Below are 72,089 nucleotides of genomic sequence, written 5' to 3' on the forward strand. Positions count from 1 at the left end.
AATGTGGAAATGCTAGCCACGTTTAATATTGGTCACGAAAGCTCAAGGAGCCAAAATTCTATCTGATGGCCTTTACAGTTATATTTTTGGAGAGACTATTTCTGACAAAGTTACATTACTGATGTTCCAAAGAATTACCAAGGATGTTCAGGGCAAAAACCTGCCTGACCAACTTATATGGTAGATCTTATTCATAAAGTGTATACTACCATCAAAAGGCACAAACTCAGGGCGTCTGGGTGGCTCAGTGGGTTGGAGCTTGTGCCTTCGGCTCAGGTCATGATCTCAGGGCCCTGGGATTGAGCCCCGCATCGGGCTCTCTGCTTGGTAGGGAGCCTGCTTCCTCTTCTCTCTGCCTGCCTCTCTGCCTACTTGTGATCTCTTGTCAAATAAATAAATGAAATCTTTAAAAAAATTATTTAAAAAAAAAAGGGACAAACTCTGATGCACACATTCATGTTAAACAAGCAGTTGGTATTTACCTTCTTTAGATGTTGGATTTGCATATTGGGTTTACCAAAAACCACACAAGATTTCTAAAATCTCTGATGGCCAGCTGCACTCATCAGTATCCAGTAGGTGTTTCCATACGGAAAATGATGGAAATCATGTTAGAAGATATTTTTTAAATGACTTCAAATAAATGCTCAATAACCTTGGGAATGACATAGAAAAATCTTACTGATCTAAATCTACTAGAAAAAGATAAAAAAGCTGAAGAAGCCTAAATTTGAATTGGACAAACTAATGAAGGCAATAGTTCTGGAAAATCTTTTGGGAAATAAAAATGCCTAGCTTAGCAAAAGATGGTGATAGATTTAAGCTACGGACCCAAGAATCTCACTGACGAAGAATTCTTATGGAGAGAGCGGAGGAAGCAAGTGAGTGGTTGAGAGAATACAACATGTAACATTTTAAAAATATCAAATAAAATTTTTTGCCCTCACAGAATCTATTATATTCACTTCATGCACAATTTATTCTCCTCTTTGTTCTATTGTCTTTAACTTCTTTGCCAAACGGTAGCCAGTATTTAAATTCTTTCTTCATAGAAAAAAGCACAAAGAACTATTATTTAAAAACAGCAACAACAACAACAAGGGTGAGCCTGGGTGGCTCAGTAAGTTGAGCATCTGCGTTCCACTCTCAGGTCATCTCAGGGTCCTGGCATCAAGTCCCGCATCAGGCTCTGCTTGGCGGGGAGTGTGCTTCTCCCTCTGTGCTCTCCCAAATAAATAAGTAAAAAGGATTTTTTTAAAAATAAAATTAAATTTTTTTTTTAAAAATCATAATCAATGTATATGCAATCACATTTATATACCAGTAGAAAAGAATGGTGAAAACCAAATCAGGAATGAGAAAACAGTAGAGACCAAAAATAAAAACCCATTTTTAAAATCAATCACCCAGTGCCAGTAATATTAAACCTTTATTGAGAGGGCCTACTATGTGCCAGACAACATCTACCATTTGTCATATACAATCCCACTGTTTACAACCAATCTGACTGTGTCAGCTGGATCCTCTGGAAAGCAGATGGAGCTTTCCTGGGGGACAATGCCTGTGAAAGATAAAAGGGTGGAAAAAGTAGGATTGGGCAGGACGTCTTCAGAACACACTGAAGGTTTGACATTGATTAAATGTCAGGTTGGACAGGGAGAGTCTCACTGAGACCTCACTGCTGTCCGACAAAGCCTTGGCCATCAGGAACACTGGAGAACATTTGTCTTGGGCTGAAATGACTATGCCCACACCCCCCTGAGCTCAATCACTAGCTGGGGGGCTATCTAGGAGGATCATGATCTCACCTCAAAATCTGGGATGACTCCTGAAGGTCCTAAGAGCAAAAGCACTCCTCAGAGCCAAAGAGCTAGCTAGTTCCTTCCTGCAGGGAGCTCTGCACGGTATACCTTATGGCTGCCACAGTGAAAAAGGTTTTATGATGATCCCGTTTTTCAGAAAGTAAAATGAAGCACAGAGGTTATGTAAATTTCCTGACGTTACACAGCCAGTAAAAGAGCTAATAAATGTCTCCTCTGTTCCTTGTGGTCGATAGTAAAACTTATTCTATAATTTATTGGAGTTTTTAGAAATGCTCAACGTTTATCAATAAGTCATTTAAAAATGCCTTCTTTAAAACATCAACTGTTTCATGTTGTTTTTAAATCTGCCAAGCATACAAAAAGACAACCATGCCAAAAACAAACAAATAATTAAAGACGACTGTGTGAAAGTTTTCGTTTTCGAAAAGCAAAATGATGTGGGAGAATCTATTCCAAGCTCCAGCAATGTTCAGTCCTACTTGTCTTTTCCTTCCAGGCAAAAGGTGGTGTTGTTTTTAACAATTAAATCTCTGGGCTTCAGTCAAAGGTACTAGGTTTCAAGGCGGATGAAGAGTTTACAACCGTAGTTCTAAACATCTGAAAACTGGAATCGCAGGAAAGTGCTCAGAGACCCATAATTACAGGAGCACTCCCAGATGTTGCTATAACAACTTTATTGCCAACACACTGCTCTCTTTTACTTCCTACACTAGGGAGGTATGAAGGGCCAGAGGAAACCGTCAAGCAGCAGGCAGTCCAGCGGTTAGAGACACCGTTTGCCTAATGACATTTTCTAAATCAATTTCTTTATTACCTAGAGACCCTTCTCCTTCTCCTTCCTCTTCAGTTGTCATGTTTTCCTGACTCTGAGGAAAACACTGCTTTGGGCAAGCCTGAGAGCCCAGGTGGCATAGGCCTTAAGAACTCTAGACTCCTCCATTCTTGCTAATTCTTTCACCATAATCTGTCAAGGGAAACAAGCAGAGGGAAACCTAGGGGAGAAAATTTTAGAGCCAGAGTTGGGATCACCTTTGCATGAAATGTAATTCTTCTGGCTCTTTAGCTTTGTTTTTGTTTTTTTTAAAGATTTTATTTATTTTTTTGACAGAGATCACAAGTTGGCAGAGAGGCAGGTGGGGGGGGGCAGGCTCCCTGCTGAGCAGAGAGCCCAATGCGGGGCTCGATCCCAGGACCCTGAGATCATGACCTGAGCCGAAGGCAGCGGCTTAACCCACTGAGCCACCCAGGTGCTCCTTTAGCTTTGTTTTTTAACATAACTTTCGAAGAACACAGCCTACGTTTATTGTAGAACAATCAGAGAGGAGAAAGAGAGAAAGAAGGAAAGAAAGAGGGAGGGAGGGAGGGAAGGAAATGAAGCACCAGAAGGAAGGAGAGAGGAAAGGAAGGAAAGAAGGAAGAGAGGGAAGGAGGGAGGGAGGGAGGGAGGGGACAGGAAGAAAGGAAGAAAATCGCCACCCAGAGCTCCCTGACAGGTTGGTGCATGTCCTTCCAGTCTCTCACTCCGGTGTTATTTTGTTGTTACTCCTTAACTATTATTTTGTAACCAGTTCTTCTTTACCCATCATGAACTTCTTTTTATGTCAGTAAATTAATTTCTATAAATTTGTACATGTCTGTAACACAATGTATTCGAAGACTATCTCATCATGGAACATGTAAAATTTTTTTCTTTTTCTTCTTTTTTTAAATTAAAAATAACCATTAGGGGCATCTGGGTGGCTCCATCAGTTAAGCGACCGACTTTGGGGTTTCAGCTCACATCATGATCTCAGGGTTGTGAGACTGAGCTCCACCTTGGGCCTGTGCTCAGCAGGGAGTCTTTATGTGAAAGATTCTCTCCCCTCCACTCCTCCCCCCAGTCATGTGTACTCTATCTCACATACGAGTGTGCTCTCTCTCTCAAAATAATCCTTTTTAAAAAGTAAAAAAAAAAAAAAAAAAAAGTGAACACCCTTGTAAGCCAAATATTTTTGTAAGTTTTTAAAATAAAATTCACAAAACAAAATTTACCATTTTAACAGTGTTCAAATGTACAATTCAGAAGTTGCTTGTATAGTCACAAGATTGGGCAACCATCACTGCCATCTAGCTCCAGAGCATTTCCATCACCCTCAAAAGACTCCCCATACTATTAGCAATCACACCCAAGTTCCCTCTTCTCAACCCCCTGGCAACCACTCATCTACTTTCTGGCCTATGGGTTTACCTCTCCTGGATGTTTCATACGAATAGAAGGATACTATGTCTAGCCTTTTATGCCTGGCTTCTTTCACTTAACATGTTTCAAGATTCATCCATGTTGTGGCACTTTGGTGCCACAGGAATCAGTGCCTCATTCCTTTTAACGGCTGAATATTTGGCTGATGTTTGGGTTGTGCTGACAAAACTAGGGAAACGGGCGCCTGGGTGGCTCAGTCAGTTAAGCGTCTACCTTCTGCTCAGGTCATGGTTTCAGGGTGCTGGGATCAATCCCGCACCAGGGGGGGGTCTTTACTCAGCAAAGAGTCTGCTTCACCCTCTCCCTTTGCCCCTTTCCCAGCTTGTATGCACTGTCTCCAACTCTCTCTCAAATAAATGAAAAAAATTCTTAAAAACAGAAACAACTAGGGAACCATCTCTGTGTCTCTTCTGCCATATGCTGATGTGGAAACCTGCTTATATGGCAGAGGCGCAGGAACAGGCCCTAGGAAAGAGCAGGGCTAGAGAGTGAGCAACACAGCCAAGGACAAAGACAAGGCTATTAGTACACTGGGGGTTGGGAAAGGAAACTTGGATTTACAAGTGATTTTTTTGCTTTGTTCTTAAAAATGTTGTTCCATTGGGTGCCTGGGTAGCTCTGTTGGTTAAGCATCTGCCTTTGGCTCAGATCATGATCCTAGGGTTCTGGGATCAAGTACTGCATCAGGCTCCTAGGAGCCTGCTTCTGCCTGTAACTGCCACTCCCTGGCTTGTGCACTCTCTCTCTCTTTCTGGCAAATAAATAAATAAAATCTTTTTTAAAAACAATGTTGCTCCATTATCTTTACAATGAGAATACATTTTTCTAAAGCCAGACAGCTTGGCTTCATGGCTATGGTTATTGTTCTGACGCAAAGAGGACCATGTTTAATGTGCCCATTACACCCTATGTAACATGAGGGATCTGCAGCCAAGGAAAACTGCGTGAACTTGCTCCCCTAATGTATGTGTGTGTGTGTGTGTGTGTGTGTGTGTGTGTGTATTTTTTTTTTAATCAGAAAAAGAAGAATCCTATATTGAGCCAAGTAGTGAGTTCTCTCACAATGTGAAAAAATAACTAAAATGTGGGCTTTAAACATAGTTAAGGTCTAAAAGTTCTCTCCTTCAGGTGAGTAAAGAATCTGGCAGCCTGGTCCTCTAAGCTGTCTGGCATAGCTGATTCAAGGAATATGCACCACAATAAGCTCAAGTTGGTGGTATTTTCTGCACAGAGCACACTGTGCAGTTTCACTTCATACTTAAATCCCTAGCAATGCTGTTTTCTGAGCTCCTTTGATTGGAGAGAGACCATTCCATACAATGCTATTTTTCCCATGCTTCCTATCAACATTAAGTCTCCTTTTCCATTTCATACAATGTCCATTTCACTAGATACCTTGTAGTAAAGATTTCTTAGAGAAGATATAAAAACATAACCATGCGGGCACCTGGTGGCTCAGTCAGTTAAGCTTCCACCTCTCGATCAGGCCTCAGGTCATGGGTTTCCATGTAGTGAAGTAGAGCTCCATATAGGGCTCCGCGCTCCGCACTCAGCATAGAGTCTGTTTGTCCCTCTCCCTCTGCTCCTCCCTGCTTCTCTCTCTCCCTCTCATTCAAATAAATAAATAAAATATCTTGGGGCATCTGGGTGGCTCACTCGTTGAGTGTCTGCATTCAGCTTGGGTCACAATCTCACTGGAGTCGAGCCCCAGATGGGGATCCCTGTTCCCAGGGAGCCTGCTTCTCCCTCTCCCATCCCCCTGCTTATGTTCTCTCTCTCACTGTGTCTCTCTGTCAAATAAATAAATAAATAAATAATCTTTAAAAAAAAAAAATAGAATAAAACAGGGTGCCTGGGTGGGCTCAGTTGGTTGAGTGACTGCCTTCCCCTGGGGTCATAAACTTGGAGTCCTGCATCAGGTCCCTGCTCAGCAGGGCGTCTGCTTCTCCCTCTGCCCTTCCCCCTCTCATGCTCACTCTCTCTCATTCTCTCACTCTCTCTCAAATAAACTCTAAAATAAAATAAAATATCTTATTTATTTATTTATTTATTTATTTATTTATTTATTTGACAGAGAGAGAGAGAGAGAGAGCACAAGCAGGGGGAGCAGCAGAGGGAGAGGAGGAGCAGGGAGCCCAACTCGGTGCTTGATTCCAGGACCTTGGGACCAAGACCTGAGCCAAAGGTAGATGCTTAACCAATTGAGCCATCCAGGAACCCCTAAATAAATAAAATCTTAAAAAAAAAACAAAAAGAAAGAAAAAGATGATAAATCAGTCTGTATTAAAATGAAAAGCATTTATGTTAATTAATTGACTGGGAAATACTTCCAGTATGTGTGTGTATAAATATAAAATAACATTGTTTGCTATAAATATCTTACAATGTTACTTGTCAATTATACCTCAAAGCTGGGGGAAAAAAAAAATAATTATCTATTTTAAAGTATCTGGATTTTATTATTATTTATATTTCATGTATTTATATTTTAAATATTTGTTTACTTAATATGATTAAATACTTAATAATTATTATTTAATAATAAATCACTAAATATTATCAAATATTCCTTCAAACCTGGAATTGAACACACCAGGCACACCTCCCTACACAAATTAAATTAAATTAAGAATATTTGAAAGATCACACTAAGAGATCTAAAAGGCAAAAAAAAAGAGATCTACAAGGTAACCTACAGGGTGGGAATAGATATTTGCAATACATTTATGTACACATATATTATGCACACACATACACACACTCACAGCCCTCAAAGGATTCATATCCAGAATACGTATAAAACGCTTATGAATCGGTAAGAAAAAAAAGAGAGTCAAGTAGGAAAATACAAGACTCCAGACATTTCACAAAAGGCTATATGAACAGCCAATAAGCACCTGAAAATGTGCTCAACTTATCAGTTATTAAGGATATGTGGATTAAAGCTAAAAATGTGACCAGAATGACTAAAATGAAAAAATCCTGAATACCAATTATTGGCAAGGATATGGAACAAATGGAACTCTCATACACTACCGGTAGAGTACAAAGTGGTACGAACACTTAGGAAAATCATTTGCCAATATCTCTAAAAAGTGAACATATGCAATATTCTATGATACAATAATTCTACCCCTACTATATATACCCAACAAAAATGTATCCATATGTTCACCAGAAGACATGTACTATAAGGTTCATCAAAGCCACCAAAGTATCTATGAAAAAATTATGGGACACTCAAATGATGAAAGTTATATTGTAAGGAAAAGGAGTGCTCTAGAACCATATACAATAATACAGATGAATCTTAAAACATGGTATAGCAAAAAAAAAGAAAAGGATATAAAAGAATACATGCTATCCAATTCCATTTATATAAAGTATAAACACAGGCAAAATTAATCTACATTATTGGAAGTCAGGGAAAAGGTAGTGACTGGAAAGGAACATGGGTGGGAGGAGCTTCTGAAAAAAACTAGTAATGTTGCATTTCTTGAATTGGATGCAAGTTACATGGGCATGCTGTTAGCAAAAGTCATTGAGCTATACATTTATGATAATGTCCTTTTTTTTTTTTTTTTTTTCAAGTAGGCTCCACACCCAGTGTGAGGCTTGAACTTAAGATCTGGAGTTCAAGAGTCACATGCTCTACTGACGGAGCCAGCCAAGAGCCCCGATAATGTCCTTTTTTTTATGTTTTACACTTTGATGAAAAGTTTGAAAATAAATGTACCCAGGGAAGCTTAAATTTTTAGTGGCTAAATGTTTCTCTTATCTGCAAATACTTTTCAAATTATTTAGTTTTTCAGATTTCTACTTATGGAATTTTTGGTACTAGCATCAAATTGTTTCTTACCAGTTGGCCTTTCTGAACCTCTGTTTTCTCATCTGTGAAATGAGGACAACAGTAGAATTTAAAAGTCAGTGTGATTTTTAGGGGTTCCTGGCTGACTCAGCCAGAAGATGCAACACTGGATCCTGGGGCTGTAAACTCACACCCCATGTTGTATGTAGAAATTACTAAAACAGGTAAGTAAACTTAAAAAAGGAAATAAAAGCCAGTGTGATTTTTAAAAGTGCTTAGCACGTTGCTTGGCACAAATGTTCAGTGATAATTTAATGCTTTTCTCTAAACCTATGGGACTTCCCATGTGGCTCATATAGCATCCTGCACTAACCCCTGTCTTAGCATTTCTTACTGACGATTTTCCAAGACTGTGAGGCACTGGACAGCTGAGATAGTGTGTAGTATACAATATTCCCAGAGTCTAGTTCAGCATCCGGCATAGAATAAGAACTTGGTATTTATTAAGTAGATGACTGAATAAGCAAGTTTGCAGTATATTTTATTGCTAAATTATGTAATCGCATTCATTTTCTCTGAAACAAGTTTTCTTGGTTTCTTTCATCCACTAATAATTTCCCCCCAAATATCCTTTCTACCCTCCCCTCATATTCTTCATTACCTGTCTTGTTAGGGCAGCTGTAGAACTTCAATTTTACAACTGCTAAATCTAAATAACTTCATTTCTACCCCCCACTCAACCTTCTTTAAAAAGCCTTTCAAGTCATAATTTTTCTGCTCTGGGCCAAATGTACAGACTTATTTTTGATAAATAAACTGGTTTGGCCATTCCAAATGTTATAATTTCTACAACATTTCAATATGATTAAGAGAAAATAATCTGGGGCTAAGAACCGTGGTTATCCAACTGAATGGGAGATAAAGGAAGAAACCAGAAATCCCCAACTAAAGCCAGTTTTTTGTTTGCTTTCCACGGATGACATGACATGCTTAATAACTTTACTCCTGAGGGAGGATATCCCATTCCGAAAAGCACACTATGTGATCAAGGCAAGGGAGAGGAAACAACTGCTTGGTAAACATATAATATAAAACAGTTCTGGCTGCTGTCACTCCTTCTCCCTCAAATCTAGGAGGTTCATAAACCTACTTTCATCAAAATCATCTCTTGGGCTTGAAATTAGACAGCTCCCACCCCCAGCCTTCCATGGCTCTATGGTTTCCTTCAAATACTTTTCATCTTATTGACATGTCATACACACACAAGAGAGGTACAAAACTCTCCAAACCTTTCTGATCTCTCCTTAATTTTTTTTAACATTTTATTTATTTATTTGACAGAGCCAGTGAGCACAAGCAGAGTGAATGTCAGAGGGAGAGGGAGAAGCAGGCTCTCCACTGGGCAGGGAGCCCGATGTGGGGCTCTATCCCAGGACCCTGGGATCATGACCCGAGACAAAGGCAGACACTTAACCAACTGAGCCACCTAGGTGCCCTTCTCTACTTTTCATTAAGAAAAAAATGAATATGTACCCATTTTTTTACATATTATGCAATTGTAGCACTGTGCTTATATTATATACACTATAAAACATAAAATAATGCATAAGAAGATCTTAAAATGTATCATAAGATAAAATTTTTGGAACTATGTATGAGGAAAGATGTTAACCTAGACTTACTGTGGTGATCACTTTGCAATATATACAGATATCAAATCACTGTGTTGTATACCTGAATATATTACATGTCAATTATACCTCAATAAAAAAGGAGAAAAAAGAATGAGAAAAAAATAAACAGAAATGGCAGTCTTCTGGGATAAGGCCATTAAGAGAACACCTTCCTTCTCCTTTGTAATAATTTAAAGTTAATCCCAGAAAATAGTTAAGGGCTGGTTTTTAGTTCTTTTTAAAGAGTAAAACTGTTTTTTCCACACTTGATCTTAGCCAAAAGGCCAAGAAGCAGTATCAGTAAAACTGTTTTTTCCAAAAGGAACTAAACTCTCCAAACATTTTAAATGTTTCCAAGGCTTACATTTAAGCTAAATGACTACTTAGCTATGAATGAAGCAATGGATTAACTCATTTTAGCTCTACATCTACCTACCTATGTAACGGCTAGGTAAATTTCATTTGTAAAATGGGTGTGCTCACCTGGATGAGGCCCAAAGCTTCTCAAGAGTGTGATGCATGACTAGCACCACCTTGTGGACATTCCTTTAGAAATACATGCTGGGCCACCTGAGTGGCTCAGCGGGTTTAGGCCTCTGCCTTCAGCTCAGGTCATGATCTCAGAGTCCTCAGATCAAGCACCGCATGGGGCTCTCTGCTCAGCGGGGGGCCTTCTGCCCCCTCCCCCTGCCTCTCTGCCTACTTGTCATCTCTCTCTCTCTCTCTCTCTCTGTCAAATGAATAAAATCAGAAAGAAAGAAAGAAAGAAAGAGAGAAAGAAAGAAAGAGGGGGAAGGAAGAAAGAAAGAAAGAAAGACATGTTAAGGGAAGTTAATGGCCAGGGTAGAAAAGCTGCTGATTAAAAGAGCAGTAAAGGTCTCAGGTCTTTCTGGCAGCCGCCTCAATAATCCATAGTTCACTGGGAACATGCAAAATGGTTTTCGTTTTTCAGAAAAAGAGAAAAGAAAAGAAAAGAAAAGAAAAGAACTATGACATTTCTTCCTCGTAACACCTGACAGACAGACATACCCAGGATGCTCTACAAATAGCCAAACCTATCCCTACCGCACTCCTCCCTCATCCCTGGCTTATTTGGAAAAGAAAAAAACATCACAAAGAAACCTGAAATCTGTCTAATGGAGAGTTTAAGAATAAGCTACAAGGGCCAAAACACCTCTGAAACTCTGCACTCCAGTGTCACTGTCTTTGGCACCAGCCCAATGAGGAGAAGGGGGCAGCATTTTGGTTACACCATGAATGGTACTCCCTTGGAGCTATTCCAGGAGGCCAGGCTGGTGGAAGTGGGCCGGGCTTAAAATGTTCAGAGATTTGGACCTGGAGGCTAAAAGGTATTCTGTACTATTTCAGCATGTTTGATGAATTGATTCCACTGTTACAACACACCCAAATTTTACCCTTCAAAAACCATCCCAAGAGCCTATCTTGGCCACTCCCTGCATTTCAGGACACTTTTGTGCAGCTTAATTACAGTATATCTGGCACCGCCTCATACCCTTTATACACTTTCCCAATCCTGGGATTCATGTGTTGCCAAAGCACAATCATGTTGTAGTGAATACATTTTCTCCTTTAGGCTCGGAAACTTAAGCTGTAGAGCTCTTTTTTGAGGGGGTAGGTGACTTGATGTGCGATACTGAAGACCTTTCCTGTGTTCACCCTAACTACAGATAATAAGTTTTCATTCCTATTGTAACCACTTAGACCTCATGAAGACGAGAACAAATGACGGCACACACCTTTCAGTGCACACCTATTTTAGGCCAGGCCCTTTATGATGCATTCTCTCATTTATTCTTTTTGGGTTTTTTTGCTTTTTAGATTTTATTTATTTATTTGACAGAGAGAGAGAGAGTAGAAGCATGGGGAGCAGGAGAGAAGAGAGCTCTCTGCTCAGGACCCTGGAATCAGGACCTGAGCTGAAGGCAGATGCTTAACCGACCGAGCCACCCAGGCACGTCATTTTCTTCTTACTACAGCTCTGCTATAGTTCCTCCTATTTACAGAGGGGAAATGAGCTCAGAGAAATTACCAGAGATCATAAAGCCAGAAAGTACCAAAATTAAGATTTGAACTCAAGTCTTCTGACTCTAATTCCATTGTTTATTCATCTTTGCCCTGGTGATATTTACTCACAAGCTCATGTGCCAAACATAACCCCTACACCTTATCCACAACCACCTTACTTCTGATGCCCAATGCGGAAATCTTCATTATGAGTCAAGAGCCAAGAAAGGACAAGAATAATAAGTACAACACCCTAAGTGAGCCAAGATCCTCAAAGGAGTCAACAATGACACAATTTCTCAAGTGTAAGGGACTATTTAGAACATGTAATAGGGTGTTGGACACAGATGCTCAATGAATACTTGGAAGTTCAAAATGTCTCACAGTACTTATCACCCCACAGATTATTCATTTACAAAAGGAAAAAATGTCCTTTAAAATGGAAAGGAAAGGCCGCCAGCATCTTAACCAACTTATCAATCCTAGCATTAGCCAGTGGGGCAACTTGACATTGTGTGCATCTTGATGTGATACAATAAGAGATGAACCACATAGCTTGTTATATTCTTACCAAAAAGTATACTCCAAATCTACTAAGAAAACCAGAAAAAATCCAGTATGTGGGACATTGTACAACTGACTGGGACACTTCAAAACTCAACATCATGGGGGGAAAAAAGGCAGGGAGGACTACTCCAGAATAAAATGTATGCAAAAACCTTGATTACATCCTGGATGAGGAGAAAGTTCTAAGATTTTTTATTTGAGAGAGAGAGGAAACCTGGGAGGATAGTGGACAGAGGGAGGGGTGAGAGAAAATCTCAAGCAGATACCCCACTGAGCGGAGCCCAACACAGGACTTGATCGAGGATCCTAGGATCATGACTGAGTTGAAATCGAGTCAGACACTTAACCAACTGAGCCACTCAGGCGCCCACAGGAAAAGATTTTTTTTTTTTTAAAGATTTTATTTATTTATTTGACAGACAGAGATCACAAGTAGGCAGAGAGGCAGGCAGAGAGAGAGAGAGAGGAGGAAGCAGGCTCTCCGCGGAGCAGACAGCCCGATGCGGGGCTCGATCCCAGGACCCTGGGATCATGACCTGAGCCGAAGGCAGAGGCTTTAACCCACTAAGCCACCCAGGTGCTCCAGGAAAAGATTTTTAAAAACATTTTGGGAGGCGCTTGGGTGGCTCAGTCACTAAGCGTATCCCTTCAGCTCAGGTCATGATCCCAGGGTCCTGGATCAAGCCCCAAATCCAGCTCCCTGCTCAGTGGGAAGCCTCTTCCCACTCTTCCCCTGTATTTCCCCCTCTCTCTCTCTCTCTGTTGCTGTCAAATAAATAAAATCTTTAAAAATAAATAAATAAATAAAAGACATTTTGGGATAATAGGGCAAATTTTCCCGTGCAGATTGTATTAGATGTTATTGAGTTATTATTAATTATCTCATGTGTGGTGGGATGCCTGGGTGGCTCAGTTGGTTAAGCAGCTGCCTTCGGTTCCGGTCATGATCCCACTGCCTGCCTCTCCTCTCCTCCTCGTAAGCATGCTCTCTCTCCGACAAATAAATAAAATCTTAAAAAACTGACTTTCAAATGATTCACCAAAAAAGAATTAGACAAAGTACATGTGGTAAAACTTTAACAGTTGGTAGATCTAGGGAAACGTTAACAGTTGGTAGATCTAGGGAAAAGTGGTTGTACTTTCCTTCCATTTTTTTTTTTTTAAGATTTTATTTACTTATTTGACAGAGAGAAATCACAAGTAGATGGAGAGGCAGGCAGAGAGAGAGAGAGGGAAGCAGGCTCCCTGCTGAGCAGAGAGACTGATGCGGGACTCGATCCCAGGACCCTGAGATCATGACCTGAGCCAAAGGCAGTGGCTTAACCCACTGAGCCACCCAGGCGCCCCTTTTCCTTCCACTTTTAAATGTATTTTAAATTCTTTTTTTTTTTTTAAGATTGTATTTATTTATTTGACAGACAGAGATCACAAGTAGGCAGAGAAGCAGGCAGAGGATGAATCAGGTTCCCTGCTGAGCAGAGAGCCCGATACGGAACTCGATCCCCGGACCCTGGGATCATGACCCAAGCTGAAGGCAGAGGTCCAACCCAGTGAGCCACTCAGGCACCCAAATGTATTTTAAATTCTTGAAATTCATCAAGATCATTAGCATAAGAGCACCTGGGTGGCTCAGTGGGTTGGGCCTCTGCCTTGGACTCAGGTCATGATTTCCAGGTGCTAGGATCCAGCCCTGCATCAGGCATCAGCCTCCCTATTCAGTCTGTTTCTCCCTCACCTTCCATCCCTCCCCCTTCCCCACTTAGGGTCTAAAATAAAATTTTTTTTTTAAGATTTTATTTATTTGACACAGAGAGAGATCACAAGTAGGCAGAGAGGCAGGCAGAGAGAGAGAGGAGGAAGGAGGCTCCCCGCTGAGTAGAGAGCCCGAAGCAGGGCTCGTTCCCAAGACCCGAAGATCATGCCACGAGCTGAAGGCAGAGGCCCAACCCACTGAGCCACCCAGGCACCCCTAAAATATTTTTTAAATACAGACCATTAGCATATATTCAACTCTCCTATGAACTTCTGAAAATACACAATTATAATATAAATATGTATTGTGATATTGACACAATAGTAATCACTGTGCTAGACTCTGGAAGCGATAGTGGTGAGAAAAGCCATAGTTCCAGCTTTCACAGAACCTACTCAGCATTTAATTATGAGTGATGCAGCGGTACGGTGGCTGAACTCGAAGGCTTCTCCATGTAGTGCCTGAGCGGAAACCTGAAGTGAGAGTAGGTGATGCCTAGCTGGAAGGTGGTGGAGAAATGGGTCAGGGGACAAAAAGTATGTGTTAAGGCACTAATGATGGAGTTGGTCAATCTGGAGAGTGATAGGAATGTATATTCCTGCTGTTTCCCGAAATCTCCCACCCTTTCTACAGTGGGCCTCCTGGTTCCATTAACCACTTCCTCCCTTCAAACTTTCAGACCTAAAGGTGGTAACAGCACCCCAAGATGACTAGTCCTAGTGTTACCGGTCCTGAGAACTGCATTCTACTCAGGTTTCCCAACACCCTGTGCACCGCTTAAGTCCCTTTATTAAGTTTTCCTCAAATTATACATTTCCAGTAAGTCATCTACTTCCTGCCAGCACCCTAATAAAAAGCTCTGGAGATAGACTTGAGAGATGCCAACATATTTTTAGATAGTATCTGGGATGGTGGGAAGTGGAGATGGCCCAGGAAGAGGGCCGAAGATGACCCTGGACCAGAGGGCATCTGAGGCGGGAAAACCTAGAAGTTGCAGTGTTATCAGCCAAGAATATTTGAAGATACTATCCATTGTATCAAGTGCAACTGAGGGGCTGAATGAAAAAACTGAGGGCTTTGGAATGCCCCATGAGAAAGCTATCAGTGGTCCCTGGATAGGCACAGAATCAACACCGGGGTGGATCGTAAAGGTGGATAAGATAACACTTGTTATCTTAAAAAGGTTATGTGTGGGGAAGACATAATTGTTCAGGTTCCTATTTTAATCTTACTGATCGATGACTTGCTGAATAATCTTGAGAATTTTGAGTCTTAATTTTTGATATTTAAAACAACTGCTCTTTCTTATAACTATAAAAAAGCAAAAACAAAAACCCCAGGCAATGTTAAAGCTAATGTAAGCTGAGCTTAGACAACTGAAGTTCTAAAATGGAGCAAATTATTTCCCCCCCCTTTCAAGACTGAAACAAAGGACAGGCTTTGCCAAAATCTTTCCAGTTCTCTAAACTACAAGATTAAGCTCTTTTACACTGAAGCCTGCAACTAAGTATGTCCAAGACCCCCTAACTCGACATACAATAAAAAGCAGCTTCTAACTAGGGTGCAAGATATCTGAAACCTAAAGCATTCTCATGATCACAATGAGTAACCAAACTCTACAGTTCGAGAAATTGTTAGAGTCCTCAGATCCCTTTCTTTGAGAATATAAGCCTGTGAAATTATCTTTGATCCAATTTGGCATTTTCCTCCCTTCTCAGTTCACTGAACATCACACAGAAATGATTGCCAGAGTACCCCAATGCTAATCTGGAGCAGTAGGAAACTGTTACAGGAACGCTGAGTCAAGAGGATCCCCAGACATCTTCCATCCTTCACTGCAGAGCAAGCCATGGGCTCTTGCTACCTTCATTTATTTTTAGAATATCCAGTTGTTTCACTACACAGAAAGACAGTATATGAATAGGTACACCACAACTGAGAAACAAAACTTGATCAACTGATTTAGACTGCATCAGCCAACCTCTCAGCAAGGGTAACAAGGTAACCACCTCCAAAGACAGGTTAAGACAATACCATTGCTATAGCAGGGACAGGGCCAATTCAGTGAGGAAAGACTTTGGAATCAGCAAAGTTGGTTTCATTTAAGTTACAAAAGACCTCCTGGCACCTCCACTCACCTGTGAACAGGTTTTTGTTGTTGTTGTTTAACTTTGCAAAGTTGTTTAAACAATGTTTAAAAGTGCCTGACCCACAGTAGGGGAACTTTTTTAACTTGCTACAGAAAGCACTTGTAATGTAGGGCAAAGAGGCCTAATTTCAAGTGATTCAGTCAGAAAAGAAAATGAGGTGCCGCGGCAAACACTTCTAAGATGTCCCACATGAGCCCCACACCCCACCTCATGGTGTTCATTGTGTCATCTTCATCTGAATGTTGGCAGGGCCTGAGGAGACTTGGACTCACTAACAAACTGGCTCTGGAGACCTGTGGGCTTGATGCAGCAAGCAGCCACATCACAAGAACTGGGTGGCAAGGAACCCAGAAGCCCTGCAGCCAGTTAAGGAATCTGGATTCTCCATCCTGAAGTCACAGGAAATGATTTCTGCCAACAACTCGAGTTTAATTTCAGGTTAACTTGGTAACATCACAGTATTAGATTAGGTGTTGGCAAATCATCTGGACCACTCTAAATCAAATTTAAACCTTAACTGTACGGGGTGCCTAGATGGCTCCGATGGTCAGGTATCTGCCTTCCACTGGGGTTGTGATCTCAGAGTCCTGGAATTAAACCCCACAGTCGAGCTCCCGGCTCAGCAGGGAAGTTTCTCCCTCTCTATTCTGCGTGCTCTCTCTCTCTCTCTCCCCCTCTCAAATGAGCACATAAAATCTTAAAAACAAAACAAAACAAAACAAAAAACCCCTTAACTGTAGCTTAGAAAGTTTGGCCCACAGGATTCATCTTTCCCAACTAATCACCTGTTCTTAAAACTTTGATATGGCAGCACCTGAGTGGCTCAAGTTAGTTGAGCACCTGCCTTCGGCTTCATGACCTCAGGATCCTTGGATCGGGTCCCATGGAGAGCCCCCACATAGGGTTCCCTGCTCAGCAGGAGTCTGCTTCCCCCTCTCCCTCTGCACCCCCGCCATACCCCTGCTCTCTCAAGTAAATAAAATCTATTTTTTAAAAGATTTATCTATTTGACAGAGAGAGATCACAAGCAGGCAGAGCGGCAAGCAGAGAGAGAGGAGGAAGCAGGCTCGTTTCCGCTGAGCAGAAACAAGATGCGGGGCTCGATCCCAGGACCCTGAGATCATGACCTGAGCTGAAGGCAGAGGCTTAACCCACTGAGCCACCTAGGCGCCCCTCAAATAAATAAAATCATTAAAAAAAAAAAAGTTGATATGGATCACAACCCTTAGATCCCTCATTAATTCTGTTAAGTAAATAATTCTGTAAATTATTTTACAGGAAGTCTGGAGGCTCACAAAGGCCAAGTGACTCAAATGGCTAATAAAGAGGCAAAGCCAGAAATTAGAGACCATTATCTGACTCTAATGCCAAAATCCACCTTTCCCTATAATGAGTTGTTATAATTTCTTTAAAGTCTCAATGAGGATTCCCACTATGCCAACAGACAGTTAACAGTAAAACCACATCATAGACATTAAAACATTGGAGACATTTTTAAAAAATAGTATGACAAAATAAAAATAAAATACAAAACAGAAGCGCAGAAAAGAAATAAGGAAAAAAAAGGAATAAACCAACCACTGGAGAAATTTCGTTCTTCATTATTAAAATCATCTTACCTACTAAAGTTAATTATTGATCATGTCAGTTACAATGTCTTGTATTTTAAAGTATCTCTCAGTAAAGAGGAGTTTTTTCTTCATGGCTTATTATAAAAACTTACAGAGTTAAACTGAGTATCTGGGAAGGCCAAAAACGTTAGTTTTTCTTAACTAAGAACAAAGCCACGAAACAGCTTCTTTTATTTTCTAGTAAGACTAGATTTATTCAATACCCTAAGTAAAAGTTTTGATTATAAGTATCCAACAGTATAAAAAGTACAAAACAGATTTGTAGATTTCTAATATATTAATACAAAGTGCATGACTACATACAGTACATCCTACAGGCAAAGAGGTGGAAGGGGAAAAAGAAGACTGTGGTTGAGGTCTAGTAATAAATAAATAAATACAGAAGTAGAGATGATCCATATTATAGTATATTCTACCACCAACACTGTAGCCAAAATGTACAAAAAAAAAAAAAAAAACCATTTCAAAATAACAGGAGGAAGATGATTATGGCTGGGACTCTTGTAAAACACCTCAAAGGCTGTGGGAGAGCCAACCCAACTCACTGTGTAGTCTGTGCATATGGTGGCTTGTAGTTTTTGCCATAAGGAAGAAATATAAAATTTTAAGTTTAGATTAAGAACTATAAAACTATAGGGTGCCCATAAAAAGTGGCTCACTCCTTACTGTTATTTATACTATCCAATTTTAAAAATCCAGTTTTAAAAATAAGCACTGAGTTATGTTACTATAAGGCAGGCAAATGATCCTCCCTTATGATGAAAAGTCTGAACTGGTGGTATGTTCTTCCTGAACATTTAAAAAAGAGGCAATGAGAGTACTTTGGTTTGGGTTCAAATAAAAGGCTTTCAAAAGAAGACTTTAGAACTGAAGAGCTCCATGTTCAGGATTTATCATTGAGTATCTCAAGGTTCACAATGCCTGACTACAAGAAGCCAAACCTAAACCAACCCACTCAGCATTAACACACACCTCTTTTCTTTTAGTAGAATTTTACTTTAATATAGTGAAAAGAAACCCAAAACCCTAATAGATTAAAACAAGTCAAACAACCACTCTACACAGATAAAACCTTCACAAAGGTCAACTGAAGTAATCCAGAGCTAAAACTGAATTGTGCAGATTTTCAATGAAGTCACCAGTCATGTAACACAAACAAAAGTCAATTATTTACACACTAGGCAAGCCCTCTAAGAAATGTGCCCCAAGAAGCATTAACCTTTGTTTATTTGTGTGTGCCATCCTGAAGACTTGCACATTTTTTCAGATAATTTAACCTTTTTAATAGAATGTGATCTCTACCATGTGGTAATGCTTTGGTACTATTCCTTTAGGATTGCTCATCCTAAAACTTGACATTTCCCCAGAGGAGCTTTGATTCTGTTTTAGAAGTTTCAGTATAGATTAAAATCTTTATCAAATATCAATATGGAGGGAGGTGACAAGAGGATGCAACATATACAGTCAAGTTACCTCTCTGTATATTTAGAAATTACTCCTTCAAGGTATTTGCACCAGAGAGCTCAGTCTGTCCTGCTTCATATTCAGTAGTACAGGTTTGAATCATCAGAACCTTGGCAAGACCTTATTATTGCAAAATTATTAACAACTACCTCTAGGGGCAAGTCCATGTTACTGAGTTATGACAAATTTATTATCATGTAGGAAACAAGTATAGCCAGCCATCTTAAAAAATGCCCCAACCACTGCTTCTCAATATAGAAAGACTAAAACTACATACGTTTATCATACAACAAATCCCATCTCTGTCCCCTGAAATTCCCCTAGTTTCATTCATTAGAAGGGGATTAAGAAAAAAAAAAAAAAAAAGACTTAAAGAGCACTTTACAGCAGCATTCAGCTTTCCTATGAGATACTCAGCATCTTAAATATTATGTACACTTTTTTTTTCTTTTAGTAAGCTAGACACTGGCTTCAGAGTTTGTGGAACTGGAGAAGTAACAACCCATTCAAAACTACTCTAGAAATTGTCTTTTGGCAGAATAGCAGGTATCCAAGTTAAAAATAGGAGGGTTTTGTTGCTTTGTTTTCTTTGCAAAATTTAAATCACTTTTGTTCCCCTTCTACCTAATCCTCAGTCACCACTCCTGAGTGGAGATGGGCAGAGGCTCTGGCCCCTGCTCCTCCGGCTTCTCAGCAGCTGTTTTCTTATTGCTGCAGCAAGGCTTGAATAGGTGCGTGTCAATGAGGACTTCCCCAAAACGGCCTTTATAGATAATCCCACAACATATTTTCTGTCTAAAAGAAAAAAATGGGAGAGAAATAGATTAATAAGGTAGAAAACTATTAGTACAAGAAAACAAAGGGGAAAAAAATCTACATTCTTATAAGTACAGGATGAGAGCGAACTTTCCAACTGAAAGGCTCCTAGAGAGACCCCCCCCCCATTAGCTAAGTTATGTGAATTACCCAGGCCCCTTAAATGTCACACTGGAAGCTTATTAAATATTAAGGGGGTCGGGAGTCATTCTTAGAGACAGCAGTCAGGTTCAGAAGCTGCTCCTAACATTACGAACTGTTTCCTTTAAAAATCACTGACTCTTGGAGGGGAAAAAAAACAAACAGCCATCATAAACAGGCGGATACAACTGGTAAATATAATCAAAATACAACTGGTAAATATAATCAAATATACATAAACCATAAAAAAATGACAGTACAGGGGCGCCTGGGTGGCTCAGTGGGTTAAAGCCTCCGCCTTCGGCTCAGGTCATGATCCCAGGGGCCTGGGATCGAGCCCCACATCGGGCTCTCTGCTCAGCAGGGAGCCTGCTTTCTCCTCTCTCTCTCTCTGCCTGCCTCTCTGCCTACTTGTGATCTCTGTCTGTCAAATAAGTAAATAAAATCTTTAAAAAAAAAAAAAAAAAGACAGTACAACAAAACATCCATGGATCACATAATCTATGGAAAAAAATTATGACGTACCCCTGTATGTCCCTCTCCAATCCCACCCTACCCCATCTCATTCTCTCCGCCCTCATTTTAAGCTTATCACTGCCTTTTTCCTTTACACTTCATAGTTTTACCACAACTGCATCTCAACATATACTGCTTGGTTATCTCCTATTTAAAAGAAACACATATATGGAATCACGCTCTATGACGCAATTTTTTTTGCTCAACATTGAGGTTCATACCTATTGTTAGAGCTTTTATTGTATTTTATGTATAGTATTCTACCAGTTAAACATACCACAATTTATTTATCCACTCTGCTTTTCTGTAACTTCCTCTACTACAAACATGCTACACGCATCAATGCGTACCTAAATGTTTTCTATATTATGCTACTGGGATACAGAAATGGAAACATGTTCATGTTGACCTGTAAATGACAATTATCTATCCATGTGGTTCCCTTGTATTCCTATTTACTTAGGGTTTCCTTCTAAACTTTGAAGAAACATTCAAATTTATCAAGCGTCTTCAAAGTACTGCTAAGATGATAAGCATTTTCCCCCTCCTTTATAAACTGTCAATGTGACAAATTTCTATCAGTGGATTTTTAATGTTTAAATCTTATATCCCTAGAATAAATCTACTCTGGTCATGATATACTCTTTTGGTTTTGAAGTTATGTCAGCTTCATAAAATGCTTGGAGCCTATGCTCTCTTTTACTCATAATCTAAAAAAGCCAATGCAAGATCAGAATCATTTGTTTCTAGAATGTTTGGCAGAACTTGCCTAAATGTACCTGGGGTTTAGGGAGGGAAGACTGGCCAATCAATCAACTTATTTTAAGACTATACAGGTTTTCTATTTTTTTCTTGAGACAATTTAGGTATACTTTTTCTATTAATGTATCCACTTCACCTATATGTTCAATTTAATGGCATACAGATATTTGTAATGTCCTACTGACTTTTAGATTTTCTTTTTTTTTAATTTATTTGTCAGAGTGAGGAACAGAGTGAAGAACAGAGAGAGAACACAAGCAGGGGGAACAGCAGGAGGAGGGAGAAGCAGGCTCCCTGCTGAGCAAGGAGCCCAATGTGGGGACTTGATCCCAGGACCCTGGGACCTGAGCTGAAGGCAGATGCTTAACAGACTGAACTACCCAAGAGTCCCTAAAATTTGTTTTATTTATAGCTAATCTCCCTTTTTTTATCCAAGATGCTTATGTGTATTATCTTTCTTTTCTTTATGTGTTTCATCTCTAGCAGTTTTTTTTTTGGTCAAGTCTTTTTCAAGATCCAACTCTTATCCTTACTGATCCTATTCACTGCATACTGGTTTTCTATTCCCTGTTTCTACTCTTATCTTCAAGACCTCCTTGCTTTTATTTTTCTTTGTAGTGGGCTTCATTAATCTTTAAACTGGATACATATCATTTCATTTATTTTTAGTCTTTCTTTTCTAAGCATTAAAGACATTAACTTGGGGCGCCTGGGTGGCTCAGTCAGCTAAGCATCTTCAGCTCACGTCATGATCCTAGGGTCCTGGGATCCAGCCCCACGTAGGGTCCCAGCTCAGGAGGAAGACCTGCTTCTCCCCCTCCTGCTCTCCCTGCTTGTGCACGTGCTCTATGCTCTCTTACACAAGGTCTCTGTCAAATAAATAAATAAAATCTTAAATAAATAAATAAAGGCATTAACTTTCCCTCCAACTCTTTTAAACTTCATACCATATGTTCTGATTCATGTTATTTTTCAGTTACTCTTTATTTATAAAAATTTTCTCATTTATATCATACTTTCTCCTTTGGACTCATGGTTTATTAATTTACAAATATATAGAGGTTTCCTACTTTCATCTTGTTTTGTTAGGTATATTTCAGTAATTTTTAAGCTTTCTGCCCTCCCCTTTTTGACTATGGAGGTTTTCACTCTACCTATTCTTTTAGTGGTGACATGGTTCATCTAGTCACAAAGTTATTCAATGTATTTACTCTTAACATTGCAAAGGATGCTAGGATACCTTAACTCCTATCACTTTTATTGTCTAGACTTAAATGATACAGTTGTCTTGTAATTCTTTCTCTTTTTTCACTCCCACAACTACTCTTATTTCAAGCAGTCAGTGTTTGTTTAAATCTACCTAAATGTTTGCTACTTTATCTACCCTCAGAATTTTAATCTTGGATCTTTTTCTACCTGTAGAACTCCCATGTTTAAGGTCAACTTGGCAGCTAATTCTCAAATTTTTTTTCCCAGTCAAAAAGTCTTGGAGCACCTGGTTAACTCAGTGAGTTGAACCTCTCCCTTCAACTAAGGTCATGATCTCAGGGTCCTGGCCCACATCGGGCTCTCTGCTAGGTGGGGAGCCTGCTTCCCATCCCCACCTGCCTGCCTCTCTACCTACCTGTGATCTCTGTCAAATAAATAAATAAAATCTTTAAAAAAAAAAAAAAAAAAAGTCTTATGCCCTTATTCATATAAGATAGTTTTTTTTTAAAGTTCATTTGTTTTAAGTAATCTCCATATCCAACACAGGGCTCAAACTCATACCCTCAAGATCCAGAGTCCCATGCTCTTCCAACTGAACCATCCAGGTGCCCCACACAAAGGAAACTTTTGATACATATAATTCTAGGTTGAGAGTTACTAACCCTTGGTCCATTAAGGATATTAATCTATTGTTTTTTTTATTTCCTTTGTTCATGCTGAGAACTCAGCTTTGTATGTTTGCTGTTCCTTTGAAAATAATGTCTTTTTTCCCCTCACTGCTTAAAGATCTGTTTTGTATGTTCCATAGTTTCACTGTAATAAGCCATCTATGCGAGAATTTTCTCTATCCTGAGATAAACGCTTATTATCTCACTTTCGTTAGTCTTCCCAAATCTGTGAAAAAGAAAAATCCTTAATCACTTTCTCTTTGACTATTCTTTCCTGGTCTATTCTCTCTTCCTTGACTTTGGGGGTCCCACATACACTTAGCAGTTTGGTCTCTGATTATTCCTATTAATTTACTTATGAATGCTATTTTTAAAGACTTAAAAAGAACATGTGTTTCTAGCTTTTACTTTTTTCAGTGAGAGAACTAGTCAGAGAGCAGTCACACTAGTCTATTCCATTATAGGAAATTTAGGTTCCCTAATGTGATTTTTATTTTACATCAATTTTAATAGGAAAGCACACAAAATCCCAACTCTCAGCTCAATTCTTGCTTAATCCACCTCCAACCATGTGTGCTACCAGCTGTTTGCCAAATGCCATTTAATTGCTAAGGAAGTGGGAAACCATCGCCTGTAATTAAGAAGGTATGCTGGTTATAGAGATATTTTGTTGCTTTTACCTTTTCCAGTATGTGAGATCTAAAAAGGAAAAAACTGGCGTTCTGTTAGAGCCAGAGGCCATCTCTGTATCTGAGCCATCATCTGACTGGTTACTATAGCAAGGAGACTGAGCTGGGGAGGCACTTGAGGTGGTACTGTGAGCATCAGAATCTGTAATAAAGACAAAAAAAAAAGTATAATTTCATTATATGCAACTAAGGTTCAGCATAAAAACTGTGAATAAATTAGTAAAAAAGAAAAAAATAATTTTCTATTTACTACTAGTATTTGAAGACATTTGTACTAAAGTGTTTTTGAAAGAAAATGAGGACATAAGCCTCCAGGAAGATAAGAATAGACACCTTGCCCCATTCTTCCTACTAATAAAGTACAACTAAAAACCCTGGATATTACATACAAAACAAACCTAAAGACTCTGAAAGCTGACAACAGTTAGAGAGCTTAACCCAAGGGAAGATGTAGTAGTGAGTTCCCTAGTTTTCATGGGTTTTCTTTTTGCCTCATAAATCACAGTCTTGAAGACAGAAAAGCCAGCAACCCAGGAATGCCAATAGGTATAGACCACGCCCCTCAAAAAAAAGTGCCAACAAAACCCTGCTCTTTAAACAAAAGGCCAGGAGGAAGTGGCAGCCTAATAAAGACAGGAAACTTTTATTAGACAATAATCACTCTATTCAAGCACCACAGAAAAAAGAGGCCCAATTGCACCCACCCCAGCACAGGCCAAGTAGGAAGCCTAAAATTTCTATCTTCATTAAGATTGGTATGAAACCTACAACGCTACCGCACTGTCAAAGGGAAGCATGTTAAGAGTCAGGACTTTCACCATGGCCCACCAGGAATGAATACCCCTACCATTTGGGAGCTTTAACTTCCACCCCCATCCCATTGCAATAAGGAGCTCCTTCCACCTCAGGTGTCAGTGGAGCTGGGGGCGGGGGGGCTGGCTTTTAACACCACTAGGCAGTAACTTTTAACACTTCTGCTATAGGGGTGTCCAAAAAAGCCAGTAAAATCAAAGGTTTAAATAAGAAGATCCATAACATAATTTTTAAATGTCCAGGTTTCAATTTATTTTTATTTAAATTCAATTAACATATACTGTATTATTAGTTTCTGAGGTAGAATTCAGTGATTTATCAGGTGAATATAACACCCAGTGCTCATTTAAGTGCCCTCCTTATTAATGCCCCATCACCCAGTTATCCATCCTCCCACCCACCTCCCCACCTTCCCCCACAAGTTTGTTCCCTAGAGTTAAGAGTCTATTAATGGTTTGCCTCACTCTCTATTTTCATCTGATTTTATTTTTCCTTTCCTTCCTCTATGTTCTCTGTTTTGTTTCTTAAATTCCACAGGTTTCAATTTTAAAAAAATGTCTCAGGGGTGCCTGGGCAGCTCTGCTGGTTAAGTGCCCAACTTATGATTTCTGCTCAGGTCTTGATCTCAGGGCCATGGGTCTGGATCCCATTTTGGGCTCCATCCCAGGCATGGAAACTACGAGAGAAAGAGAGAAAGAAAGAAAGAAAAAAAGAAAGAAAGAAAAGGAAATGAAAAGGAAAGAAAAGAAAAGAAAGAGAAAAAAAGAGGGACATCAGGTGGCTCAATCAGTTAAGTGTCTCTTGATTCCAGCTCAGGTCATGATTTCAGGGTCCTGCGATCAAGCCCCATGTCAGGCTTTGTGCTCAGCAGGCAGTCTACTTGAGGATTTCTCTCTCTTTCTCTCTGCCCTTTCCCCTGCTTGTGTGCACTCTCTCTCTCTCTCAAATAAATAAATCTTTAAAAAAAAAAAATCCCTTATAGGGGCACCTCTGGTAGAGCTTAGTTAGTAGAGCACTCTATTCTTGATCCTGGGGTCATGACTTCTAAGTTCTATACCCACGGCACAGTTTACTTTTAAAAATAAAAAATAATAATTAATTAATTAAGAAAAAAAGAAAGAATGAATGAAATAATTTAGTAATTTAAAAGCCCCCAGGGGCGCCTGGGTGGCTCAGTGGGTTAAAGCCTCTGCCTGATCATGACCCTGGGTCATGATCCCAGGGTCGTTGGATCGAGCCCCCCATCAGGCTCTCTGCTCAGCGGGGAGCCTGCTTCCCCTCTCTCTCTCTGCCTGCCTCTCTACTTGTGATTTCTGTCTCAAATAAATAAATAAATTCTTTAAAAGCCCCCATATCTAGAACCAAGATCTCAAACTTAAAAAAAAGGTAAGCAGATACTAGCACCAAAATGACAGAGATGTTAGAATTAACTAACCAAGATTTTAACAACTATTGACAAAAATGCTTCAGTAAGCCATCATGAACATGACTGAAACAAATGAAAAAAGAGTCTCTGTGAATAGATCTCAGTTTAAAAAATAAACAAAAGCTACAAAGAAGAATGAAGTGGAACTGAAATTTGACCTGGGGGGGGCAACAAATGAAATAAAAAGCTCAGTGGATGTGCTTAACAGCAGAATGGAGGGGAGAGAGGAAACAATCAATGAACTGGAAGAAAGAACACCAGAAATTACCCAACCTGAACAACACAGACAAAACTGAATAGAGACTTAGAGACCTCTGGGACTATAACCAAAAATCTGCATTTGTGTCACTGTAGTCCTGGAAAGAGAGAGAGGGCGGAGGTGAAAATGTACTCAAAGATATATAAAGGCTGAGAATTTGCCAAATTTGGCAAGAGACATAAACCAATATATTCCAAGAAGCTGAAAAAAAACTCCAAACACGATGTACTCAAAGCAATCAATACTAAGAATTTAATTTCTTTTTTTTTAAATGATTTTATTTATTTATTTGACAGAAATCACAAGTAGGCAGAGAGGCAGACAGAGAGAGAGAGGAGGAAGCAGGCTCCCTGCGGAGCAGAGAGCCTAATGCGGGGCTCGATCCCAGGACCCTGGGATCATGACCTGAAGGGAAAGCAGAGGCTTAAACCTACTGAGCCACCCAGGCGCCCCAAGAATTTAATTTCTTAAAGCTTAAGACAGAGGAAAAAAATCTTAAAAGCAACCAAAGGAAAATACCTTACCTATAAAGGAAAAACAACAGATCTTAATTTCAAAAGGCAATTCATCAGATACAAGCTAAACATGACTTATTATTTTTGCCCTTAAAAGACAAGTCAAATTTACAAGCCAGAAAGTAAACCTTTTGATTGATGGTCACCATGCTCTAAGGCTTTCATATTGCTATTCTCCAGTGACAACAATTTCACAAATAAGGGTTGAGCTTACCACATTCCCCACTCCCCATAAAGGTGGATAGAGCACTCATCTAATTCAAAGAACCAAATAAATCTTTTTTTTAATTTCTTAAATTTTTTATTAACATATAATGTATTATTAGCCCCAGGGGTACAGGTCTGTGAATTGCCAAGTTTATACATTTCACAGCACTCACCATAGCAAATACCCTCCCCAGTGTCCATAACCCCACCACCCTCTCCCTACCCCCCTCCACCAGGCAACCCTCAGTTTGTTTTGTGAGATTAAGAGTCTCTTATGATTTGTCTCCCTCCCGATCCCATCTTGTTTCATTTCAAATTAATCGTTTTTAAAGATTTATTTATTTATGTGAGAGAATGAGAGCATGCAAGTGGGGGATGGGGCATGGGGGGAGAAAGAAAGGGTCTCAAGCAGACTCCAACTGGAGCCTCCATCTCCTGACCCTGAGATCACAACCCAAGGAAAAACCAAGAGTCTGACACATATCCCACTGCACCACCCAGGTGCCCTACCTAATCAATATTTATTAAGGACGTATATATTACATATCAAACCCCATGTCGTTTCCTACATGGCAAGAAAGACTGAAAAAAAACCTATGACTAGAGCTTACGGTGCTTCGTATTAACAAAAGTTTACCTACAAAATCCTCAAGAATAGCAGGCTTTAAGAAATAAGTCTCCTGGAATGTTTTTAAAAGGCTTCCCAAACAATTAGCAGCAGCAATCAGCTCAACACTGGCGAAGAAACCTCACATCCTAGGAAGTACTTATTATCTAACAAACATTTGAAGCTGCAGTTTATTAGATCATTTTCTACCCATAAAAATGGCAATTTCATATGGTTTAATCTACCACTTGGGATACTAGGATACAACTAACTATATAAAAATGCTGTAAGGAAGAAAATTCTCTTCTAGAATGCAGGGCTGGAAATTCTTCAAAGAAATTACAATTTTTAAAATCTTAAAAATTGTGGGATTTGAAAAGGCACAAAGGAGTAATTAGTTAGCATGGGGTAGGTAGGGATGATGAACAAAGTAGTAGAAGCAGAACACACTATGCACAGAAAGGGAACTGATTCAACCCAAATATTCTTTGCCTAAAATAAGACTTCCAAGAGGCTCACTAGGGATTTTCAACTTTATTCCACAGCAACCAGAATTCACTGTAGATTTTAAGGATTAAAAAAAAAAAAAAAGGAATAACAATTATGTAGGAATTTGTTTTGTTTTATAAAACCCTTTTTAACTTGATTATCCCCATTTCTCAGATTAGAACAATATAGTTCAATGTTAAGTACCACAAGGGTCACATATTTGTTAAGTTTCAAGAATAGTAACTCAAATCCAGATCTTCAAGCTCTAGGTCTAATGCCTTTCCAGTATACCACACAAAAGAAAGCCTATCTCAGAAAGAAAAATAAAGGTCAGGCACATGCAAGATGCATGGAAGCAATATATAACCAGAGGTGGGAACACCATTTAGTGGGTGATGTATATAAATTCAAGTAACTCAAAACTGTGATGTTGCACACAGGTGCTGACAATTCACAATGCACATGGGAAAACCCCATTTCAGTCTAAGCCTACAAAGCCCACACACCTTTTTCAAAGGGACTTATTTTCAGTCTTCAATCCCTCCCTCCACAACACAGCTTTATAATATAAATCTAAAATTACAACGGACATATTCCCTTAGGTAAGGCAAAACTGAGTCAGGTATCACTTTCCCCATAATTAAAGGGAGGAGCTAAGAATATACATATGAATAATCAATTCCTTTAACCTTCAAGTGGTAGAAGAAAATAGCTATTTCCCAAATGTTCATTAAAACTTAGTAAGAATGGAGGGTAGAGTCAGTCTTTTGCTTTTCCCCAGGTGATAGCTGATTAAGAAGGGAACATACATAAACAATCCAGTTAAAAAATGGACAGAGGACCTTAATAGACATTTTTCCAAAAGAAAGAGGAAAAGGACAAAAAATAACAAGTGTTCATAAGGCTGTGAAGAAAAAGGCTGTGCACTGTTGATGGGAATGCAAACTGGTACAACCACTGCAGAAAACAGTATGGAGGTTCCCTCAAAAATTTAAAAATAGAAATATGTGATCCAGTAATTCCACTACTGCGTTTTTACCAAATGAAAATGAAAACACTAATTTGAAAAGATGTACGCATCCCTATGTTTACTGTAGCATTATACACAATGGCCAAGATACGGAAGCAACCCAAGTGTCCATCTATATAAATAAATGAATAAAGATGGGGGGTGGTGGGTGTGCATGTATGTGCGTGCACTCAAAATGTGCAGGAATATTACACAACCCTAAAGAACGAGACTTTCAAAAGAAGGTTTGCAATCATGTGGATAGAGCTATAGTAGAGCATTATGCTAACCAAAATAGGTTAGTCAGAGAAAGACAAATACCATATGATTTCACTTATATGTGGAACTTAAGAAATAAAAGAGATGAACATGGGGGTGGGAGTGAGGCAAACCAGAAAAAAGACTCTTAACTCTTAACCTAAGTAACAAACTAGGCATTACTTAAGGGTGGTGGTTGGGGGGGGGAGTATGGGCTAAATGGGAGATGGGTATTCAGGAGGGCAGGTATTGGACAGAGCATTGTTCTTTATCATATGTACGTATGTATCATATGTAAGTAATAAATCACAAAATTCTACTCCTGAAACGAATATTACACTGTATGTTAACTGGAATTTAAGTCAAAACTTAGAGGAAAAAATGTTTTAAATAAAAGAAAAGAACACGGATAATTTAAATATACACATATCTGATAATACCTAAATATTTTACTACAAAGTATTACAATATTTTAGTTGAAGATTAAATAAATCTATCATCAGAGTAACTATAGGCTAGTAACACCTACTTTAAAAAAGCAGAGAGTCAGCAGAAGAACTGCAAAGACTTCAAAGTTGTGAGTATTGATTTTACCACCCTAGAGAGCAGGGTGGTATTACTCAAAGAGCACAGGGCTTTGAAGTCAAGACAAACCAGAGGTTGAATTCATCTCTATCATTGTTACTAAGTGACCTGGGTTAAGGTTAAATCACCACTCTACTTCATATTCTTTTTTTTTTTTTTTTTTTTTTAAAGATTTTATTTATTTGAGAGAGAGACAGTGAGAGAGAACATGAGCGAGGAGAAGGTCAGAGAGAGAAGCAGACTCCCCGCAGAGCTGGGAGCCCGATGCGGGACTCGATCCCAGGACTCCGGGATCATGACCTGAGCCGAAGGCAGTCGTCCAACCAACTGAGCCACCCAGGCGTCCCTCTACTTCATATTCTAATCTCTAAAACAAATCATTGAGATGGCTATGTATGTAAAATGCTTGGTACATACACCAAAATGTCCAAGAGATGACAGTTCTCTTTTCCTTACTCTACCTTATCAGTATATTTAACTATCTTTTACCATTATTCTAGAACAAGCACTGGAGCACCTGGGTGGCTCAGTTGAGCGTGTGTCTTCAGCTGAGGTCATGATCCTGGGGCCTTGGGACAGAGTCCCACATGGAGATTCTTGCTCAGCAGGGACCCTGCTTTTCCCTCTCCTACTCTCCCTGCTTGTGTTCCCTCTCTTGCTGTCTCCCTATCTCTTAAAAAAAAAAAAGTGTATAAGCCCATATTAGTTTGTCATTCCTTTCCTATTCCATCACACATAATACACACTGCCCCAGAAACCTCAAGTCCTAAGGCTAGCTTTACTGCAATCTGTGAGTTATGATTTCTGAAGTTACCTTCCTAAAACCTGGGCCTTAGTGTCATATCGTCCACTAATTATTTACATACCTTTTCTGCACATCTCTAGAACTCAATTTCTTTATGCATAAAAAACAAGCGAACAAGCTTGAAAAACCACTTTCTAGAAAGTTTCAGATAGTAATAATGAGATCTGAGTGGTCAGAGGGGTCTCCACACATTCTGAAGAAGTAGCTGGTCAAAGTACTTTGAGGACATCAAAATTAGAGTTCCACAAGTCCACAGAAATAGCTCTACCGTACACAACACCCTCAAACACGTTTTTAAAATAAATTTAACAAACCTATACATACCATATGCCACCCCCAGACAAAAATAAAAAACAAACAACGATTCATAAGTACCTATATTTCAATATCAAACTTACTGTGACGTTTAAATTCCTTCTGTAGTTTACTGATCTGGTTGCTTTTTATCCTGTTTCCAGATAGAGTTTTCACTTTCTTTGGTTTCAATGTAGTCTTCAGACTGGGTCCTGCCCTTGCATCTACCACCTGGAAGAAAATACTGAATATTTAATACCATTTTAAAAAAATGATACCTCTTTTATTCCTTCAGTTCAGATAAATGCCTATTTGAAGGAGCCAAAATTGAGAACCAGATTTCTATTCAGAGTATTTGAGAGTCCACATGGCCTTTTAATCATCACATGGTATTAAAAAATACCATGTACAAAAAATTGAAATAGATTTATATACAGCAAGAATGACCTAGGAGGTTAAAGAAAATCAAGCCTAGTAACAACTAACATTCCTATGAGACAGTGTTTTATGGTTTAAAAAACTTTCATACACTTTTGATTTTACCCTCACTACATAGTAGTAAGGGGACTATTTTTGTTACTCCAATTTAGGGTGAAGGAAAACAGGAGAAATTATCTTTTCTTATATTTCACTTAGCTAGTAAGTAAATGGGAAAAAAATGGGTAAGGAGGGGTACAAGACTCAAATCAAGGTTTTCACACCTATGCTTTATCCTTTTTTCCATTACATGCTTTAATCCCTGAGGTCACTTACAGGATGGCAATGGTATATTCTTACACCACCTAGCACGGTCGCTGGTTCAGCCCTGCATGGTATCACTTCTCATGAGTTGAGTCACACTTGCTATTTGCACATTTCTACCCTTAAAAAGTTTGCCATCACCTTCAAAATCACAATTTGGATCATCTCTAAATAAAGCTAAAGAAAACTCACTTTTTTATAAATTTTAAGATTCACAAAAACCTAATAATGTAACATGGTCACCAAACGACAATGTAAGGCTAGTGTCAGGAAAAAAGATAAAGAATAAATGCCTCCTTAAAAAAAGATTTTGTATAAATGCCATAAATGTTCTGAAAGCTAGCATATAGAAGAATTAGGGGCACCTGGGTGGCTCAGTGGGTTAAGCCTTTGCCTTCAGCTCAAATCATGGTCTCAGGGTCCTGGAATGAAGCCCCACATCGGGCTCTCTGCTCAGCGAGGAGCCTTCTTCTCCCCATCCCACTGCCTGCGCCTCTCTGCCTACTTGTGATCTCTCTCTCTCTGTGTCAAATAAATAGATAAAATATTTTTTTAAAAAGAGAGAGAATTAAATAAGACTTAACAGTGTCGTTCTGGTCATTGAAAACCAGTGACAATGAGCAAATACAACACACATTTACATACCAGTAGATCTCAACTAGATCTAAGTACAGAGAATAACAGCTTCCCCATAATTAATCACTATGTGTTAGACTTTATACATATAATCTCATTCAGTTCTCACAAGAGCTATAAGACAGCTATTATCCTTGCACTTTATAAGTAAATGTAACTTGCCCAGAGTTCACAATTAGTAAGTGGTAATGGCAGGATTCAAATCCAGTAATTCTAAACCCTACTGTGCTCATGATGGTACCACAGTGAGTTAGGATAAATGTTATCCTAAGAGTTTAAAAAACAACCTGTGTCTAATTAACTGGAGGAATGTATTAAACCTAAAACACGAGAACGTACACAGTGAATGTCCAAAATGAGGATACTGGATATAGCCTTAGAGAAATGTTACACCAAGCTATTCTGCTTCTAAAAATGACAAAATGTTAAGTAATTATATCTGAGCAGTAACTGGTGTTTTTCTTTAGTTTTTCCACTTTCCATCTGAGGGACATACTATTTCCTAAATTGGGGGAAAACTAATGTTACTTTAAAGGTATAACTGAGAAAGAGAAAAGATGAACTAACATGATTCCAGTTTTTTTTTGATCCTGCTGGCAATTTCTTCCATCTTTTCACAAGCAGGACACAGGCATTACAGATGTCTCCTGAACGAGTCTCATGCAACCTGATAAGAAAACAACCAAACCTTTGTTAATTTCATCATTTACATTAAAGAAGTCATGCAGGAGCACCTGGCTGGCTCAGTTGGTAGAGCACAGAACTTTTGCTCTCAAGGTTATAAGTTCGAGCCCCACAATGGGTAGAGAAATTACTTAAAAAACAAAATGTTGGGGAGGGAAGGAAGAATTCATGCAATTACACTTCTCTTAGAAAAAAATACACCAAATTATACTTTACAGATGTAATTTCTAATTGTCCTGGGTGATCCAGTTCCATTGTTACATTGTATAAATATAATTAACTCCTTGATCCAAGGAACCATTCATTCTATGTACTGCTATTTAGTCATTCTAAAATAACATTTTAATAGTTAAGTAATAGTAAAATTTAAGACCTAGAGGAGATCCTGGTCACCATGGCTTCAAACAATGTAGTCCAATTAATCTTTTTCAAGTGTGTAGGTACTTCCAGAAAAAACAAAATGCCACCTTTTAAGTAAACTAATGTATCACGATATTCTAGTTTTAGACACATAACTGGAGGCACTGTAATTTCTTCAAAAATGACTGTATCTGCATGAGGGGGGCGGAATCTATAGGACTAGCCACCAAGCTCTTTTTAAATTCTGTCTTTGAACAACTTTCATTTAGTGCACTATTATACATACCCCAAAAATACCGGTAACGTTTATCTTGTATACCGTTAGAAACATTAGGAGAAAAATGTAATTTAAAAAGGCAAGGTCAGGAGAAACTCTTTGACAACCTTGAAAATATTACAAAATTCAGGATTAACAAATAAAAATTCAGTAAGTATTTTGATAAAAAAAGAGAAGTGGTAAAAATAACTTCTAACGTGGGAAATGGTTCAACAGTGAGTATTTTATCCAAGCACTTGTCAGAAAGTAAATTCCATTTTATTAACCAGAGGTTTATTTTCAAGAGATAAATGAGGGGCACCCCGATGGCTCAGTCAGTTGAAATCCAACTCTTCTTCTTCTTCTTTTTTTTTTTTTTAAAGATTTTATTTATTTATTTGATGGAGTGAGAGAGGGAGAGGGAATACAGGCAGGGGGAACAGGAGAGGGAGAAGCAGGCTCCATGCTGAGCAGAGAGCCTGATGCAGGGCTCAATCCCAGGACCTCAGGACCATGACCTGAGCAGAAGGCAGATACCTAATGACTAAGCCATCCAGACGCCCCTGAAATCCAACTCTTAATTTCAGCTCAGGTCATGATCTCAGGGCTGCAAGATAGGAGTCCCACCAACTGCGTGCGCTCAGTGGGGAGTCTCCTAGAGAGATCCTCTCTTACCCTCCCTCAAAATAAATGAAGAAATCTTTAAAAAAAAAAAAAAATAAATGAAGAACAGAATCATAAAATGAAACATACCCTGACAGACTTCAGGGCAGAACATTAAGTCCTATTATTATCCTCAGGAGGCTGAGTTAAAATCCATTTCCATAATTTAGAAAAACAACGCAAAGAACAGAAAACTCGGAGAACAACCACTAGTAAGAGAAAATAAGAGTAAAGTCTCTCTCTATATATTGAAGTTAAATACAAGAGTTAGTTTGGTATAACTAAGGGGCTTCCAATTTAGTAGTTCCTTATAATCTGGAAAAGAGTAAGTGGTATTGTTTGATCCGTTTTCAAAGCAAGAACCTTAAAACAGCCTAGATGAGAATGCAGTGATTTAATTTATTAGCACATTACTCCAACTGCCTGCCTTGCTTGAAATATTTCGTAAGCTGTTATCTTTTTCAACTTAAGAATGGTAAAAACATCAGATGATCTTACCCAAAACAGCTCTGGAAGTCCTTTTCATAGCGTTTACTGTCAGTGAATCGAGAACTGGAGGACTTCGCTCTGCAAATACAGCAGCCCTCTATACTTCGGTACATCTTTGGCTTGTGAAAACCAAACATCTTTTCTTCTGGGCAATAGTCTGTAAAGCCAAGGGAATTGACACAGCTTTGTTGAGGGCTGTAACAAGGAACCATTAAAACAGAATTCTCTGCTCCACCCCACCCCCAACAACTTGATAGTACATGATCAAGCCAGACAGGAGGGCTCTGGGGAAGACCTCCTCGATCTACCTCCATTCTTGGCATTAGCATGCATTTCAAGTGTAAAAAACACATAGAATACATTATATGTTAATTAGAAAAAAGAAAATGAAAAAAAAAAAAACACAAAATAGCTCAGTTATTTTTTTTTTTAAAGATTTTATTTATTTATTTGACAGAGAGAAATCACAAGTAGTCGGAGAGACAGGCAGAGAGAGAGAGGGAAGCAGGCTCCCTGCTGAGCAGAGAGCCCGATGCGGGACTCAATTCCAGGACCCTGAGATCATGACCTGAGCCGAAGGCAGCGGCTTAACCCACTGAGCCACCCAGGCGCCCCATAGCTCAGTTATTTAACAAGGCCTCTACAACACCTCCTTTTACCCTCTTGGCAACACTCATTCCAAAATTGAGGGGAGGGAAGCATTTTTTTAAAATCAACTTTTAAGTAGAAAATATAACAAACTCTCCCCACTATAAAATGATGGAAACCTACACAATGAAGGACACATCCTAAAATTTAAGGTAAGGCTCCCGCCCTTCTGTTTTGCGCCTTTGCATGTATATGTTTCCCTGCTGGGGAAGTTTCGAGCATTTACCATGACCACTATTTGATACTAAGAACACAAGTAGCTCAATATGCATCAACCCACAATACTCTGCCCTATGGGAAGTTAAAGGGGATTTCTTCTGTGATAAATGGGAAGTTCTAAGCCAGCAAGTTGACTTTGAATTCAAACTACTGCAAAGAAGATGTAAATTTCACAAAAATCCAGGGTCAGGATTCAAGAATAATAATTTTGTAAATCATTAAGATTAATTAAAAACAAGCTCATATTTCCTGACAGCTCTTCTATGAAGACCCATCCCTGAGAGCAGTAATAAATACTGAGAGGCAGAAGTCCAATAAATGCAGGTGAGATAAATTTTGATTCTCGTGATGAAAAACATCTCAATAAAGGAACAGTTCTAGAGCTTACATGTAGCAAAAATGTAGCTGGCAGTAAATACCCACCTTAGAAGAAATTTAAAATATCCAAACCAAGAGACAGTTTCACCAGAACATCTGGTATTCTTTTATGGTGTCCCATTAGAGAGAGACTAAAAAGTAAATGAATATAGAAACTAAATCCCAATGGGCAAGTGTTAAGAATCCAACTACAGGGGCGCCTGGGTGGCTCAGTGGGTTAAGCCGCTGCCTTCGGCTCAGGTCATGATCTCAGGGTCCTGGGATCGAGCCCCGCATTGGGCTCTCTGCTCAGCAGGGAGCCTGCTTCCTTCTCTCTCTCTCTCTGCCTGCCTCTCAGTGTACTTGTATTTCTCTCTGTCAAATAAATAAATAAAATCTTAAAAAAAAAAAAATCCAACCACAAATCATCACAAAAGCATCACAAACAGTATCAATAAGAAAAACATTATTAATACCAAGTAGACTGGTACCCATAGTTTTAGGAGTCATAACCACATAACCAGCTCCTTTTAAAGCTCTTTTAGATACACACTGAAATAAATAGGAGTAAACAAAAACTTTGGTATGTCTTTGGATGATCTGTCTGATCCCCATTCCATCTCAATTCTGGTTAGTTACAAAAGCAATTCACAGAAATAACCAAATACCCAAGCTGTGTTATGTGTCTGAGATTGAGGGATTCTGAAATATGGACCGAGGATTTAGGATTTATTTTTTTAAAAAGTTTTATTAGCAAACAACTAAACACTCAAGCTTTCCTTTTAAAAAGGGTCTATCATTTATCAAGTGTTCTTCTGAAATGTTTTTGTTGGTGGGGGAGGCAGGCAAAGAAGGGAGATGGAGGCCAGATGGAAGGCCACTGATGCACTTCAATAATTAAGCCTGAAGAGTTATTTCAGGGTGGCTGGGTAGCTCAGTGGGTTAAAGCCTCTGCCTTCAGCTCGGGTCCTGATCCCAGGGTCCTGGGATCGAGCCCCACATCGAGCTCTCTGCTCAGCAGAAAGCCTGCTTCCTCCCCTCTCTCTGCCTGCTTCTCTGCCTACTTGTGATCTCTATCAAATAAATAAATAAAATCTTTGGGAAAAAACACACAATTATTTCAATTTAAGAATTATTAAAACAAGAAAACAAAATATTCTTAGTTGATTATTTTTGTTAAATGAAGCACTTGGGAATTTTTTTTTTAGAGGAAAATACTCTACACAGTAGGAAGAAGTGTATGTAGTAAGGCCTGTGAAATGAGATACAGATTTTTCTCCAAATAACAAGCCCAAATGATAAATAAAAAGAAATGTCCTGAGGGGTGTCTGGGTGGCTGTCAGTTAAGCTCTGCCTTCACCTCCCAGGGTCCTGGGATTGAGCCCAGCATTGGGCTCTCTGCTCTGCTCAGCTCAGAGGAGAGCCTTTTTCTCCCTCTCTTACTCCCCATGCTTGTGCTTCTCTTGCTCTGTCAAATAAATAAAATCGTCAAAAGAAAGAGAGAGGGGCCCCTGGGTGGTTCAGCAGGTTGGAGCCTCTGCCTTTGGCTCAGGTCATGATCTCAGGGTCCTGGGATCAAGCCCCACATCGGGCTCTCTGCGCAGCGGGGGGCCTGCTTCCTCCTCTCTCTTTCTCTGTCTGCCTCTCTGCCTACTTGTGATCTGTTAAATAAATTAAAATCTTTCTTTAAAAAAAAAAAAAAAAAAAAAAAAAAGGAAAGACAGAGAGAGAGAGAAGAAAAGAAAAGAATAAATGAATAAAGAAAATGTCCTAAAGAAAATTATGGTATATTCCTCGGTTCTGAGACAAAAATGTTACGTGACTCTTTCCAGTTCTCACAACTAACCTGTGGGGCTCTCCAAACTCCCCTAACATTCTCCATTACCATCAAGAAGGTCAAAAGTCCACACTTCCTCTTACAGTGGCCAGCTTCATCAATAGCTCTAGGAAACTTCAGCCTCCCTTCTCAGCAAGGACAAAGGAAGTACAGCAAGAAAGGCCAGTTCATTCCCTTAATACACAGACCAAATCCTATTACAACAGACAGATTCCTATCTCTCCACTCACAATCCCCTTCCCTCTCCACAAATAAACATGCCATCAAAACCATATAGCATTTGGATCATCTCCAAGATAGCAACTACCTTCACCAAGGCTGGATTTAACCAAGAAACACAGTTTGTGCCAGTTACTGCATGGGCAAGCTTTTAAGGAATGTTAGGGTTATAGCTAAATACTGAGGCCTTCCGTTTTATAAGCAGCTATTGTGAATCAAGTGTTCATCTTCAATATGATTTTTTTGTTGGTGGGGATCTCCACAAAACTTACCCAACAGTCCCCACAAGACATCCCATTCTTCAGACTGAGTAATTTTTTTAGGAATTGGGGAAAATAAAATAGCCTGATATCTTCTGACTGACAATCCTTTACACAGCTCTGAGATCTTATGTTCATCCTGATAAAATTCTGCTTCAGTGTGTGAGAGGGGTGTCCCTGCTTTTCTGGGCAGCGCTAAATGCAGTAAGGTGCAAGGTACCCGCCTGCCGCAACACACAAGAGGTGTATGAACCTTTTAATGGATTACTTAAACCTATTAAACCTTTTCTGAGCTTATTCCTGCACTTGGGAGGCACCTGGAATCTGCAGCAAATACACAGGGGTTTCATTTTGGGCTTTGTTTACAGCAACTCAGTTAAGCAGTGGTTGGTGTTTAACCATTTTGCGCTTTGGGGAGCCCAAAAATTAATGAAAGCATTTTCACAGAATCTAGAGACCCACTAATGTTTTAAAAAACAAAACAGGGCGACTGGGTGGCTCAGTGGGTTAAAGCCCCTGCCTTCAGCTCAGGTCATGATCCCAGGGTCATGGGATCGAGCCCCACATCGGGCTCTCTGCTCAGCAGGGAGCCTGCTTCCCTTCCTCTCTGCCTACTTGTGATCTCTGTCAAATAAATAAATAAAATATTTAAAAAATAATTAATTAATTTAAAAAATTTAAAAAAGAACAAAACAAGAAAACAATCCTATAAAACCTACCCACTGTCTGGAGGAAGAGGACACAAAATGGCTCTAAAACCAACTTATTTTTTGTATTTATAGAGAAGGTGATAGGTAGGTGTAACACAACCAGATTTTAAACCTGGAATTTCTGTTATTTCAACAAACCTGGTGGTTCTTTAGAGTATTTATTTCCTAGAATATTCCTAGAAATTTCCTAGGATATTCTTTCCTAGTCCCACATTTGGGCAATCAATATTAAATGATTCCTCCAGAACAATTTATTTTATTTGTTCAAATGACACTGTAAGCTATTAAACTATTTGTGACTTTTGCATCTATTCTCACAGGAGTCACATCATTCCACACTGTTTTCACAGACAGAAGCTAATACCATCTGCTTCCTAATTGATGAATAATTACAGGAGAGTGGACACCATACAATCTTGCTCTTAAGTGTGTGGGGAAAGCAGAAGAAAATTAAGCTTTGAGATAAAGCCAAAAATCAGGAAAGATTTAAGATGCTTATTAAAAGCTGCCATTTGTCTTCTAAAATTAGAACAGTGGTGATGGTTGCAGAACTCTGTAAACATACTAAAAACCACTGACTTGTTCACTTTTAAAGAGTGAATTTTACGGTGTGTGAATTATATCTCAAAAAGCTTGTTTTAAAAATGAAAACAGACTGGGTTAGGAATTCTGTCTTTGTATATCTTTGTAACCTCAGCCATTAAATAATCCCCGTCACTTAATAGGTACTCAATAAATGTGATCAAACTTTTTTAACAAGTTGTAGTGTTTTTTCTTAAAGTTGTTGTTTATACAGCATCTCATGTTTTATAAGGCACTTTCATAAACATTATTTCTTTGGCTGCTGTCAGCCAAACAGCCACAAATTTTTACTGTTCTGTCCAACTTAATTCAATCTCCCAAAGTTAAAAAGATTAAAGTTATCAGTTAAGTCAGCAAAAACCGTAAGAGAAATAAGTGTAACTATGTAGGCAAAATATCACGGGCAACAAAAAGTGAATTTTTAAAAATGCAACAATTAATTCTAAACATCTGATTAATTTCTGGGGGTTTTTTTCCACTTTAAAGCTGCATAATTCATATAAATCTAATGATAAAATTAATTAAAAGATGGGGAATGGGGACACCTGGATGGCTCAGTTGGTTAAGCAGCTGCCTTCGGCTCAGGTCATGATCCCAGCGTCCTGGGATCGAGTCCCACATCGGGCTCCTTGCTCCGCAGGGAGCCTGCTTCTCCCTCTGACTCTGCCTTCCACTCTGTCTGCCTGTGCTCGCTCTCGCTTGCTCTCTCTCTGACAAATAAATAAATAAAATCTTTAAAAAAAAAAAAAAAAAAAAGATGGGGAATGTAACCTTAGTGTTAACACAAGGAAAGGGCGGGGTCAATGCTGCATGTCAAGAATACAAAAGAACCAATTCTATTCTTTCTTTATTTATCAAGTAATCGCTGTGCCCTACATGGGGCCCAAAGTCAACCCAGAGAGCAAGAGTCCAATACTCAACTAACTGACTGAGTCAGCCTGGAGCCCCATCAAAAGGACCAATTATAATCTAATCTAACATGATTACAAAGCCAAAGAGCAGGGATGGTATCTATTTTGTACTTAATTCAACATGCAGAAGGTAAGTACACTGAGTACAACACAATATAAATGGGAAAGAAAAGGAAGCTTTACAACAACAGCTAATACTGAAGGGATGCTATTTAAGAAAAAGTTTTCTGATAAATAATTCAAGCCTTAAAGAGGGTCTTTTAACAATACTAAACTCATTTTAAACTTGACTTTAATCAGGAAACAGTATGAAGAATAGTGAAATGCAAATTTCAAAGCTTTTAGTATGCTTTTTAATATGGAATTGGAGACAGTGAGGTGAAGAACTTAATTCTACAGAGTATTCTTGTCTTTTATCTCTTGCAAGGGTATTAATTTAACATTTAGGAAAAGAGATTTATCTTCTTATGATAAATGCAACATCTAATAGGATCACTTTTTTTGGTACACTTTGAAGAACACCAACAGTTCCTCTAAATATAACTTCCCCAATTCCACTTTCTAGATTCCTTTTAGGAAGTAAAGGGTTTTTTTAATTTCCAAAAATACCTTTCAGAACTACAAAATGCCACTGGATGGACTGGATAGAAGAAAACTAAAAGAGAAGTATGTATGCCAAGGTGATAAGTCAGCTTTATAGTTAATGTTACAATTTGTCCATGCCACTTTGGAAGATGAAATTCTGATTACAATTACAATTGCAACATGTAATTATAATTACAAATGCAGCCTCCCAAAAAAATATTCCTAAAGTGTTTTTCATTTCCAAAAGACCAAAATTCTACAGCTTCTAATCACCACTTTTATTAAAAACCAATGGACACGGACCTAAAAAAAAATACACAAGACACTAGAAGCATCCTATATGCCTATGGATTCTTAGATTGGTTAAATTATGATGTCTTCATACTACAGGATACAGTTCTAGCCCCTAAAAAGAATGCAGATTTGTGACATGTACAGCGTGGAACTATCCAGGATACCTTGTTCTGTAAAATAAACAAACTGAGTAACAGTTACACAGTACAATCCCATTGTGTGTTTTTGAAATGGGACCTTAACTGGCTTTTTTAAATCGTTTTCTAAAAACTAAAAACTAGTACCTCTGAGGGGAGCAGGGATGAAGGAAGCTTACTTTCACTTTCCTCTTTCCAGCACCACGCCCCCAAAACCTCAGTTCTCATTATACACCTTGACTTAACTAAAGAGGGATCTGAGAGAGCCCAGAGAGCTTAAACAAACTTCCTCAAAGACACAAGATGGAGAGATACACATTAGGAAATACACTCCACAGAAGAGAGAGTACAGAACAGACATGGAGCAGGATGGGAAGGAAGCTGCAGAGAAGAGACAAGCAAAAGATTTGTAAAGTGGGAAGGAAGCAGTGTTGAATAAAGACAAAGGGAACCCAGCAACCAAAGACAACTTTGAAGTGAAGGAGATGGCACTTCTTTAGAGTTGAACTTTAAAATGACAGGATGATGGGAAAGGAAGAGATATAAACACTGAAAAAATACCCGTGATCAAAAGTTATGAGCAACCTTTAGTTGCTGTAATTAATTGTTAATGTCACCCTCGACACCATTTTTAGTCAGTGGTATGCTATCTTTAATCACCTAAGTACAGGATCCAGTAAACACTAACAGCGTAACTGGAGCAACACTTCAGAGTCAAACAGGACTAAGAGTGTTTTGTGTTCTCATGCTGCCAGGCCACTTGGTTGCAATGTTCCCCCACAATGAGACCTGTTTCATCAGCCTTGATTAAGGAAAGCCATGGAGCCATTGAACATTATTCCCTCTTATCCCCTTGTTACCAATCCATATCGCAACAACACCAAAAATTTTGAATTTACTTTACCTGTTCACTTTTAAGGGACGAATTTTAACTTGGCTGAAAAAAAACTGAGGAAGGGTTATGGACCCCACTTCTTTGCCAATGGCTTCTTCACACATGTACCCAGTCTCTGAATTATGTGGTAAAGTATTTATTATGGTTGCCTGTGAAATTCACACTTAGCAGAAGAACCTAGAACTCATCCTACAGGAAAGAGGTCAAACTCAGAAATAAAATCTTCAACTGAAATAGCCTAAGTTAAAAATAAAAATCAAAAATCCAGGTCTCTGAGTTTTAGACAGTATTAAAAAAAAAAAAAATACTAGGTTCTCCCATTTTTAACAGTGTGAAAAAACACTGGGTATCCCAATTCTGGATTAGGACTGACTCCAGTGGATGAGAAAATTATAAAGGTTAGGGAGATAGGATTTATCTGCTTCTAAGGGGTGATTATCATCATTTAAGAAATGTAACTACCGTTGAGTCTGCTTAAAAAAAAAAAAAAAGGCACTGTAATAGTCAAGTTGGAGTCTATTTCTGCTTTTCTCTTTACAACTGAATGGGAAGTCACTTCTAACTTCATTTGCCCTCAGCAATATTAGACTGAAATCTTTTTTCTACTTTCCAGGGATGCTGGGGAAGCAAGAGTATGAAAATACCAGTGTCTGTATACCATTTATTTCCTTAAATTTATAAGACTTGCATATTAGGGGCGCCTGGGTGGCTCAGTGGGTTAAAGCCTCTGCCTTCAGCTCAGATCATGATCTCAGGGTCCTGGGATGGAGCCCCACATCGGGCTCTCTGCTCAGCAGGGAGCCTGCTTCCTCCTCCTTCTCTCTCTCTCTCTGCCTGCTTGTGATCTGTCAAATAAATAAAATCTTAAAAAAAAAAAAAAGACTTGCATATTATAGAAATATAAACTCTATTTATCCCAGGACATATACAACAGATTAAACTGAGGACAGAACCCTGATTTCTGACGGTTTTAAGGCCAGGTGTGTGGGAAAAGAGGAATCTGGTCATTTCAGGGAGATTTTAAGTCATGAAACTAAACCATATTCTTTTCTGTGAAGCTGTTGTGTTTCCAAACTCATGAAAAATGTTAAGAAATGGGATATGGTAGCATATGTCTGGTCTGACCCAAACCTGGGAAAATTTTTTGAGCTCTCTGACCCTTCCATTTCTGAATGGTACCTATAAAGCATCAACCAAGGGCTGGAAAGCCCTAACCTTTAAATACTCTACACTAATTCTATAATCTCTTCCAAACATGTTCTTCTGGTATTCACCTACCTTAGTTATCACCTATATAGTCACATAAAAAGTCTGGAAGTCAACCGGGCTCTCCCTTCACAGGCTCTGCATGGACCCCAACATGTTTCTACTATTAAGTCCTTAAAGATTCTATTTCTTCCTTCACTTGTCTGGTTCATGTCCCTTCTGTCCTCACTGCCTATTTGTTCCTCATTATGGTGCTGGAGCCTTGTAACTAATTTCCTTAGAATCTTCAAACAGGTGGTCCCTTCCTAAAGCTCAAACATTAATCATCTCTTTCAAGGTATCAATATGCACTTCAGGATAATATCTAAACTCCCTGGCAAGAAATGCAAAGCTTTTCATGATCTGGTCCTGCTTACCAGCTGCTCCCAACTTGGAATCCTGATATTCCAGGAGTGTCAAACCAACTTTAATAAAAGCTACATCTCTACCCAAGTTGTTCTCTCTGTCTTGGGATGGTTTTACCTCCATCCTCTTAACTCGGGAAATGATTTTTTTTTTTTTTTTAAACAAAAGCTGTCTATACCTGTATTGTAATACCTAACATGGGATTTTTACACACTTGTTTGCTCTATACCTCCTCCTCTCAATAGTAAACTGTTGCAGAGCAGGAACTGTCAGTCTTATATTACAACCAGGTGCTACCTGTACATGATACACAGATACATGCAGAATTTGCTAACACCTAAAGAATGGGATAGGCAAAACAGATCTGAACAGTATACTTAGGCGCACAGAATGGGAAAGGGGTCCACAATAAAAAGGTGTATTGAAAAACTGATACTTTGAATGGAGTCATTTTTAACATTTAGTCTGTAGACTTTTGTAGAAAAAAAGGTTCAAAGATTTCCAGGGAATGTAAACCAAGTGAATCACTTTAATTAGAAAAGACTAATAGAAAATAATTCAATGCTTTCATAATAATCAGAAAAATATTTCTTGCATATTTGAAGCAGGCATGGGGGAGGAAGGAAAGGTTAGGAGAATAGTGTGGAACAAAATGAAATCTCAAAACGAGAGCTATTTAAACTCAGCATATATTAACATGAACCAAACTAAAATTACATTAAGACAAATCGAACTTATGTAATAGGTGGAAACAACTCAATATAAAGCTAGAAATGAATTATTTTAGTTCAGTTGCAACTCTCATACTTCTGGTGCAAAAAGAAAACCTTCCGTGAAAACAAGCTGCCTTCTCTTAGACTAGATGCATTTCCAGATCATTTCCATAATACAGAAAACCTTAGTTACAGACTCAATTAAAAGAGAAACTGAAGAGCCAAAAGACAACAAAACGTTTTCAATCTGTAACCTCCCAGAGTCAAAACTAAGTGTGAAAATCCAAGACTCTGTGGACAAGAGAAATCAGGAAGAAAGAGAACGGCGTTTTCTCGATTCCCACAAGTTTTTGCTGTAAAATGGTTCAATCAAAATTGGACAGGCAACCTGGTGTAGAAGACAGTGTCTTCCCAGAACCAGTTTCTGAAAGTAGGGGAGAGGGCCAAAGACACTCATACTTTCCACTCAACATTTACTGAATTATTTCCTCCAGCAATGTAACTGGCCCCAGGCCTCAGTTTTGTCTCCTGTAAAATGTCTACTTCCCAAATATGTGAGAACAGCCAGTATTTACCAAGCATATCACTAGCTTAATTATTTACAGTCTTGTGAAGTAGTAGGTATTATTATTACTGTTTTGCAGAGGAGAAAATTGGACAACCAAGTGACTTATTTAACACGATCACAGCTTTGAAACCTAGGCATTTTAACCTGAGACTTCCAAACAACAAACCTAATGCCTCAACAAATGGGTTCCCTTCTCTCTCCGCCAATTACATTCCCTTTAAGTGGAAAAAAAAAAACGTTGCATTTTTAAAGCAACCTACTACGTGTTAGCATGTTAAATTAATTTGTCCTCATCACAGCATACAAAGTTGGTCTAGATTTCAAATAAGCTTAACTTTCCCCAGTGAAAAACTGATTTTACATAGAAAATCATTCTCAAATTGCTTTTCTGACATAAATCTGCAGGAGTCTGAGCCGCAAGAGCCAGATTTTTCCAGGCCCTGATTACAAGTGGGAAAATAAACTCACCATCCAGTTAAGAATACTGTGGGACAGCAGCTTTAAGGCCTGCTGCCCACCAAAGTTCCAGAATACACAACCTATTGAACTTTTCATTTCCAAACTCCTGAAAAAAGTTATGCAAAAAGGAAGGCGGTCTTTCCCATTCTCCATTCATTCACCTTGATAAATCAAATCTGCTGCACATATGATGTGATACTTAAAACAGAAACTATTAAGCTCTATTGTACTTGAAATCTCCAAGAACTCTGAAATTCTGGCTTCATCCCAGGTATAAAATACTAATGAAGATAAATAAATCAAAGAATCTTAGTGTACTTAAAAAACATCTTACACATTTTAATAGACCAAAGAAGTAACTGCACAAAAGAAACTCATAAAGTTACTAAATACAAAGTTTTTCATATTCTTGACATGTTCCTTCTACCCACTTCAGAAATGTATTGTTACTTAATTGGCTGCCCTTAAGTATTTGTAGTTTGGTCAACCAAAACCTGGAGAAACAGGTCTATTTAATATCAGAACAATGAAAAGAGCAATTTGTAGGTTTTTTGTTTGGGCGTGGCATCTAAGGATATTATTTTTTGGTAACAACCACTTTTAGATCCTAACCCTTAAACATTATCCAAATGTGGGAGAAATCAGGAAAGAAGCTGCAGATCCGGTGCTGCTTATCGGTTGTCTAGACTGCAGGCAAACCCCAAATACCAAAGAAGCATCCATGTGTCAAACCAGCATAATTTTTGAGCTATGCCTGGGGCCACATAACAAAAAAAAAAAAAAAAAAAAAGTTGGCTCCAAAAGAAAATCTAAGAGGGGTAACCAAAAGGTCAAACCCAGTTCACGGGAACTAGGAAGCAGCTAGCAGGGATAGCTATAGCCTTTTACCCTGTCAACCCCCTTAGCAGCTTCCTCCCCAACCACCACATAAAATCTCCAAGAAAGGCCCAACTCACCAGGAGCTAGCTTCTTCAAGGTCATCCTAAGATAACGCAATGAACAATCACCAAAGATTGAGCCACGCATACCTTTAGGGCTAAGAGAGACTTTCCCCCTTCCCCAAATCGTTATATAAATACTTTAGATGCCATCAGGCTTTTCTCCAATTCCATCAGAAACAAACTCCTAGACTTTAATTTAATTTAGATTGACCACCTAAATAAACGTGTTCGGTTTTGCGACCTACATTATTAAAAGGCTTCCCAAGTCTGGCAAACTCCAGCTCAAAAACAGGTGCTTTCAAGGTACTTTTAATGACAAGGTCAAATTCATATTTTTAATTACTAGAAGAATAAAGGGTTTTTTTTTTTAACCTTCCTCAGGACTACGTGAGGCGTGGGAACTGGGGGAGTACTGCTTGGGTAAAACTCCCTCACACAGGGTCAGTATTGGCGTAATCAGTAGTTCCTAGTCTTCCCAGTGTCTGTAGTTAGCCAAGGTTAGACGAAGAAAATAAAAACAAAGAAACCTACTAGGTCTAGTTACCAGAACAAACTGCACCGCCCTGCCACCCCAAGAAACCAACCCCACCCGCAACCAAAACAAACCTCGCCCCTCCCGGAGCCCCCTCCCACACGTAAACACACAAAGAAAACAGCGGCACGCACAATTCAGCCACAGTCCTCACTTCCCTTTGTACGACAACGGGGAGCCCCGAAACTTCCCCACGGTGGTTTTTTCGGGTGTCGTCGGGGCTGGGCGCCCTCAACATGCGGGCCACGACTCGACTGCGGGGGGTTGGGGTGCTCGCCGCAACGTACCCGCTTCCCAGAAAGCAGCAAGATGCCTCCCCAGTCCTCCTGTGGCCCTCGGCACCCCTCCAAACGCGCTTCCCCCTCGGGCACGCGGTGACGGCCGAGAGAGAGGCACCGGGGCAGCAAATAGAAACGCTCCCCGGTGGGTTTGTTGGTAAATAGAACAACTTGGGTCGGGAAGAAAGTTCCTGCGGAAAGCTGCTCGCCGGGGCGAGGGCGGCAGGAGGTGACCCGCGTCCCTTGCCGCCTCCTCCCTCACCTGCGCCGGAACAACGGGCCCCCACGCACGCCCGCCCGCCCGGCGCCTCCCGCAGGCCGCGCCTCCCGCACGCCGCGCTGCCGGGGCTTGTTCCTCCTCATGGCTTTGCCCTGACGTAATTCAAACATGGCAACAGTTCGACTTCAAAGGCGAATCCACAGACCTCCCAGACACAGACTCCGGGCCACGGGTAACGGGCCAAGAACTCGGGGCCACGCTCTCCCGGCCCCTCGGCCGTCGCGGCACTCGGCGCCCGTGCTGAAGCGCCGGGGCCCCGAGACCGCCGCCTCTCTGCCCGCCCGGAGCGCGGAGCACGCCGCCTCCCCGCGCACCAGCATGGCACCTCACGCCAGCAGCGCCGCCAAAGTTTCCCAGCGAGGAGCTGAGGGACAAAAGCCCCTCTCGAAACTCGCCCAAAGTTCGGGGGGCCGGGCCCGCACGGCCCTTCGCCGGGCGGCCGCCCCAGCGCCGGCGGGGCCCGCACGGGCACATGCAGCTCTTTGTTTTCTGTCCAGCCGGGCGCTGCCTACGTGCAGCATCAGGGATGTCGGATTGTTTCTCAGAGACGAGAGACACTTGACGATCACCCCGAGTTAGGGTCCGGACCCCGCGCCCTGAGAGCTCGGAGCCTGTACCCCCCGTCCTCCCCTCAGCAGCAAGCCCATTTAATCAAAGTTTTTCAGTGCCCTTGATGAGAAACGCCCGATTACCCGCCCCGCACCAGCGGAGACTTGGCGACTTTCACTCTGCTTTTTAAACTGGCAAGACGCCATCATCAGCAAATCACATTGTCCTGCCGGCCGGCCCGCCCCAACAGCACCCGCATCTCACTGCCGGCCCGGAGCCGGACACTCACACCGACCTCCGGCGAAAATCGGGGTCGCAGCCCCAAGCACGTGGTCTGTCATGTTCAGCACAAAAAGCAGTGCCCTCCGGAGTTCCCTCACTCCTTCGGCGCACACAACGCCGCTGCCTCCATCCCCAAGTCAACTTGGCTCTGACTAGCCATCTTAAGCCGCACTCGGCTGCCCCAGAAAGCCCTCGCCGTGGCGCCCACATCTACGCTACAGGTGAATAAATTGCGAACAAAACTTGAGGCTCCACAGACACATGGCCCCCCGCGCTGCCTGGGCGCGGTCGGGGGGAAGAGGCGTTGGGGAGCCGGGCTGCTTCAAGCGGCCGCGTGTTGCTCTCATTGTCGCATCCGCATCCCTCCGGAGTTCGGCAAACAACGCCACGCCGCGTGCACTCCGGCCACCGGGCGCTGACCCAAAAGGCCGATTTAAACCCCCTCACGCCCGCCAGCTCGCAAGCAGACGGCAACTTAAGTTTCCGAGCGAATGGCGTTTATTGTCCACCCTTCTCAAACACTCGCCGGGGGCTGCAACGAAACTAAACCACGAGGTTCAACCGCGGCGCCCGACCACTCCCGGGGCGCGCGCCCACGCGGATGCACCAGCCCGGGGCCCCTCCGCAGTTGCCAGCAAGTCGTTTTTCTCTCGGGCCTTCCAGCCACCAGCTCCTTTCCGCCACACAACACTACGGCTGAGAAAAGTCATTGTCACCTTCAACGTGGATCCCTCAACTCCGGCGACTCCTCAGTCGTCTGCAGCCTCCACTCACTTCCCCCAACCCCAAGACTTTCGGTTTGCCTCCAGTACCCTCCCCAATTAAAAAAGACACACTAAACATGTGTATACAAAAGAGCCCGGGGCTTGAAGATTACGAGAACACTGCTCCCAGCAATGCCATCTCCAAGACAAAACTTCCTGTGCGTGCGTCTGTGTGTGCGTATTTGTGTGGATGGACCGGGGGAGGTGGGGGAGGTGAAAAGAGGAAAAAAAAAAAAAAACCCACTCTGAAATCAAAGCCTCGTGAGAGAGTTTTGCACCAGAGTAATGGTCAGAGTCACTCACCTTCCAAAGGCAGCCGTTCCACGCGCAATAACGTTCCCGAGGTGCGGAGTGCACGCCAAGGCAACCCCCCCTTCCGATCGCTCCCTCCTCCTCAACTGCCTTGTCTAGAAAGATTGTCTCCTGCAGTTCTGCAGTTGCTACCGCTGGCCGGGAAGGTGTAGATTCCGCTTTCCCTCTGCGCACGCGCGTCTCCCGGTACAAAATTCTCCTGAATCGAACTTATTTGCATACGGGCGCGCGCGCGTCGCGGGCTGGGAGGGGAGAAGGCCTGGCGGCCGCGCGCGCTCCCGAGGCCTCTATTGTCCTTTTAAGGGGAGAAGCTCCGCGGCGCGGGAAACGAGGCGGCCAGAGGGAAACGGGGGCGGGGACTGCTTACTACGGCTGACGTCACGTAAACAAACGCCCCCTGGCTGGAGGCTGCAGCGGAGAGGGAGTGGCTGGGTGGGAAAGGCGGAAAGGTTAGCGAGGGAGGGCGGTCGTTCGACTGCGTGACGTGCTTTCCACCTTGAAGTTCTTGGGGCGCACCTTCTCTCGTGGAAAGATAGTTTTGGAAGATGTTTTTGCAAAATTGTCACACCTGTGCCCACGTTCAGACCGGACGCGACAGGAGGGGTGGTCTTCCAGACAACCAGACTGGACTTATCCCTCCTATATTTCCTAAATTTTGTTTGGAGTTGGGTTTTTGAAGGTTTTTTGTTTGGTTTTGTTTTTTTAGTCCTCTGGAACCAGGAGAGATTCGTTTTCGTTTTTGTGCAGTTTTAATGAGTCGTTTAATAAAGTCCCATTTTGACACTCTATCCATTCATTAACTCCCGCCCGCCTTCCTTTAAGCAGTAACCCAACCAATAACTATCCAATTTTTCCCCCACTTCGACCTTAAGATTTCAACCCTGTCTGATTGAATAGTTAACTTCCGTGGGAACAGTGTAGCTTTCTAAACGACTAGTCGGTGGAAGTCAGTAATCTAGAAACATGCATACCTCCTCCAGCTGCTTGTAAAGGGTGTTCCACTCACCCAGAACTAATACCACTAACTGGTGGTCCTGGTAATGGAAAAAGTAGCCATCAAGTGCAGACTTTCCCTAATGTATAATAAACCAACAATTTAAAAGCTTCCTGTCCCAGGAGGAAAGAAAAAAAAAAAAACTGAAAAATTGCAGTAACTCTTCTCATGTTAAGTAAAAAATGAAAAAAGAAGAACTGTGATACACCTTTGTTTGCAGAACACACCTAACACCAGCAGATTGAGCCCCTGATGAAATGATAGAGGGAGGGTGGGGAGAGAGGAAGGATGTTTTTCCCAGAAACTTGATATTGTTCCCAAGCTACAAAAGTGTGGACATCAACCATAAAACTTAATCATCTGCTGACAAGTTTCACTGCTTTCACTGTAATGTCAACAATATGGAATTAAATAGATACTTCTGAAACACTAATTTAATTCAACAAACAATTCATAGTACAGTCAAGACAAACCCACTTCCAACCTCTTTCAAGTAATGTTTCTTTTTTTCTTTGGATCCTATAACATACTGTTTCCCTAACTGTATATGAAAACCACATATTAAATACCCGCAAAAAAAGAGAAAAAAAAAGACACCTCTCACTAAAATGTGAATTCCCTCAGGGCAAGAATTTTATATTGTATTCATTTTTGTACTTCAGTGCCTAAAACAGTACATAGCAGAAAAATTGAAAATTTGCTTGTAAAATAATAAGTTGATGGACATTTTCAAAGTTATTTATAAGACTTACCTCAAGTCAGCAGCTTTACTTTAGTGTAGAATTTTTGTATGTAACCTAAAATGATTTTGGAAGTTATAGTGATCACCTCAATTAATATGATGCCTATGATGCTCAAACAGTTCTTAGCATAATAAAGTGGATGGAGTAGGCTTCCTAGCTGTTTCTGGACTTTCATTGGTAACAAACACCTACCTTCTTTTTGGTTTTGGGGTTTTTTTTTTAAGATTTTATTTATTTATTTGACAGACAGAAATCACAAGTAGGCAGAGAGGCAGGCAGAGAGAGAGGAGGAAGCAGGCTCCCTGCTGAGCAGAGAGCCCGATGTGGGGCTAGATCCCAGGACCCTGGGATCATGACCTGAGTGGAAAGCAGAGGCTTTAACCCACTGAGCCACCCAGGCGCCCCTACCTTCTTTTTGAAGAGAATTTTTATAAGTTGTCCTGGATTGTCTCATGTACTTATTTGGTTTATGACAGATCTTCCAAAAATAATTTCAAATTGACATATACTTTTACAAATATGAAAGTTGCAAGTGTGATAATATTTTTCAAACTTCAATTATTGCTTACAGGATCTATCTATCTACATATTATATATTATATAAAAATAAAAATGTGCCTTGAATGCCTTTTCTCTAGAAAGTTTATATAAAGAATATATATATAATGTAATCCAAGGATGGAATAGGTTCAACGAACAAGCTATGTAGAAATTACATATAGTATTTAGGATATACTGTTCAGATAAAAAAGTACCTGTAAGCTTCAGAGGTAGAGTTACCTAATATTGCATGGCAAGACTTCCTGTGCTCTCAAAGTAGAAGTCAAGAAGTAATCTGGGTAATTTTTGTAGGAAAGGTAGCAACAAAATCCTTAAAGAGGAATTTGAGTTTCTTAGAGTCATTAAAAAAAAAAAAAAAAAACCCTCCTAGTTTTGAACAACTAGATGCATGCCAAAGGTTCTTTTGTTTATTCTGTTTCTTTAACATGTTGTATGGCCGTTTCTATTCAGGTGCTATAGCTCATTTACGGGCTACTTTAAAATACTATTACCTAAATATCCCAAGTGAATTTTTCATGGAAGGAAGGAAGGGAAGGAGGGAGGGAAGGAGAAGGGAGGAGGGGAGAGAGAGAGGAAGGAAGGAAGGAAGGAAGGAAGGAGGAAGGAAGAGAAAAAGAGAGGGAGAGAGAGAAAAGGAAAGGGAAAGAGAAAGAAAGAAAGGGAAAGAAAGAAGTAATTTATAATATATAAATTTGGATAATAGGAGATTGAATTACACAATGTTTAAACTATTTGAGTATTTTGGGGCACCTGGGTGGCTCAGTCGTTAGGCATCTGCCTTAGGCTCCAGTCATGATCCTAGGGTCCTGGGATGGAGCCCCACGTCTGGCTCCCTGCTTGGTGGGAAGCCTTCTTCTCCCTCTCCCACTCCCCCTGCTTATGCTCCCTCTCTGTGTCTCTCTCTGTCAAATAAATAAATAAAATCTTTAAAAAAAAAAAAAACTATTTGAGTATTTTTAATGACTATAATACTATGTTGAACTCATACTGAGTTCTCAAAAATATTGAAATTAAAAATACAGTAAAAAAATACAGTAAAAATACAGCAAAAAATAAAAAATACAGAAATTGAAATTGAAAATAAATTACAAGATATTCTGGTTAAGCCAACTACCTTCTTATAATTTGTTGTCCCCACTGTAGAATTATCCCTAGTGCTTGAACATTTTTATTCATTTAGCAAACGTTTAATGGTCATAACTATGTGTCAGATAGTAAAACTATTTCAGAAGTGGAGGAGCTCAAGCCCTCCTTACATCTTCTAACTTATTTCTATATAATTCTATTTTATTTGTTAACTTTTTCTTCTGTAGCATTCATTGCCTTCTTTTAAGACTGAACGATTAAACTACTTTACAATTTCTTATAACATTCTTGGCATGGATGGTAAATTATATGTAGAGGACTGAAAAGGACAATTCTTGCCTGGTAATGAAGGATATTATATTATTAGCAATTTAGTAATGTTTGTAATATCAACTCAAACTAATGATCATTTTTTATTTATTTTATTATTGGGTTTTTTTTTTTTTTACAATTTATTTATTTATTTATTTGACAGACATCACAAGTAGGCAGAGAGGCAGGCAGAGAAGAGAGAGGAGGAAGCAGGCTCCCTGCTGAGCAGAGAACCTGATGCGGGGCTGGATCCCAGGACCCTGGGATCATGACCTGAGCCGAAGGCAGAGGCTTTAACCCACTGAGCCACCCAGGCGCCCCTATTTTTGTTATTTCTTAAAATCTTATTTATTTATTTGAGAGAGAGATAGAGCCAGAGAGCCCAAGTGGAAGGAATGGCAGAGGGAGAAGGAGAAGCAGCCTCTTTACTAAGCAGGGAGCCCAACACAGGGCTCAATCCTAGGACCCTGGGATCATGACCTGAGTCCAAGGCAGACGCTTAACCATCTGAGCCACCCAGGCGCCCCAGTGATCATTTTTTAAATGAAGGCTAATACTCTCATCAGACGCTGGTACCAACCACATCAAAACAATTTGTTGAGCCCAGGAAAGGGCTGATTATTATTATTAAACATTTGGTTTAGTTCCTAGCAGGTAATAGCCATAGAACTAAAATTTTTTCTCACACCAAAACAAGCATGGTATTTTGTTACTTATTTGTTCAAATCCTTTTGAAGTTCAAATAGCAAGTGGTCAGAGCAAGCCAGAAAATTTTAAGATATAATGAATAGAATTGGCTTTGTAATCTAAGCAATCCTCCAACAACGGTTAGACAGCTACCAGAAAAAGATAGCTATTACTTAAAGTTAGCTTTTTAAATTTTTTGAACTTAAATATTTGAAGAATTGTCACAAATTTATTCTTAGAGGAACCTCTAAATTTATAGAAATTTTAAGTCTTATACTATCTTGTGACATTTGAATAGCATAATTTAAAAAATAAAATTACTGGTTACAAAAGTAATTTTATTTTAAGAAGAACATTGACAGGGGTGCCTGGGTGGCTCAGTCAGTAAGCATCTGCCTTTGGCTCAGGTCATGATCCCAGGATGCTGGGATCAAGTGGGGGGCTCCCTGCTCAGTGGGGAGCCTGTTTCTCCCTCTCCAGCTCCCCCCACTTGTGTTCTCTCTTTCTGTCAAATACATAAATAAAATATTTTTTTTAAAAATAACATTGGCAAACTAGAGTCAGTTCACAAGAGAATGAATCAGGATGATGAAAGAGCTGAAAACCACAGCATAAAGGCAGTAATTGAAGGAGGGACTGTGTCTTGATTGTGCAAGAGAATAATCTGACAATCTGAGGGACCATCATTAGTAGAACCAATAGGCTTATTCTTTTATGCCCAGGAACCAAATTGTTTTGAAAATCGTAAGAATGTAGACTTCTATGAAACATCAGAAAAATCTCCACACATACAAATAGTCCAAAGATTGTTCAAAATACTTCATAGGTTAACTCCCCAGCACTAATGACAGTATTCACAGAAGTAAAAGCAAAAATTTTATTTCAGTGAATTACATACATTATTTACAAAATAAAGCCTGCTATCTCTAAACTCCTATAGAAGTCTATGGATCTATGATTCCATGGGATAAACGAGTGGTACCATCAATAAGTGCCTAAAGTTCAAGAGAGGGATTTATCACTGTGGCTGAAGAGGTTAGGAATGTCTTTTTAGAGAGGATGGGATTTGAGCTTGAACTTCATTCATTCATTCACTAATTCATTAAATAAATACTTCCTGAGTTTCTACTAATTGCCAGTCTCTGACAATAAAATGATATGAAATACAGAAACAGTCTCTTATGGAATGTGGGACGCAGGCATTCCAAATCACCATGCAAATATAATTATGAACTGTGAGAATAGAAGGGGAAAAAAGTACTGTGAGCCTAATTATGGATAGCAAGGGAATCTGATCTAAATTGGAAGTAAGAAAAATCATCTTAAAGAAAGTAAAGTTGAATTATTAGCAGAAGCAGATGGAGAATTTGAAGTGGCAACATCAAGAACAAATTCTTAGCCATGGTACTTGGGGTGGTGGGAAAGATATGACTAGAAGAAGACTCATGTCTGTGATTGATAAAAGTCATATATGAATCCTGTTTCAGGGAAAATTTGGTGTCAGGTGTTGCAGACCCAGAGAAATCAGGATTTAAGCCCTCTGCATTTGGAAGTATGTACATTGAGTCAGAAGTAGATACGTGCAAAAGTATTCTAGAATCAAACCCTGTATGATTGGATTACAGTTGGTTTAATCACTGTATTTTTCTTCTATGAAAATTTATTTTTCTAAATGTCAATAAGATATTGATCCCCCCCCCATAGAGTCCATTTCCTGGAAGAATCCTTGTTCTAATTATTCAAATCATTCCTGAAGGTTAGCATTCCACACCATCAACAGATAAACAAGTGAACAAGCAGACGCATGGTGCAGAAAGTCAAAGAAACATGCTGGATTGCCATTTCTAAAAGCCTTGGGAATAAAATATCCAGGAATATAGAAGAATTTGATATTTTGTTTCTAGTTATTTTTAAAAATGTATAAATCTATATTTTAAGAATTTGAATGCTTATACATTAATTTAAAAAATAGAATGCAATCTCATAGCTTAGATGGTACAAACATTAATAGTTTATCTAGAGGTTCCTGGCTGGCTCAGCGGTGAGAGCATATCACTCTTGATCTCAGGGTTGTGAGTTCAAGCCCCATGTTGGGTATAGAGATTACTAAAAAAAAAAAACAAACTTAAAAAATAGTTTATCTAGATATATTGTTAATTTAGTAGTGCTGTAGTGTTCCAGAAATGGAAATACAAAGCAGATGAAATAAGTAATTAATGTACCACACTGCACTTATGGCAGTGATTAGAGAAGATGGTATCATCAGAGAGTAAAACATACTGCATACTATCTTCTTAGCAGGCAAAATTTAGTATATGAACATAATTTAAATTTTTTTAAGGAATAAAATTGGGAAACATCCTTGGGTGTGTTAAAAATAGGGAAGGGTACCCGTACTCAGTTTGTTGAAAACTTAAGTGCTAATATAATGTCAATAATGTAATTTACACTTAAACTAATAATTTACAAAAATAAGATTTTATGGAGGAAAATAGAGAATTCTAAGATATTTAAAGCCATTTGGACACCTGGGTGGCTCAGTCAGTGAAGCTTTGGCCTTCGCTCAGGTCATGATCCTGGAGTCCTGGTGTCCAGTCCCCAGATCAGGCTCCTTGCTCAGCAGGGAGAATGCTTCTCCCTCAGCTTGTAGCTCACCCTGTTTGTGCTCTCTCACTCTCTCTCTGACTAAAAAAAAAAAAAAACACACACACACACACACTTTAAAAAATAAAAAATAAAGTAATTGCTGGGGGGACCTGGGTGGCTCAGTTGGTTAAGTGGGCAGCTGTTTATTTCAGCCCAGTTCGTGATCTCAGGGTTGTGAGTTCAAGCACATGCTGGGCTCCATGTGGAGCCCACTTTAAAAAAAATTTTTTTCTGAAAAAATTCATTTTTAAAAATTTTACCTTCTCTCATTCCTTCTTTCTTTCTTTTCTTTCCTTCCTCTTTTTTTTTTTTTTTTTTTTTTTTTTTTAAGATTTTGTTCATTTGTCAGAGACACAGCAAGAGAGGGAATACAAGCAGGGACGGTGCGAGAGGGAGCAGGCGTCCCACGGGGCAGGGAGCCCAGGGGTCCATTGATATAAATTTTTAATCCCATCTTTTATTTGCAATATTTTTTTTTTTTTTTAGATTTTATTTATTTGACAGAGACATGGTGAGAGAGGGAACACAAGCAAGGGAAGTGGTAGAGGGAGAAGCAGGCTTCCTGCAGAGCAGGGAGCCCCTTGCAGGGCTCCATCCCAGGACCCTGGGATCATGACCTGAGCTGAAGGCAGACACTTAATGACTAAGCCACCCAGGTGCCCCCTCTCATTTCTTCAAATCAGAACATTGGCCAGTTATGCTAGAATGAGTTTCAGGTATTAATTAATTAATTTTTATTCAAATTCTTGATTTGGAAAACTGAACATAAACAAAACATTCTTATGAACTTTTTTCTTTTTTAAGTTTTTATTTAAATTCCAGTTAGCTAACAGTGTTATATTAGCTAATAGTGTTATATTAGTTTCAGTAGTAGAATTTTGTGATTTATCATTTACATGCCACACCCAGTGCTCATCACAAGTATCCAGTGGGGCCCCTGGGTGGCTCAGTCCTTAAGCATCTACCTTAGCTCAGGTCATGATCCCAGGGTCCTGGAATTGAGCTCTGCATCGGACTCCCTGCTCCACACTGGGAAGCCTGCTTCTCCCTCTTCCGCAACCCCTCCTCCTGTGTTCCCTCCCTAGCTAGGTCTCTCTCTGTCGAGTAAATAAAATCTTAAAAATAAAAGTATTCCTATTAACTTCTACACTGATATAATGTCAAAAGAGAAAATTTATAAACATTTTTCTCTTTTGGGCATGTCATAAATATTACTTTAAAAGGATATTGCAGGGACGTCTGGGTGGCTCAGTTGGTTAAGCAGCTGCCTTCTGCTCAGGTCATGATCCCAGCGTCCTGGGATCGAGTCCCACATCGGGCTCCTTGCTCAGCAGGGAGCCTGCTTCTCCCTCTGCCTCTGCCTGCCATTCTGTCCACCTGTGCTCGCCCTCTCTCCCTCTCTCTCTGACAAAAAAAAAAAAAAAAAGAATATTGCAGGTGGCTCAGACGGTTGGGCATCTGCCTTCGGCTTGGGTCATGATCTCGGGGTCCTGGAATCAAGCTCCACATCGGGCTCCTTGCTCTGTGGGGAGTCTGCTTCTCCTTCTCCCCTGCACCCAGCTCATTCTCTCTGTCTCTCTCTCAAGCTAATAAATAGAATCTTTAAAAAGGAGGAGGTCACCTGGGTGGCTTAGTCGTTAAGTGTCTGCCTTCAGCTCAGGTCATGATCCCAGGGTCCTGGGATTGAACCCTGCATCAGGCTCCCTGCTCTGCAGGAAGCCTGCTTCTCCCTCTCCTACTTACGCTGCTTGTGTTCCCTCTCTTACTGTGTCCCTATCAATTAAATAAAATCTAAAAAAAAAAAAAAAAAGAAAGAAAGAAAAAGAAAAGAAGAAAAGAAAGAATATTGCAAATAAAAGATGGAATTAAAAATTTGTATCAACGGAAAGCCTGGGTGGCTCAGTTGGTTAAGCATCTGCCTTAGGCTCAGGCCATGAACTCATGCTCTCTCTTACTATTTCCTTCTCTCTCTCAAATAAATAAATAATATCTTTTAAAAAGGAGGATTTTATTTATTTATTTGAGAGAGAGAAAGAGCAGGGCAGGGAGGAACAAAGGGAGAGGGAGAAGCCCCATATAGGTCTCCCTGCTCAGCGGGGAGCCTGCTTCTCCTTCTCCGTCTACCTCTCCCTCATTCTGGTGCATGCTCTTTCTCTCTCTCTCAGATAAATAAACTATTTTAAAAATAAATTTTATAATAAAAACTTTATTAATAATTTTAATGTAAATGGAATCTACCATTTTTTATCTAGATTTGACTGTAAACAAATTTGTTTGATAATATCCAGGGTTGATGACTGTGTAGGAAAAAAATAATTTCATACTCTTTTATTGGGACTATAAAATATTCATTCCATTAAGACACCAGTTTAAAGAAAATAAATAAATAAATAAATAAATAAATAAATAAATAAATAAAAATAAGACACCAGTTTAAACATTATCTATTGAAACATAAAACCTTTTGTTTGGTTCCATTCCTAGGAACTTTCCCTAAGACATATTCACACAGGACACACAGGTTTGTGGAGAAAAAGAAACTTTTCAAAATAGTAGGTAAAGTATGATTTCATTTGAGGAGAAAAGAAAAATATATGGAGAAAGTGTACATATTTATGTATATATATACGTATATATATATCTCACATGTTTGTGTGTGCATAAAAAGTGATTGCAAGGAGACATACTACTATGTTAATCACAATTGCCTCTGAGGATAGAAGACAGAAAGCAAGTGGGAGTAGTGATTTTTATTTTAAATAATTTTTATATAATTTTTCCTCTTTGAACTTTTATGAGCATCAATTAGTTTTATAATATAAAAGGTTAAAGTAGAAAAACATCTATTAAAACACATGGAAAGAGGTGCCTGGGTGGCTCAGTGGTTTAAGCCTCTACCTTCCGCACAGGTCATGATCTCGGGGTCCTGGGATTGAGCCTCACATCGGGCTCTCTGCTCGGCAGGGAGCCTGCTTCCCCCTCTCTCTCTGCCTGCCTCTCTGTCTATTTGTGATCGCTCTCTCTCTCTCTCGAATAAATGAATAAAATCTTTTTATTTTTTAAATTTTTTTAAAAGATTTTATTTATTTATTTATTTATTTATTTATTTGACAGAGAGATCACAAGTAGGCAGAGAGGCAGGCAGAGAGAGAGAGAGGAGGAAACAGTCTCCCTGCTGAGCAGAGAGCCCGATGCGGGACTCTATCCCAGGACCCTGGGATCATGACCTGAGCCGAAGGCAGAGGATTTAACCCACTGAGCCACCCAGGCACCCCGAATAAAATCTTTTTTTAAAAAAATAAATAAATAAAACACATGGATCATATTAGGAATACAAAAAAGAAAAGTGTCTGTATTAGTTTGACAAATCACTGAGGTAACTATTAGCTTCTTGAACCCAAGATCTATATCCAATTTGGCTTTAAAGTTTCCAAAATACTTTGTATGATGTGTGCGTATAAATAGGTATAAAACCATACAACCTATAAACACTCCTTTCTTCTACCTGAATTCTCTTTCCCTTCATCCCTGAATGTTTAAATCCTACTCATGCTTCAAGGCTTAACTCAAATGCCAGTTCAGATTTAGACATATTTATCATTTATTGATTTCCAGCTCTGGATATAGCATTATGCTATGTGCATGTTTTATTTCTTCTCTTCATTGTTTAAAATCCTAGTGATAATCCTGTGACATAGATGTGAGTCCTTCTCATTTACATAAGAAATAATAGTCCTTAGCCCTAATGGGGCTTAATCAGTATCATAGGAAGTGGTAGAGATGCAGGGAAACCAGGTCTCTTGAGTTCAAATTCCAGATTCATTCTCCTTACTCTTCCATGGACTTTGCATTGACTTCTCAAACAGAAAGTAGTGTTTTCTTCCCCTCAAACCCTTCTAACATGTTGTCAGTGTATCTTAAGACACCCATCAATTTCTGCTTTGTTTCAGTTTATTTCAATTATTCATATGCAGCCTTGTATCTCTATATGACAATGAGAACCTAATAGTTTCAATCCTTGAAGGGCATGAAAATCATCTGTGAACTTCTTTTTTCCAACCTTTTTTAGTGTGGTAAAATACATATGACATAAAAAATGTATCATCCTAATGATTTTAAGTGTAAAACTCAGTGATGTTAAATACATTTATAATGTTATGCAAATTATCACCATGTATCTCCATAATTCTTTTCATCTTGTAAAACTAACACTCTACCCATTAAAAAATAACATTCTATTCTCCCCTCCTCCCAGCCGTGGCAACCACCATTCTATCTTCTGTTTCTACTATATTGACTACTCTAACCACCTCATATAAGTGGAATCATGAAGTATTTTTTTTTGCAGCTGGCTTATTTGACATGCATAATATCCTCATGGTTCATTCATGTCATAGAATATATGAAGTTTTTCTTCCTTTTTAAGGCCAAATAATATTCCATTGTAGTATATTCCACATTTAGCTTATCAGTTGACACTCATATTACTTCAATGTTTTAGTAATTGGGAATAATGGATGCCTGATATACAAATATCTCTTCAAGAACCTGTTTTCAGGGGCGCCTGTGTGGCTCAGTGGGTTAAGCCGCTGCCTTCGGCTCAGGTCATGATCTCAGGGTCCTGGGATCAAGTCCCGCATTGGGCTCTCTGCTCAGCAGGGAGCCTGTTTCCTCCTCTCTCTCTCTCTCTGCCTACTTGTGATCTCTCTCTGTCAAATAAATAAATAAAATCTTCAAAAATAAATAAAAAAAAAAGAACCTGTTTTTGGGGGTGCCTGGGTGGCTTAGTCATTAAGCATCTGCCTTTGGCTCAGGTGATGATCCCAGAGTCCTAGGATCCAGCCCTACATCCCACTTCCTGCTCAGCAGAAAGCCTGCTTCTCCCTCTCCCACTCCCCCTGCTTGTGTTCCCTCTTTCCCTGTCTTTCTCTCTATATATATGTCAAATAAATAAATAAATCTATCTTTAAAAAAACTGTTTTCAATTTTGGGGGGGTATATACTCAAAAGTAGAATTGCTAGATCATGTGGTAATTCTATTTTTAATTTTTTTGAGGAACTACCATACTGTTAGCCACAGGAACTATATTATTTTGCATTTTCAACAACAGTGCACAAGGGTTCCAATTTCTCTACATCCTCACCAACATTTGTTGTCTTCTTTCTTTTTTAATTATCCAGTTTTTAAATTTTTTTTATTTTTAAAGATTTTATTTATTTATTTATTTATTTATTTATTTGAGAGAGACAGAGATAGCCACAGAGAGAATGAGCCAGGAGGAGAGGGAGAAGAAGGGCTCCTTATTGAGTAGGGGCCCAACTGGGGCTGGATCCCAGGACCCTGGGATCATGACCTGAGCCCAAGGCAGGCAATGAACTGAGCCACCCAGGCACCCTATTTTCTGTCTTTTGATAGTAGCCATTGTAATGGGTGTGAACTGGTATTTCATTGTAGTTTTGATTTGTATTTCCCTGAAAATTGTAAGACTGAGCATCTTTTCATGTGCTTATTGGCCATTTGTGTATCTTCTTTGGAAAAATAACTGTTTAAGTTCTTTACCCATTTTTGAATCAGGTTGTTTGGTGTTTGTTACTGAGTTTTAGAAATTCTTAATATATTATAGATATTACTCTTTATTAGATATATGATTTGCAAATATTTTCTCCCATTCTTTAGGTTGCCTTTTGCTGTTGAAATTGTCTTTTGAGGGGCGCCTGGGTGGCTCAGTGGGTTAAAGCCTCTGCCTTCAGCTCCTGTCATGATCCCAGGGTCCTGGGATCAAGCCCTGCATCAGACTCTCTGCTTGGCAGGGATCCTGCTTCCTCCTCTCTCTCTGCCTGCCTCTCTGCCTACTTGTGATCTCTGTCTGTCAAATAAATAAATAAAATCTTTTTTTAAAAAATTGTCTTTTGATATAGAAAGTTTTTAAATTTTTATGAAGTCCAATTTGCCTGTTTTCTTCTATTAACTATGTCTTTGTTGTCATATCCAAGAAATCACTACTAAACCAAATATCGTGAAGATTTGTCCTTGGTTTTATTGCAAGAGTTCTATAAGTGTAAGTCTTACATTTAAGTCCTTGATTCATTTTGAGTTAACTTTTTGCATATGGTGTTAGGAAAGGAACCAACTTCATTCTCTTGCATGTGGATACAGAGTCTTCCAAGCACCATTTGTTACAAAGATTGTCCTTTTCCCATTGAATAGTCTTGGCACTGCTGTCAAAAATCGTTTGACCAAATATGTGAGGGTTTATTTTCTGGGCTGTCAGTTCTATTTCTCTGGTCTATATGTCTGTTGTTGTTGTTTTTTTTTTTTAAGATTTTATTTATTTATTTGACAGAGAGAGATCACAAGTAGGCAGAGAGGCAGGCAGAGAGAGAGAGAGAAGGAAACAGGCTCCCTGCTGAGCAGAGAGCCCGATGCGGGACTCGATCCCAGGACCCTGAGATCATGACCTGAGCCGAAGGCAGTGGCTTAACCCACTGAGCCACCCAGGCGCCCCTATATGTCTGTTTTTATGCCAGTGTTGCACTGTTTTGATTACTGGAGTTTTGTAGTAAATTTTTGAATCAAGAAATATGAGTCCTTCAGCTTTGTTTCAAGATTATTTTAGCTATTCAGTGTCCTTTATGATTTCATATGATTTTTAGGATGAATTTTTCTATATCTGAAAAATTGGGATTTTAATAGGGATTTATTGAATTTGTAGATCACTTTGGATAGTATTGGCATCTTTTTTAAGATTTATTTATTTGAGAGAGAGAAAGAATGTGCACTCACACATGCACACACATGCACATACGAGTTGGTGGTGTGGCAGAGGGATAGAATCCTCAAGCAATCTCCCTGCTGAGCGCCAGAGGTGGGGTTCGATTGCACAGCCCATGAGATCATGACCTGAGCCCAAACCCAAGGCTTTGACTCTCAACCAACTATCCATCCATGAATATCCATGAACGTACATCCATGTACATGGGATGTATTTCCATTTATTTATATTTTCCTTAATTTTTTCCCTAATATTCTACAGTTTTTATTGTACAGATTTTTCATTTTACTGATTAACTTAGTTTATAAGTATTTTATTCTTTTTGATGCTGTTATAAACAGAATTATTTTCATGATTTCCTTTTCAGATTGCTTATTGTTAGTGTATAGAAATGCAACTGATTTTTGCACATTGACTTTGTATGCTGCTATTTTGCCAAGTTCATTTCCTAAGTCTAACTAACAAATAATTCTTTTTGTGGAATCTTTAGAATTTTCTACTTGAAAGTTCATATCATCTATGATGAGATTTAAGGAATACTACCCCAAATATGGCACTTTGGCATATTGAGTATTTTAAGGTAAAGGAGGTTGACAGAATGGCAGAAACAGGAAGTTTATTCTGACCTTCTCATCCTTCTCCCCTGAAACAGATCATAGAACTCTCATGTAAAAGATGTCCTTCCTTACCTAGAGGAAAGGAGCACCCTTATTTTCAGAGATAAAGAGATGCTAAGAAGGATCTGAACAAGCAGACCATAACAAGTTTCCCTCAGTTTATTACACTTACTTCATACTCTCTGACCTACCCTATATCTTCAAGACTGTTCACGCTTTTTAGCAGAAAAATACTCAGGTTTAACTGTTTGAGTCTTCTTATGAAACTCTTATGTTACATAAGACTTAAATAAATTTGTCTCCCCTTAATCTTTGTCCTTTTGATTTTCAGATGCTGCTAGGGACCCTAAGAGGACCAAAAGGAAACCTTTTTCTCCCCTGTATCTTGCAGATAGAGATAATTGTACTTCTTCCTTTCCAGTATGGATACTTTTTATTGCTTTCTCTTGCCCCTTTGTTCTGGTTAGACCTTCCAGTGCTATGTTGAATGGAAATCGCAAAGTAGGCATCCTTGCCTTATTCCTGATCTTAGAAGAAAAACTTTCGGTCTTTCACCATTGAGTATGATGTTTACTGTGGGTTTTTCATATATGACTTTTATTATGTTGAGGTAGTTTCCTTCTATTCCTAGTTAATTGATTGTTTTTATCATAAAAAAGTGTTGAATTTTATCAGATGCTTTTGGTGCATCAATTGAGATAATCATGTATATTGTTTTGTTTTTTAAAATGTTGAACTATCTTTGAATTCCAGGAATAACTCCCCCTGGGTCATGGTGTGTAATACTTTTTAATATGCTGCTGAATTTGGTTTTCTATAATTTTTTTAAAAGATTTTATTTATTTGACAGACAGAAATCACAAGTAGGCAGAGAGGCAGGCAGAGAGAGAGGGGGAACCAGGCTCCCCGCTGAACAGAGAGCCTGATGCAGGGCTCCATCCCAGGACCCTGAGATCATTACCTGAGCCGAAGGCAGAGGATTTAACCCGCTGAGCCACCCAGGTGCCCCGGTTTTCTATAATTTTGTTGAGGATTTTTGCATCAATGTTCATAAGGGATACTGGGCTATAGTTTTCTTTACTTATAGTGCCTTTGCCTGACTTTGGTATCAACATACCTGTGAACTTTTAAAAAATGTTCATACCTTCAACTGATGGAATTGGAATTTCTGCAGTCAATGCCTGATTAACCAAATATTTAAAAACCTGCAGAGGTCATTTTGGTTCATACCAAGGGTTGAGGACTGTTCAGCTTATCCACACCTGATTCACCTTTGAGTGTTCATAGTGCTTCATGTGAAAAACAGATGTCCAATAAGTATTTGTCAAAGTACAAATAATCATTCATGATTTTTGTAAATCCAAATGTAAATCAGAGCTACCTGTACAGGAAGAAAAGTCGGAGAGGTTGGGTGATGATGGGGGGAACACTGTAAGGATCAGCTGGGCACAAGCTCAAAGGAAGTAGTGTGCTGTGTGGATAACAGGTAAAACAATTGGGGTACAAAGGTATACTCAAACACACCTCAGATGTTAACATAAAAACAGCCAGAAGGAGTGAGGAGAGCAGGCTTTTTAGGTCATTCCCTCAGGTTATACACTGCCTTTAATGATGGCTCTGCTCTTTCTTTTCCTTTGAAAACCAACCTTATTTTATCCATATCACACTTGAGTAAGAATGACTGTGCTATAGTGGAAATATTAAAAGAGTTTGCCTTGGCTCCCCCCAAATTCCCTTGAATTTATGAGATAGCAAAAGAGGACTGGCTAGTACTGGAAGTGCTTTGAAAAAGGATGCATTTATCTGGGATGGGAAAGAGGACTTAAGGGGACTACAGCAGGAATGTAGTCAAACAGGACTGACTACCTATGCCTCATAAAATATACTGTTCCTTACCTGAGGTATTGCCTATTAAGGGAAAATATTTTTGTTAATATATCTGCCTGTTAGCCAGATACTTTTACAATAAAAACAACAACAAAAAATCTGTGTCATATTATATTAACTATCAGTATAAGAATTTAGAGATCTTGTTGTAATTTGTTGTAATTAGCTTTGACCAAAAATGGGCTGCTATTATCATACAGGAATGATATAGAGTTATTAGTAAAGTATATGCCTGAGTTATTTTTCATAGTGTTCACAATAACAGTCATTAATAAATATCTTTATGTACATAACCTGCTATATGATAAGGATATGTCATAAAATATAATCCCTGCTCTTTTTTTTTATCTTTAAAGATCTTATTTATTTATGTGAGAGAGAGAGAGAGAGAGCATGAGGGGGAGAAGGTCAGAGGGAGAAGCAGACTCCCTGCTGTGCAGGGAGCCCGATGTGGGACTTGGTCCTGGGGCTCCAGGATCATGACCTGAGCATAAGGCAGTTGCTTAACCAACTGAGCCACCCAGGTACCCTATACTCCCTACTCTTAATGGGTTTCCAGACCCATCAGGGAGACATAACAGTGACATAAAAATTAAATACCCAAACACTCAAAATAAAACAAGTTCTGTATTAAATGAAATAAATTCACCATTATTCCTATGTGAGTTCAGATGGTCTGTGCCCTGAAGTTAAGGAGTTTGTAAGGAAACCAGATAGGTAAATAGATAATTTCAGCATAACATAATAAAGTATGTGCAAGGTACTAAGGGCACACAAAGTCGGAGTATTTAGTCCCATCTGGTGTTCAGAGAATGCTTGCAGAAAATGTTGCTTGAGTCGATCTGGGAGGATGGATATGAGGTTGACAGGTGAGCAAACATGGGCAGGGCTTTGCATCCCATAGAAACAGCACAAGCAAGAGCCCATAAGCGGGAAAAAGCATGCCATGGTGAAGGAACATGCAGAATTATTACAGTGTCAAGTGCATGATTGGGATTTATGGGGAATAAGTCTGGTCAGGTTATTGAGGGCCTGTGAGCCCTGTTAATAAAGAGTTTGGACTTGGGCTCTAGGCAATGGGAGCCATTAAAAGCATTTAAACAGGGGAGTGACATGATTAGATTTAATGTTTTCAAGTGTCCAATTCTAGGTGTAGTATGGTAGAAAGATTAAAAGAAATAAGAGAAATAAGACCAGAGGCAGGCTGATCACTTAAGATTATGATGCTATAATTTAGGCAAAATATCAGTAAGGACCATAACTGGAAGGTAATGAACAAAACAGGACATATTTGGGAGATGTCAAGGAGGGAAAACAACAAGTACTTTGTTATTGACTGGATGTATATGAAGGAGAACACAGAGTCTAGAATAAGCCCCTTGTTTCTTATTTGAATGGTGTTCACAAGAACTGAGATTAAGAAAACTAGAGCAGAAAATAATCCCATCTGATTTAAGAAGGGGAAGGAGAAAGAGTAGAAGCTGGAAGGGGATGAAAGGTTGAGGGAAGTGTTTTGTTTATATGCTTTGTTTTGTTTTGTTTTGTTTTGTCTTGTATTGGTGTGTGAATAACTTGATCATGCTCCTAGGCTGAGGCCCAAGGATGAGTGAGTTGAGAGGAAGAAATTGGAGATAAAGAGAGAACGTGTCTGATGAAATAAGGTCCTGGGGGAAACAACAGAAGAGAATCAGGAGCAAAGGTGGATGACTGAGTCTGAAACAGTAGAATGATTATCTCATCCTCTAAGATTTGTGGGAAGGTTGTAGCCATGGTAGAAAATAAAGTCACATTTTTAGGAATGGGAGAGATCAGTTATCTGTTGCTTAATGACATTGATTTTTCTCTATGAAATGGAAGCCAGTTAGTCTGTTTAAGAGTCAAAGTCCTGTGCTTGAGTAGATTGAGCAGAATTGTGAAGGAACCATTGCTGAGTGGACTGAGATAGAGGGCTTTCAAAGGACTGTTGAGGGGTTTGGGGATTCAGCTGAGATTAGACATCATAAATGTGCAGTGGTGATGATCTGTAGTTGCCTAATTTTTCCTCCCTAGCAGGAATCAGGAATTCTAGAGATAATAAGTCACTGGGCTAGGTGGGAGAGAGAAAACATGGTACAAAGAAGTGGGGAGGATGTCGGAGAGAGTGGTTTAAATAATCAACTATGCTGGTTGAAGTTAAGGAGGTAGAAAAGATAGGCAATATGATAGGCTGAATCATGGCCCTCAGAGATATCCTAATTCACAGAACCTGTGAATGTTCCCTTACAGGACAAAAGGGACTTTATGGATGAGATTACATTAAGGACTTTAAGACGGGGTGGGGGAGTGGGGGGGTGTTTAGCCACCTGACTGGTTCAGTCTGTAGAGCATGCGGCCCTTGATCTTGGGGTCATGAGTTCAAGCCCTACATTAGGCATAGAGTTTACTTAAAAAAGAAAGAGAGAGATTATTCTGGTTATCTTGGTGGGCCCTCCATATCACACGTGTCCTTACAAGAGGGAGGCAGAGGGAGATTTTACTCTTGGATAGAGAGGGAAAAAGGCCTCTTGACAATGGAGAAGGCCATCTGACAATAACAGAAGCAGAGCACTGAGTGAAGCACTTTGGAGATGGAAGAAGGGGCCACAAGCCAAGGAATATAGGTGTCACTAAAAGCTGAAAAAAGACAAGCTAACAGATTCCCCTTCAGCCTCCAGAAAGAATATACCTTCCTGACAACTGGATCCTAGCCCAGTGAAATGGGTTTTTCACTTTGACTTCCAGAATTGTAACAGAACAAATTTGTGTTCTTTTAAGCTGCTCTGTTGGTGGTAATTTGTTACAGCAGAGATTGGAAAGTAATATAAGGAGTGAAAGAAGACTTGTCAGAAAATCTGGACCTTGGAAGAAAGGTAGGATATGTATAAACACAGATGAGGGGATCAGAAAATGGGCAATGAAAAATGCAGATAGGCAGCAGATGACAATGTCCACAGCATACTCGGGAACCAGGAAACCTGCTTTCAAGAACACAAGATAGTGCTGGGAAACGAGGCTAGATTGGTAGGGAGGGCCAAAATGCTGAAGACCTGGATAGCCTCCTTAATGATTAAGGCTGTGTCCTGCTTCAGGCTTTATGGAGAAGCTGAAGGAAGATGAATTTAAAATTAATTTATAAGGAGTGCCTGAGTGGCTCAGTCATTAAGCGTCTGCCTTCGACTCAGGTAATGATCCCAGGGTCCTGGGATCCAGCCCCGAATCACTGGGGTCCCCACTTAGCAGGAAGCCTGCTTCTCCCTCTCCCACTCCCCCTGCTTGTGTTCCCTCTCTCACTGTCTCTCTATCTGTCAAACAAATAAATGAAATCCTTTTTAAAAAAAATTGATTTATAAGATTTGGAACAGATAAACACTTCAAATACAAAGACTAGTTAAGTTTCCAATGATCTTTGACTAAGGATAGTGGCACTGTGCGTCTTTCAAGGTTCTTCTCCATAGAAACAGAAGAAATAAGAGATAGATGATAGATAGATAGATGAGATAGATAACTACCTATATACCAATCAATCTACCTATCACCTATGTACCTACAGAGAAAGACAGAGACAGACAGAGATTTATTTCAGGGAATTGGCTCAGATGCTTGCCGGGGCTGACAGGTTCGAAGTTGGTACTGCACGTTGGAGACTCAGAACTTAAACTTAAGAAACTGACTCTGCAGTCTTGAGGGAGAACTACTTCCTCTCTGGGAAACTTGAGTTTTTGCTCTAACAGTCTTCTGTGGAGACCCATTTGGAACCCCAGAGTTGGTATAAAGGTGATCATGAGCTGAAGATATTTGAGATTCAACAGATAGAGAAAAAGGCTTTCTCAGAGTTCCCCTTATCTGACTAAGAACAGCAACTTCCGGGAAAATGAAGCTGCCATAAATTCCTCTTCAGAGCAGCTCTATTCCCACAAGGGAGAAAGTAAATTAAAAACTTACCCCAAATCTCTAGTACAAGGGTGGTTTTCTATGGCCCTGAAGGAGACAGAGAGACTACTCCTACCTGTAGAGACAAACATTATCACAAACTTTCTTATCTGCTGTTTATTCTCCTGAAAATTCATTTATCTTTCCAAAAGTCTTTGGTTTCCCATAAATGCCTTTCTCCCCATCTCCTTCATTCATTAAGATGGTATATAAGCCCCCAATTCTAAACACTTATCACTGGGGTCTCCCACTATACACACAGTGTGTGGGTAAATAAACTCCATTTTCCCCCCTCCTGTTAATCTGTCCTTTGTCAGTTTAATTTGCCGCTCCGGTGCACTTAACTTCAGATGGTAGGGAAAAATTTTTCCTCTGCTATACCTTAAACTGATTGGATGAAGTCTACCCACATTATCAAAGATAATCTTCTTGAAGTCTACTGATTGTAGATGCTAACCACATCTATGATATATCTTCACAGCAACACAGATTGTTTGATTAAATAACTGCATACTATAGCCTAGCCCAGGTCACGCATAAAACTAAACATCATACCAGAGAGAGAAAGGATGGATAATGTAAGAAAAAAAAAATTAAGGAAATATTAGCAGGATTTGATGGTTGGCTGGGGTATGGGGCAAAGTGAAAAGGAGGACCACAGTTTTAGGCTTGGAGTCAACGATTTGCAACTACCCATATTACATCTGTCCTATCCTTAACAATGGTACACAAGTTTCCAAGGACTGGATGGGGTTCCGGATGCAGTGCAGGGCAATGTAACAAAGGTCTGTATAGCAATGACCAATGGCCTTGGCCCTATAGGTGTGATGCTTTAGGTAAAAGTAATCCCAATGGAAATACTAACCTGACCGTTACAGAAAAAGCAGTCTATTACCTAAGAATTGAATAATCAGTCAGAAGAAAAAAGAGCAAGAAATGATGTGAAAAGATTTTCTGAAATGTGAAAAAAACTGTCACTTTCCCCTGGGCATTGACATGCTGACTGGTAAATGCACTTGCTTCAGTCCATTGAAATTTAAACAATTGGTGTAACCTTGAGCACAGGTTTACGAGCTTTCTACATTCGACATAAGATTTATTTATCTGGGTTGCTGTTTTCCTGAGTTTCATTTCTATTTTTAGGTTTGGGTTTCTTTCCCAGTGACACATGGGTTCTACTTGTAAATTATAAGCTTGGCGTTTTGGCAACTGTAATAAAGAAAACCTGAAGTATGAAGATTAAAAATCCTGCCTGGCCAGGTTTTCAAGTGAGCCTTGGATGCACTTCACTTACTCTGTTAGACTGGTAACTTGTTGCCAACAGAAACTTAAAGAAGCACTTTCTGCAATTAATATGTTAAGTATCGTTAATGGCTTTGTTTTCTCCAGACAAGCTAATAGCACAGGCATCAGTCTATAGTCTTGATAAACTGGTTCTGAGAAATGAAAAGCATAGGAGCTCCCGAAAGAGAATACAACCAAGCAGTGAATCTAGCTGCAAAATGCTTTGCCTTCCAAGGTGAATTAAAACCTCGAACTTAGAAGCCAGTATGACAGACTTGATTTAATGTGTTGGAAATGATCGGTGACACAAGCTTCATAGCCTCCAGTCCAAATTCTTACTACGCCAGCTTTCTACACCCCCAAGGACACCAAGCCTACCCCCCACCCCTCGCCCCCCTCTCCACTACATGTACAACTCCTCAGTTCTCCAGAATCGTGCTTCATTCACTCTGGAGAAACGTTTTAAACACCTTGCCTGATTTCACATTTCCTCGGGGATGTCTAAATTGCACCTGTAGACCAATGTCTAAGCTAGAGGCCAAGGAGGGAGGGAATTAACGTTTGATTTGGGCCCCCGC

At 39.6% G+C, this 72,089-nt stretch overlaps 1 protein-coding gene across 3 annotated transcripts; it reads right to left on the bottom strand.

The window, feature by feature from the left end:
* Positions 1–17,837: 17,837 nt before the first annotated feature.
* SINHCAF (SIN3-HDAC complex associated factor) lies at positions 17,838–50,273 on the bottom strand. 3 transcript variants are annotated; one of them, XM_082750897.1, is made up of 6 exons: positions 49,965–50,273; positions 35,040–35,187; positions 33,146–33,245; positions 31,306–31,432; positions 23,926–24,076; positions 17,838–19,928 (listed from the first exon to the last, which is right to left on the bottom strand). In XM_082750897.1, the coding sequence occupies exons 2-6, from the start codon at positions 35,165–35,167 to the stop codon at positions 19,769–19,771; spliced, it is 666 nt and encodes a 221-aa protein (XP_082607023.1). In that variant the 5' UTR covers positions 35,168–35,187; positions 49,965–50,273; the 3' UTR covers positions 17,838–19,768. The 3 variants fall into 3 exon arrangements, with proteins under 3 accessions (XP_082607023.1, XP_082607024.1, XP_082607022.1); XM_082750898.1 differs by lacking the exon at positions 49,965–50,273 and adding an exon at positions 49,614–49,853; XM_082750896.1 differs by lacking the exon at positions 49,965–50,273 and adding an exon at positions 47,796–48,159.
* Between the last annotated feature and the right edge of the window lie 21,816 nt (positions 50,274–72,089).

The sequence above is a fragment of the Mustela nivalis genome (genome assembly GCF_964662115.1).
Source record: "Mustela nivalis genome assembly, contig: HAP1_SCAFFOLD_2055, whole genome shotgun sequence".
Lineage (NCBI taxonomy): Eukaryota > Metazoa > Chordata > Mammalia > Carnivora > Mustelidae > Mustela > Mustela nivalis.

Bases quoted from the DNA above. Each gene is read 5' to 3' on its own strand.
- SINHCAF (XM_082750897.1), bottom strand. From the start codon at position 35,167: ATGTTTGGTTTTCACAAGCCAAAGATGTACCGAAGTATAGAGGGCTGC. The intron at 31,433-33,145 runs GTTAGTTCATCT...ATTTTCTTCCAG, and splicing joins CAAAAAAAAACTGGAATCAT to GTGGTAGATGCAAGGGCAGG. The intron at 24,077-31,305 runs GTAAGTTTGATA...TCTTTATTACAG, and splicing joins GAAGGAATTTAAACGTCACA to ATTCTGATGCTCACAGTACC.